Source organism: Martes martes, assembly GCF_963455335.1.
Source record: "Martes martes genome assembly, chromosome: 10".
Taxonomy (NCBI): Eukaryota; Metazoa; Chordata; class Mammalia; order Carnivora; family Mustelidae; genus Martes; species Martes martes.
Window position 1 is genome coordinate 16,428,793 of NC_137898.1, and position 72,089 is coordinate 16,500,881.

Sequence of the window (72,089 nt, forward strand, 5' to 3'; positions counted from 1 at the left end):
AATGTATTTTTATCCCCAGGGGTACAGGAATGATGTGTTTTCTAATTTAAAAGGACAGAAATAGGATAATCATGGAAGAAATATAAAATTCACTCAAGCCAAATTTCTTGATATGGGTTCACTAAAAAGAGATTCTTCATTTAATATTGTAGCTGGGAAACTGAGGAAAAGTTAACAGTTTTTCTGCTTGGAGGCTGAAATATGGACCAAATGTGACCCATATTAAACAAATTAGAATTTGACCTGACTTGATTCTAGGAAGGGGAGAGATTTAAAGGCATAGGGAGGTTGGAATGTTAGAATGGATTCATCATTTGAGATCTGCTTAACCTCCCTGGCAGGGTTCAGAAGACATACCTTTTATCATGACTGTGAGAAATAAATTTGTCATGCTATTCCCAGCACCCTTGAGAACCTCTGTGATCACTGTATTTTTGTAGACCAGACTAATAATGTCACTGAACTGGGAAATCCTAATGCTAAGGGAGATATTTTACCCCATGTAATAGTTGCCAAGTGGTAGCACTCAAGTTCCTTAAAGGCATAGTAGGCATGCTTCCCATAGAGGACAGAAGACTCAATACAACAGTCAAAATAATCAGTGCACTTCCAATGAGGTAGGCATGTGCTGTGATGAGCACTGGATGTTAGATGTAACTAATATATCATTAAAAACTACATCAAAAACTAATTATGTACTATACAGTGGCTAACTGAACATAAAAAAGAGTATATTTATGATGAACACTGAATAATGTAGAGAATTACTGAATTATTACATTGATTATCAGAAAGTAGTAGAACACCATACGATTTTTTAATTAAAGTAGAACACCATAATATTTTTTAAATAAAATATACTAAAAAATAATGCCCCCACCCCAAGAAAAAGAATGTTGGCTAGTTTTTGCCAGTGATCCTAGAAGTCAAACATAGAGGAAGCCTATTCCAGTCTTTCTTGACCATGGTTAGCAAAAAAAAAAAAAAAAAAAAAAAAAAAGAAAAAGTCAGGCAACGTAAACAAAATTTTAACATTTTTATTTTATTTTTATTGTGTTATGTTAGTCACCATACAATACATTAGTTTTTGATGTAGTGTTCCAAGATTCATTGTTTACATATAACACCTAGTGCTCCATGCAATACATGCCCTTCTTAGTAACCACCACAAGGCTCACCTATCCCCCATCCCCCTTCCCTCTAAAACCCTGTTTGTTTTTCAGAATCCAAAGTCTCTCATGGTTCAAAACCCACCCCCCCCTTTTTCTTTTCCTTCTCCTAATGTTCTCCATGTTATTCTTTAAGTTCCACAAGTAAGAGAAATCATATGATAATTGATTTTCTCTGCTTTACTTATTTCACTCAGCATAATCTCCTCTAGTCCAATCCATGTTGATGCAAAAGTTGGGTATTCATTCTTTCTGATGGCTCTGAGATATTCCATTGGATATATAGACCACACTTTCTTTAACTGTTCATCTGTTGAAGGGCATCTAGGCTATTTCCACATTTTGACTATTGTGGAGTTGATACTATGAACATTGGGGTACAGATGGCCCTTCTTTTCACTACATCTGTATCTTTGGAGTAAATATCCAGTAGTGCAATTGCTGGGTCATAGGGTATCTCTATTTTTAACTTTTTGAGGAAACTCCACACTGTTTTCCAAAGTGGCTGTATCAACTTGCATTCCCACCAACAGGGTAATAGGGTTCTCCTTTCTCCACATCCTTTCCAACATTTGTTGTTTCCTGCCTTCTTAATTTTTGCCATTCTACCTGGTGTTAAGTGGTATCTCACTGTGATTTTGAAGTTTCCTGATGGCTAATGATGATGAACATTTTTTTTGTGTGTGTGCATCTGCTAGTCATTTTTATGTGACTTCTCCAGGATTCTAACTTAATCATAAAAGCAGAGATTCATGGCCTCATAATCAATTCCCAGACTGGACCAGTTTATAGACTCAAAGTTCCATGAATAAAGGGGGGATTGTGTCTCCTTCAGGAAAGACCTTGGGACATTGCTAAAAATGACTTAAAAAAATATTTTTCTTGACTTTCTCCAAAAGAGGCCTAAAGACTTTTTTTGCTCAAATTATGCACTGGATCAAAGAAAATAAGCAGTTATTTCAGGAAATCCTGGACACTCTCTTTGACCTGAAATTGATTCCTAGAAACCCATAACAGAAGTATGATCCATTTGTCAGAGCAGTAGCTTACAGAGGACAATGTGATCATTGGAGTTTTAGTTCAGACCTACTTTGCACTGGGTTCAGTAGGTCACTGAAAAAATTCTGTGGTTACCTCCCCAGCTATAGAATGCATGATTTGAATAGACATACTTTGCAATGGCAGAATCCCCACATTGGTTCCCTGGCATGTGAACAGAGGGCTATTGTGGCTAAAAGCCAAGTGGGAATCTCTAGAACTACCTGTACTTAGGAAAAGAATTCTCCAAAAGTGATACCACATTCCTGGAGGAATCCGAGATTAGTGCCACCATCAAGGACTTGAAAGAGGAAGAGGTGGTGATTCCCAAAATATAAACATTTAACTCACTTATTTGCCCTTCCCAGGAGATAGATGGATTTTGGAGAATGAGAGTAGATATTTATAAGCTTAACCAGGTGGAAACTCCAGTAATTTATGACAGTTGTACCAGATGTGGTTTCCTTGCTTGAAGAAATTAGGAGATTCTCTCTTACTTGTTAAGCAACAAGTTACTTGATAATTGCATCTTATCTTCTTTTCAGTAAGCATGAACAGAAGCAGTGTGATTTCAGCTTGCAAAGCCAGAAATAGTTCTTCATTGCCTACCTCAAGGGTGTTTCATCTTTCCAACACTGTTATACTTTATTTCATAGGGAACTCTGTTGTTTCTAATTCTAAAAGATATCCATATATGTCCATTATATTGATGACATTATGCTGAGTGGTTCTAATGCTCAAGACGTAACTACTTTAGATTTAGTGGTAAGATTTCTGAGTCAGAGGTTGGAAAACAAATACAATTAAAATTCAGGGAACTGAAACTCAGTGAAATCTCCATGGCCCCAGTGATATAAAGCATATCAAGATATTACCTTTGATGGAAAAATAAAATAGGTTAAAAACATAGAGGGAAAAAGATCATAAGACACTCTTAACTATAGAGAAAACTTGAAGGGTGCTGTAGGGGAGGTTAGTGGGATAAGGGGTAATTGGATGATGCCCTCCCTTAAGGAGGGCAACAACGTAATGAGCACTGACTGCTATATACCACTGATGACTCACTAAATTCTGCCCCAAAATTAAGAATGCATAACTTTAAATAAAACCAAAGAAAACAAAAACAAAAATGATATCCCTTTTAAGGGAAAGGGCTATCTTACTCCATCACTCTGGCCAACACCAGAAACTGCACAATACCCAGTCAGCCTCTTAGGATTGGGGAGGTAGCAGGTACTTCATATGTGTGATTTACTCTGGGATAGTTATCAAGTGATTCAAAAAGCTGCTAGTTTGCGTGGAGCTCAGAAAAAAGAAAAGGCTCTGCCACAGACTCAGGCTCTGTCCCAAGCTTCTGTTCAAGGTGGGTTTTAAGAATTCATCACATCACATCCTACAATGCTTGATGTGTCAAGAAGAAAAGAATGTTGTTGGAGTCTTCGGCAGTACTCCATACATGAATTGCCCTGCAGGTCCTCAGGATTTTGGAACAAATTCCTGCCATCCTATACAGATAATCACTCTCCTTTCGAGAAATGGCTCTTGGCCTGCTACTGGACCTCAGTAGAGACTAAACACCTAACCATGAACCATCAAATGTCAGTGAAACCTGAACTTCTCACCATGAAATTGGTGTTTTCTGACTCATGGAACCATAAAGTTTGGTGAGCAAAGCAGTAATCTCTTACCAAATAGAATAGTTTTCTTTATTTAAGGTTTTGCTTTCGATGAATACACTTACTTGAAGTTCAGAAGCAGATGATCCTCCTTCTGACATATTAGGAAAAGTAAGTAGTAGCCTAATACTACAACACAATGCCTGTGTCATTCCCCTCACTTCATCTTATCAGAACAATATTTTATCATCTCACATCATCACAGGAAGAAGGGTTAGCACAGTAAAATCAGGTATTTTGAGAGAGAGAGATATCATATTAATGTAACATTTTTTACAGTATATTGTTATAAATTTTATGTTTTATAATTATTGTTGTTACTTTCTTACTGCACCTAATTTTTTTATATTCTTTTATTTTTATTTCTTTTCAGTGTAACAGTATTCATTGTTTTTGCACCACACCCAGTGCTCCATGCAATACATGCCCTCCCTAATACCCACCACCTGGTTCCCCCAACCTCCCACCCCCAGCCCCTTCAAAACCCTCAGGTTGTTTTTCAGAGTCCATAGTCTCTCATGGTTCACTTCCCCTTCCAATTTCCCTCAACTCCCTTCTCCTTTCCATCTCCCCATGTCCTCCACGTTATTTGTTATGCTCCACAAATAAGTGAGACCACATGATAATTGACCCTCTCTGCTTGACTTATTTCACTCAGCAAAATCTCTTCCAGTCCCGTCCATGTTGCTACAAAAGTTGGGTATTCATCCTTTCTGATGGAGGCATAATATTCCATAGTGTATATGGACCACATCTTCCTTATCCATTCATCCATTAAAGGGCATCTTGGTTCTTTCCACAGTTTGGTGACCATGGCCATTGCTGCTATAAACATTGGGGTACATATGGCCCTTCTTTTCACTACATCTGCATCTTTGGGGTAAATACCCAGTAGTGCAATTGCAGGGTCATAGGGAAGCTCTATTTTTAATTTGTTGAGGAATCTCCAAACTGTTCTCCAAAGTGGCTGCACCAACTTGCATTCCCACCAACAGTGTAAGAGGGTTCCCCTTTCTCCACATCCTCTCCAACACACGTTGCTTCCTGTCTTGCTAATTTTGGCCATTCTAACTGGTGTAAGGTGGTATCTCAATGTGGTTTTGATTTGAATCTCCCTGATGGCTAGTGATGATGAACATTTTTTCATGTGCCTGATAGCCATTTGTAAGTCTTCATTGGAGAAGTGTCTGTTCATATCTTCTGCCCATTTTTTGATATGATTATCTGTTTTGTGTGTGTTGAGTTTGAGAAGTTCTTTATAAATCCTGGATATCAACCTTTTGTCTGTACTGTTATTTGCAAATATCTTCTCCCATTCCATGGGTTGCTTCTTTGTTTTGTTGACTGTTTCCTTTGCTGTGCAGAAGATTTTGATCTTGATGAAGTCCCAAAAGTTCATTTTCACTTTTGTTTCCTTTGACTTTGGAGATATATCTTGAAAGAAGTTGCTGTGGCTGATTTCAAAGAGGTTACTGCCTATGTTCTCCTCTAGGTTTCTGATGGATTCCTGTCTCACATTGAGGTCTTTTATCCATTTTGAGTGTATCTTTGTGTATGGTGTAAGAGAATGGTTGAGTTTCATTCTTCTACATATAGCTGTCCAATTTTCCCAGCATCATTTATTGAAGAGACTATCTTTTTTCCACTGGATATTTTTTCCTGTTTTGTCAAAGATTATTTGACCATAGAGTTGAGGGTCCATATATGGACTCTCCATTCTGTTCCACTCATCTATGTGTCCATTTTTATGTCAATACCATGCTGTCTTGGTGATCACAGCTTTGTAGTAAAGCTTGAAATCAGGTAATGTGATGCCGCCAGTTTTATTTTTGTTTTTCAACATTTCCTTAGCGATTTGGGGTCTCTTCTGATTCCATACAAATTTTAGGATTATTTGCTCCAGCTCTTTGAAAAATACAAGTGGAATTTTGATCAGAATGGCATTAAAAGTATAGATTGCTCTAGGCAGTATAGACATTTTCACAATGTTTATTCTTCCAATCCAAGAGCGTGGAAAGGTCTTCCATCTTTTCGTGTCTTCTTCAATTTCTCTCATGAGTGCTCTGTAGTTCCTCGAGTACAGATCCTTTACCTCTTTGGTTAGGTTTATTCCGAGGTATCTTATGGTTCTTGGTGCTATAGTAAATGGAATCGATTCTCTAAATTCCCCTTCTGTATTTTCATTGTTAGTGTATAAGAAAACCACTGATTTCTGTACATTGACTTTGTATCCTGCCACGTTACTGTATTGCTGTATGAGTTCTACTAGTTTGGGGGTGGAGGCTTTTGGGTTTTCCATATAAAGAATTATGTCATCTGCGAAGAGAGAGTTTGGCTTCTTCATTGCCAATTTGGATACCTTTTATTTCTCTTTGTTGTCTGATTGCTGTTGCTAGGACTTCTAATACTATGTTGAATAAGAGTGGTGAGAGTGGGCATCCTTGTCGTGTTCCTGATCTCAACAGGAAGGCTGCAAGCTTTTTCCCATTGAGGATGATATTTGCTGTGGGTCTTTCATAGATAGATTTGATGAAGTTCAGGAATGTTCCCTCTATCCCTATACTTTGAAGCGTTTTAATCAGGAACAGATGCTCGATTTTGTCAAATGCTTTTTCTGCATCAATTGAGAGGACCATGTGGTTCTTCTCTCTTCTCTTATTGATTTGTTCTATCACATTGATTGATTTGCGAGTGTTGAACTATCCTTGTAACCCAGGGATGAATCCCACCTGGTCATGGTGGATAATCTTTTTAATGTGCTGTTGGATTCCTGTTTGCTAGGATCTTGTTGAGAAACTAAGCATCCATATTCATCAGTGATATTGGGCTGAAATTCTCCTTTTTGTTAGGGTCTTTGCCTGTTTGGGGATCGGGGTAATGCTGGCTTCATAAAAAGAGTCTGGAAGTTTTCCTTCTGCTTCAATTTTTTGAAACAGCTTCAGGAGAATAGGTGTTATTTCTTCTTTGAACGTTTGGTAGAATTCCCCGGGGAATCCGTCAGGTCCTGGACTCTTGTTTTTTTGGGAGGTTTTTGATCACTGCTTCAATCTTGTTACTAGATATTGGTCTACTCAGGTTGTCAATTTCTTCCTGGTTCAATTTTGGGAGTTTATAGTTTTCCAGAAATGCATCAATTTCATCTAGGTTGCTTAACTTATTTCATATAACTGTTGATAATAACTTCTGATGATTGTTTCTATTTCCTTGGTGTTAGTTGTGATCTCTCCTTTTTCATTCATATTTATTAATTTGAGCCTTGAAGTGGTCTCTGACCTTTTGCCAACAAGGAAAGGACTGCTGTGATGAACTTTGTGCCTCTGAGTGAGATTACTTGCAGTAAATGGAAATGCTAGACCTGTGTCTGTGTGACATTGAAATATCAATGCTGAAAATCACTCCCTGAGAGATTGCATCCCCTTAAACTCCTACCAAGAATGTGTGGGATCAATTGTTTCCTACATCATTTTCATCTGTGTTTGTTAAAATACATGTATCAAAAGGGTCACTTTATTAATATGATAGGTGGAATGATATATTATTGGAATTTAAATTGAATGTATTTTTCTATGAATAAAATTGATAATCTTTTCAAACTATGTTTAATAAGAAGATTTTCTTTTGGAATCAGCTCTTTTGTCCATTTCCATTTGCACTTTTTTTTTTTTTAAGATTTTATCTGTTTATTTAGAGAGAAATAGAGATCCTGAACAGGGAAAGAAGCAGAGGGAGAGGGTGAGGTAGAATCTTAAGTGGCTTCCATGCCCAGTGCGGAGCCCAGGGGTGGACTCAAACACACAACCCTGAGATCACAACCTGAGTGGAAATCAACAGTGAGACACAAATGACTGAGCCATCCAGGCACCCTATTTATTGTGTTTTAAAAGATTGATCTCTGAAATCCATTTATATTTGACAAAATTGTGCTTTTCTCTGTAATACATGATGTAAATATACTTAAATGCCTTGGCACTTAAGCATTTTATTGTGGTCCCATTTGGAAAATATATGTAAATAGGATGGTGAAAGTTTATTCTGATGTTTAGTATATATCAATAAATATTAGTCCCCTTTTTGTTTCTATCTCCTCTTACTGAAGCCATGGTATGTGATACTCCAGGAAATAGATTCCAGGAATTCTATTGAAAAGATTCAGCTATGACTTGAAGCTTTCTGAGCTAATTATATAAATCCCTGGTAATAAAAATAACATGAAATTTTTTAAAAAAAGCTATTTTAATTCATGCCAAATGTTCTCTATCTTTCATTTTAGTCTCAGTCACTCTTTGTGTCTTAAAAAATATATCCTGGAAGACCCATTAAAATATAAACAAAGTGAAGAATTTAACTTTGGACAACATAATACAATATAAAAATGTAAAATATTTATGATAGAAACTGAATTTAAAATTCTAAACAACTAGAAATAATTGTGAGTTAAAGTACAGGAAATAAACAGTCAAGCTGAGACATTAAAATAAATTTCATGATGGACTGGACCAAATGACTGAATGTTCACAGCTAAAATATTGTTTGTTTCTCTCCTGTTCTCTCTCTCTCTCTCTCTAATCTCTATCTCTCTTTTAGATGTCATTATGGAAAATGGTATCAAAAGTTTCTACATCATTCCTTGATTATTCAGAATACTTACTAGAAGATACTTCAGAACTGACCTATCAGCCTCAAATAGTATGAAAGAACATTATGTTAATCATGCATGAGTTTTCACCATTTGGCAACATCCTGTCCTAACAGGTCCTTGTTGTAAACTAAAGAAAGACGCTCACTTCAGAAAGATACCATCTCATTCCAGTCCCCTAAATTAATGTTTATTATGCCTGAGGAATCACATTCTCTTTTATTATTGACATATTTCATTGTTTCCATAAGCACTCAGGTGAACAGATTGTGAGTAAATATTATGATTCCCACCTTATTCAGAGGAAAACAACACAGAAAGTAAGGAATTATACACTGGTAATTGACACATCCATGATCATATGGATTTGATCTCCAAATGGAGTAGTCATTTCATAATACTTTATATGTGTAGATTATTTTTAACCTTCCATTTCTCTACTTTGCCTGAAATAATGCAACAAAATAACAGTGTAACTGAATTCGTTCTGTTAGGATTGACCCAAACTCCCATGTGACAGAAAATGGTATTTGTAATCTTCTTCATTTTTTATGTGGAAACCATGGTAGGGAATTTGATGATTATTGTGACCATCAAGTTCAGCCAGACACTTGGAAGCCCCATGTACTTTTTCCTATTTCATTTGTCCCTTGTTGATTCCTGTTTCTCAACATCCACAGCCTCCAGACTAATTGTGGATTCAATCTCTGCAAAAAGAATCATAACCTACCATGAGTGCATGACTCAAGTCTTTGCCCTACATTTATTTGGCTGTGATGAGATCTGTGTGCTCATCATCATGGCTGCTTATCGTTATGTGACCATCTGTAAGCCCTTACATCATGAGATGGCAGGTCTGCACAGTCCTTATTATTCTTCAATGGATAGGGTCTTTTATCCATTCTATAGCCCAGATTATCCTGGCCTTGAGACTGCCTTTCTGTGGACCCAATTTAATTGATCATTACAGCTGTGATTTGCAACCCTTGCTGAAACTTGCTTGCATGGACACCCATATGATCAACCTACTGTTGGTGTCTAACAGTGGGGCCATTTGCTCAAGCAGTTTTGTGATTCTGATGATTTCATACATTGTCATCTTGCATTCCCTGAGAAATCACAGTGGAGAAGGAAGGAGAAAAGCTCTCTCGACTTGCGCTTCTCACATCATTGTAGTAATTTTATTCTTTGGTCCATGTATATTCATATATACATGCCTCCCAACCACTTTCCCCATGGACAAGATGGTGGCTGTATTTTATACTATTGGGACCCCTTTTCTCAACCCATTCATCTACACCCTGAGGAATGTGGAAGTGAAAAATGCCTGAGAAAGCTATGGCATATCACAACTACATCAGAAAGCAAGAGATGAATTGAGGTTTTGTTTTTTTTTTTAATTCCATAATCTGTACAGATATTAAATACAATGGTGTCTATCCTCATTTGGCCAATGCACTCTCTTACAATGCACCTGATTTCCTTACTTTTTTCTGTACTTCTGCCCTCAAACTAGGAGCTTCCCTCATATCACCAGCCTGGTTCTTACTTTTCACGAGAGCTCAATTCTGATATTGCTGATTATGAAATACTCCTCACATTTCACTCTGCACTCTGGTTTGATAAGGAGAAAGATATTTATACAATCACAACTGGTCAAACAGTGAGCATCCATAAATTAAGAATAGCCTGTAGTCTATGATTTGTAATTCTCTATAGAATAAACTTCAAATAAGGTATCCTGCTTTCACTTGAACACATTTAAAGCAAAGGAATTAAGTTTGTGTTTAGAAATTTTTTTCATTATATCATTAGTTTATCTTAATAAGTTCCGCATGAGTGAACCAAAGCCCAAAAAGATTGTAAGAACTATATGTCATTTATTTCATAAATGATTTCTCTTATTGTTTCCTTTGACTATCAGGATAATTGAAGTATTATGGATGGGATTTTTTAAAGTAGTATTACAAAAACCTGGAAAGATTCAGCTAATTTATATGATTAGAATATAGGAACTACAACAAGAGAATACTGCAACTCTAAGGCAGAAAGAAGTAAAACTATTGTGAAGACTAAATATGAATTTAAAATACAACAGAGATAAAATGTATTTTCTGCAATGGTAGTACAGAAAAGTAGAACCCAATTTGAAGAGGGGAAAAAAGCACATTATTTCATTTACTGTTATGTTTTATCTGTGGAATAAAAGGAATCACCAAAGGCATTCAGAAATACACACTTGAATGTCTCTAGTTAATGGAGTTAGAGTGAACCTGCTTCTGCAGCAAGAAGCCACTTTGTTTCTCTGTTTGTGCTTTCCTAGTAAATGGCTAGTGTGGATTAACAGGTTAGAATGACGAAGAGAATTTTGGTGCTCATAGTGAACAGAACAGATTAGCACACATGATTTGAATATGCATATTCCAGGGTTAAATCGTGAATTTTTAAAATTCATTGATTTCAGACAGTACAAAATGTTAATTCAAAGTTATCCATGCCCCCTGAGGTTTATATCAGCATTATCTACAATAGCAGAACTATGGACACAGATCAAGTTTCGATTTTTGTTGAATGATGAATGGATAAAGATGTGATATATAAACTACTGTCCCATTATATATATATGTAATGGGATATTATTCAGCCATCAAAAAGAATGAGGTCTTGCTCTTTGCAATGACAAGGTCTGAGCTAGAGAATATGAGGCTAAGCAAAAGAAGGCAATCAGTGAAAGACAAATGCCATACAATCTCATTCATGTGGATTTTTTTTAACTTTTTGTTTAAATTTTATTTATTTAAAGAAATGTGTACAGGGAAAAACACAGATGGGGCAAATCAAGAAATGGGTTCTTAACTACAGAAAACAAACAGATGGTTACTAGAGGGAGGGGGCTAGAAAGATGGGTTAAATAGGTGATGGCAATTAAGGAATACACATGTCATGAGCACTTGGTGTGGTATGTAACTACTGGATCTCTAAATTGTACACCCGGCACTCATATTACACTGTATGTTAACTAACTGTAATCTAAATAAAAACTTGAAAATAAATAACCAATAAAATTCAATACTTGTAGTGTATCCGAGTGGTCCACATCCTTAGTAACTGTGAAAAGATACAATTTCACTTTTAATGCTCTTCCCCATTAATTACCTGGAAAACTATTAATGCCAATAGTTTCCTCCTGTCAAAGATCATTTTTTGAAAAAAAAAAATTAAAATATCATGTTTCCAATGTTCTCACTACTTTTTGCTTTTTGGGTTATTATGAAGCTAGTGACTGCTCTAGTGTCCCAAAGGTGGCATGCTGACATAAAATGTTGTATATATATATATGTAGTTGTACAAATAGATTTTTTAACATACATATAATGTGAAAAGATCACCACAACCTAACTAATCAGTGCATCTATCTTCTCCATATAGTTACCATTGTATGCGTGTGTGTATGTGTGTGTGTCAGATATAATTTAGGTCTATCCTCTTTGTAATTCCAAGTATACATTATGGTATGGCTAACTATAATTACCATGCTATATATTAGATCTGTATAACTTATCCATTCTACATAACTGAAACCTTGTACATTTGGGGCAATGTCTCTCCATTTCTCCCATTCCCTGGCCCCTGGTAACTGCCATTCTATTCTCTGCTTCTGTGAATTAAACTATATCATTTCTACATATATGTGAAATCATACAATATCTCTAGTTCTGTGACTTTCTTGTTTCACTCAATTTCAAGTCCTCCAGCTCCATCCAGCTGCAATTTGTTATTGCAAATGACAGAGTTTTCCTCTTTTTAATGTCTGAATAATAAAGACCTCACATTTTCTCTGTTAACCCAACAGTCAGGGATGAGGTTTTGTCCACAGTTTGGCTCCTGTGAATAATGATGTCATGAACCTAGGAATGTAGGTAACTCTTCAAAATCATGAATTCCAATCATTTGGGTATATATTTACAGCAGGAAAGATGGATGGTAGTTCTACTGACAATTTTTTGAGGAACATCTATACTCTTCTCCATAATGACTATATCAATTTATATGCCCATCAGTAGTATACATGGGATCCCTTTACTCCTCCTCACCAACATTTTTTATCTCTTGTCTTTTTGATAATAGTCATTCCAACAGAGATAAAGTGGTATCTCATTGATTTTGATTTGCATTTTCCTGATGATGAGAGTTGTTGAGCACCCTTTGTTTTATCTGCTGGACATTTGTATGCTTTGGAAAAATTACTATATTGTCCCTCTGCCTATGTTTTAACAGAAGAGATGAAGGAAATCTCCATAGCTTCTGCTCAATTTTTCTGTGAACCCGAAACTGCTCTAAAAATAGAGTCAATTATTAAGAAAATACGTTAAGAAGAAGAGAAAATAGAATATTAGAAAAAGTCATCTACTCAATTATCTCAGAAGAATATATAAAAGAATTAAAATAAGTTATAGAGAAACAAAATGTAAGCTACAGTAAGATGAACTATTCCTCGACATTTAACAATTACATTAAATTCAATACACTGCACTTACAAGGCAGAATCTGACAGGATAGACAGAATAATCTTCAGCAAAGAAAAGTAGGAGACCAATAATATACATGTCAATATGTTAAATTCTAGAACAAAGATACCATGCACTATGAGTAAATGCTGTGATTAGATTTACATGAAGTTAAAGAATAGACAACATTACAGCACAATGATAGAAATTAGGATAACCATTGCATTGGAGGGAATTAACTGAAAACTGAGTATAACAGAAATGTCTGGGTGAATGAAAGTATTCTAGATCTTGATTTTGTTAATGGTATGTGGTTGCATACATTTATCCAAACTAGGGACACCTGGGGGGGTTCAGTCCAATATTTAAGCCTCTGCCTTCAGCTCAGGCCATGATCCCAGGGTCCTGGGATAGAGTTCCACATTGGGGGGGGGGTCTCTGCTCAGTGGGGAGTCTGCTTCTCCCTCAGTCTGCCACTCTTCCTGCTTGTGCTCTCATTGTGAAAAATAAATACATTCATAAAAGTGCATTTATCAAAACTCATCAAACCATATGCTTAAAAAGTCTGTATTTCGTTGTATGTATAGTTTACCTCAGAAAACAAATTGTATTACAAAATAAAAACAAAAAAATAAAGCCTTACTAATATATCAAAGATACTTTCCCCCAAAGTGCCTATCAAATCTAGTGACCATTAACAGAGAAAAAAAATCTGAGCAGTGACCGTCATTAAGAATTTTAGTCTCATGAGTGGAAGATGTCAAAATATTTTATTGGAAATTTGGACACCATAGTGACTTTGAATAGCAGCCTTCGACTTCACCAAAATGAAAAATTTTTGTACTTAAAATTATGTCATCAACAAAATGAAAATCCCATCCAGAGATTGAGAGAAAATGACTGCAAATCATGTATCTGATAAGGAACTTGATTTCAGACTCTATAAAGAACATCTATCACTTAATAATAAAAAGACAGTAACCCAACTTAAAAGTTGACACAATATTTGAATGAATCTGTCTCCACAAATGTATACAAATGGCCAAAAAAACCCATGAGATGTTGAACAGGTCACAGAAAATGCAAACCTTGGCCATAATGAGATACCACTTTCCACCCACTAGGATGTCTACAACCAAAAAAGACAGACAATACAAGTTCTAGTGAAGAGGTGGAGAAATTGGAGTTCTCATAAATTTCTGGTGGTAATGTGAAATGGCGCACCCACTTTGGGAAACAATGTGGCAGCTCCTCAAAAGGTTAAACATATAATAACAATGATCTAGCAATTCTTATCTTTAGCATCTACCCAACAGAAATAAAATATATATGCACACAAAAACATGCACACCAAAGTTCATAGCATCATTATTTATAAGAGCTGAAATAGGGAAACAATCTACATGTCTATCAACTGATGAATGGCTCAGTTATATTTTCATAAATGGAATTTTAATCTACATAAAGAAATACTGATACTTGCCACAATGTGCAAGAAATTACACTAAGTACTTTATGCTAAATGAAAGAAATAGGTTATAAAATATATCAGACTGTAGAATTACTTTCATATGAAATGTCTAGAAAAGCTAATGTACAGTGAAAGAAAGGAGATGATGCGGCCCCATGGTAGCTCAGTTCGTCAGCCTCTGACCCTTGACTTGGACTCAATCATGATCTCAGGAACTTGGGATTGAGGCCCAGGTCTGGCTCTTTACTCAGCACTGAGTCTCCTTAAGATTTTCTCTCTTATTCTGACCCACCACAACCTCCACCCTTCCCCCCTCCCAGTTAACACATATGTACGCTCTTTCTTAGGAAAAAAAAAAAAAAAGAGGAGGTAGATTAATATTTGCCCAGGACTGCTAGTGATGTTGATGGAGAGGCATAAGTGCCTATAGATGGTTATGTAATTGTTTTTAGGGTGGCAAAGATGTTATGAAATTAGCTAGTGTTGATTGTTTCATAGGCTTTATATATTAAAATCCATTAAATGAATTATTTTAAATACATGAATTGTATATGTGGAGTATATCTCAAAAAGGTCAATAAAAACAGATGTTAAATCTAGTGATCATTTGCATGGACTAAAAGGCAATACAGGAACTATTATTAAAACTTTATTTCACATGGGCTCAGTGGGTTAAAGCCTCTGCCTTCGGCTCAGGTCATGATCCCAGCGTCCTGGGATCGAACCCTGCATCAGGCTCTCTGCTCGACGGGGAGCCTGCTTCCTCCTTTCTCTCTGCCTGCCTCTCTGCCTACTTGTGATTTCTGTCAAATAAATAAATAAAATCTTTAAAAAAAATTATTTCACATGAACTGAAGATGTATAAATATTGTATTAAAAACTACTCCAAAACAGTGACTTTGGATTTCTATTATGACTAAAATTTGAAATGATCAACGCTGTATTTGATAACTTTGTTTTTCTATTTTATTTTTTCAGTGTTCCAAGATACATTGTTTATGCACCACACCCAGTGCTCCATGATAACCCAATTTGTATCATTCATACAGAATAACTCTTTAATATTTTATTATTGAGAAATAAATAGCATGTGGCATAAGAAAAGGAAACTTTCTAATCTGCAAAATGGTGCCATATGAACTATACCCTGGAAATCTGCTTTAGCAGCCAAGAGCAGAGCACAATGGTGCCCACTAAAGACAAAGTTTCTCTGTGCTGCTGGAGAAGTCCATGCTCCAGGTGCTTGAGGAGCATAGCACGAAGCTCCAGATGGAGCTGAGGGGTGTAGGTGAGGACAAAACGTGAGAGTCAGGTGATCCTCACTGGTCCAGCTCCAACTAAACAGCCCCAAAGGTCTGGCCTCATAAAAATTAGATAGTGTTCTCCTCTTGACTATTGCCATTTGTGACAACAAGGTCGGATCATTATGGGCACTATGCTAAATAAAGCAAATAAAAAGACATATACCATCTGATCTCATTTACATGGGAATCAAGGATAAAATCTCACCATTTACATTAATTTGGATGAAAATGAGGATATCATGCTGAGTGAAATAAGTCAATCAGAGAAAGACAATTATATGGTTTCACTCATATGTGAAATATAAGAACAGCCCAGAGGATCATAGAAGAAAGAAGGGAAAAGAGAATGGGAAGAAATCAGAGAGGGAGTCAAACCATGGGAGACTCTTAACTATAGGAAACAAATTAAGGTTTCTGGAGGAGAGGTGGATGAGGGTGGGATACCTGGGTGATGGGCATTAAGGAGGGCACGTGATGTGATGAGCACTAGGTGTTATATGCAACTGATGAGTTACTGAACTCTACGTCTGAAAATAATGACACACTATAGGTTGGCTAAATGAACTTTTTAAAAAAGGGGGAAATGCTTTAAAAAAATCAATCAATAAACTGAACTCACAAATACAGAGAAATGATGGGTGGTTGCCAGAGTGGGGATGAAATGGGTGAAGGTGGTCTAAGGAAGAAACTTTTACCTGTAAACTAAACAAACATTACACCATGGGAAGGTAATTATGTACAACATAGTGACTATAGTTAATAACACTGTATTTTTATTGGAAAAATGCAAAGAGTAGCTCTTAAAAGTAGCTTAAAAGCAAGGGTATATCATGCCAAGAAATGTGCCCAGGATAAAAAAAAAAAAAAAAAAGTAGTGGGTTCAAAAGCAAGATTCCAATCTTGTCTTTCTGATTTTTCAAACCAATACAGTACACTTAACCACTGTGGTAGACATTTTCAACATTGTGCAGAAATCTGGGAACTCCAGCATGAAAGGAGATTGATAAGGGAAGAAATGGAGCCACATCAGAGGTCAAGGTAAAAGTACTCTTCAATGAAAGCAGCACCCATGTTGTTTTAATATTTAGAGATCCAATTTGTGTTTGTGTGTCTGTTTGTGTGTCTGTGTTCATGAAATTGCTTCATGTATACTTGTCTGAAATAACATTAAAGACGTTATAAGTATTATAATCTTGTCAAAAGATTACTAGTTCAACGTTGTGTATTATAACATAACAATGCAGGGAAAGGATTAAAAAGTTCCAGGAGAAAGTTCACAAGTATAATTTGATCTAATCTTGGCTCTACCCTTTATTAACTGCCTCATCTTGGGCAGGATCCTTAAATTCTTCTCTACGTATATATCTCCTACAGTGTAGAAGAATTGTAAAATAATAGTGATAATTATATCACAGATTTGTAGTAAGGATTAAATAGCCACATTTCCCCAAATCCTTAGCACAAGAAGTGTCTAGTAAATTTTAGCTGATATGATCATTATTATTACTATTACCTTCAGTCTCTGTAATGGTTTCTTCATTTGAAGAATGAAATAATACTAACTTCACACGTTACTACCATGCCATGCACATAGCAATCAATCATTAAAAATACATTTATCAGATATTATAATGTTATTGGATTTAACAACATGTATTATCAATTCGTTTGTAGTAGCTCTCGGTGACTTTTATTACATTCTTATAAAAAACACCCTGTTACACTTTTTGGCAACTGTTAGAAATTGTGTGATACTGGGTTTTCTGTCACTGGCTTGCATCCCCTTACTGAACCTCAACTGACTTCAGCAAGACACACAACATTCTTACCAGACTTATATGCTACAGTCTCTCTTCCTCCAACTTCTGTGCATCCTTCCACTCATACTCTCAATTACCCTCCATGTGTCCCCATTCCCTTAGGATAAAGGAAAAGTACCTAGCTCTATATTCATAGCTTTCACATCCATTTCTGACCACGATTTTCAGACTTAACAGCCAGTAGGACTACATCAAGATAGGCTCTTTGTCATCTCAGACAATGATGTGTGCACTGATGCTTTTCAAGAACTCAAAACCACTTTCTATCTCAAAAACCTCATGAGAATCCACAACTCAGTAGAATGCATGCATTTATTATTTATAAGATGAAGAAGGTTACTAAAGTCAAGGTTACATTAATCATGGGGATTTCTTTTTCAGGTAATGTAATTAATCATAATATGAAATGATGGAGAATAGGAACAACCTGATAGAGTTGGTTCTACTGGGGCTCACAGAGAATCCAAACATGCAGAAAATCATGTTTGTTGTGGTGCGGGTTATCTATATCATCTCTGTGGAAGGTAATGTGTTCACTGTGGTCACTATCACTGCCAGCCCATTTTCAGGGTTCGCCATGTCCTTTTTCCTGCTTTCTCTCTTTTTCACTGACACTTGCTATTCTCTTTCAATTCACTACAGTGATCTTAGATTCACTCTGTGAAAAGAAGATCATTCCATTTAATGCCTGTATTACCCAAATATTTGGAGAGCATTTTTTTTTTGGCTGTGCTAATAATATCCTGCTTACTGTGATGATGTATGACAGCTATGTAGCCGTCTTCAAGTCATTGCACTACATGACCATCATGAATTGATGGGTTTATGGCCTGCTAACAGGAGAGGTGTGGGTGGGAGTCTTCGTACATGTAACCATACAAATCCTTTTTTTATCATCCCATTATCCTTCTGTGGCCCTAACATCATAGGTCACTTCATGTGTGATCTGAACCCTTTGCTCAATCTTCCCTACACAGATATCCACACTCTAGAGATCTTTGTGGCTTCCAAGAGTGGTTTCATCTGTCTGTTAAACTTTCTCTTCTTGATGGTTTCCTATGTGATCATTCTGCGCTCCCTAAGGAAACAGAACTTGGAGGTGAGGCACGAAGCTCCCTCCATCTGTCTCCCACATGACAGTAGTCATCCTATTATTGTGCCCTGCATATCTGTCTACACAAGACCCAAAGCTATGTTATCTATTGATAAGACAATTTCATTGTGCTATACTACAATGATGCCCATGTTAAATCCTTTAATCTATACCTTGGTAAATGACTAGATGAAAAATGCCATTAGGAAATTGTATAGTAAGAAAGTTATTTTAGGTGGCACATTAAATCTGTTTTGAGTTCTCCATTGATACAACTCAAGTAAAGTCAAAAAGACATTTTGAATGATCTCAGAAAAGAACACCAATGAAGAAAAGAAGAAAAAATGACTGCTATGAATCATAGATTTTGTAGTGAGCAGAGAAGAAATGGGTGCAAGAAAATGGAAAATAATCTTAACCCAAGATCATTCCTTGCATATTTGGACATTTCTACCAAATTTCATTTTACTCCTACTAGCTTCATTCATGTATATGGATTTATGAGCTTTCATTCTAATTTAACAATTAAAAATATTTTGGAATTGATCTGTAATCTCTATAACTATCCAAAGAGGGAGCCACTGCCATTATTCCCTTTTTATAGTTGAGGAAACACAAAGGTGAGTATCAAAATAACTATACTGAAGAGTCAGTGATCAGAATCTACCAGATTTTTCAGGCCATGCTCTTCAATGTTGTGATACAGTGCCAGACAATGATGATAGAATATAACATATACATGTTATATTATTTTATATGTGATATATCATAATTACACACATGTGTGTATATATATGTGTGTGTGTATATATTAATTAATATTATCTATAATATTAATCCTTTATCTATAACAAAATTCTATGGACATTTCATTAAAACTCTGCTCATTTTTATCATATTTGATAATAATACATCCACTATAATATTTTGGAATGTAACTACATTAGGAATGTAAAAAAAATGGTCCACTAAACCCTTAAGGGGTAGGTGACAAATATTATACCATGTTTCCAAGCTTCCTTGTAGGCTTCTGAATCATTTCGAATTATTCACATCACCCGTCTTACGCTGATAAGCCATTAGAAAATGCAGTACTTCAAATGAAGGATTATTTTAATGTCAGACAGGAATTTTTATTTTATAATATACATTTATTTCATAATTTTCTTGCCTGCTAACTAAAAAATAATTTCTATGTGTACAACAATGTCTGGTGCATGATAAATGTTGAATAAAAATTAAAGTATAAAGGAAGATGCATAAAGTCAATAAAATGTACAGGGAAAAAATTACTGGGTTGAAGGAATTTTGTTCCTACTTCTCTGATTCAGACTCTGAGACTTCAAGCTAGATCTCTTTGAGAAACCACAGTCTGTTGTAATTCCTGCTTAAAATGTGTGGTGAGAAACAAATTGAAACAGATTCTCAGTGAAGGAGCCAATAGCTTATTTGGATACTTTTCCTGCTCTCAGCAAGTTTTCATCATATGATTGGGAGCTGTGTTATTTTTCTCTTTCAATTAGCTTAATTTTGGTAACATTTCATTATTAGAATGTATTATTAAAAATATGTGGCTCCATATACACACAAAACAAAGGCAGCATAAATATATTCCACTTATGCCTTCTATCCCTCACTCATTAATCAACAGAAATTTCTTAAGCCCAAAGAATATATCAGACACACTGATAGCTGCTGGGCTTACAATGATAAGTAGAGAGCAAACCCAGGTTTTGCCTTCCCAGGCTTCATATCCCCTGAGAAACACCCAGAGGGGAGCATAAAATGACAGTGCGGTGTGATAAATGGTAAGGTAGTGGCAGTACAGGTGTTATGAAAGCATGTTTGACGGACACACAGCAAAGACTCAGGGATTCAGGAAAAGATCCAAGATGAAAGGACATACGAAATGGAACTTGAAACTAGAAATCAAGTCAGGAGTGTGAATAGGTACACATAAGTTAGAGTAGGAGCACAAAGGCCAAGGTGTGAAAATCAGTATTCATGAGACCTCATGAACGCAGTGTGGCCTTCGAACCAGCAAGTGATATAGTTTGATTTGTGTTTGACTTCATAACTGTATGGGTCATTAGTGTGTGAAATGGATTGAAGGGAACAAGAGTGACATCAAGATGTTCCTGAAATGACTTGGGTATGAAACATGGAGTTCTGAAGTAGGGTGATGCTGGAGGGGATGCAGAATATGGCAAGCCCTGATGTGTCTAGCTCATTTCCCTTCAATCCTGTAATGCCCCAACTGCTGTGTGTCTGGGCTATAAACAGCTCAGAGCTCAGTACACCACCTTCTCTGTGGCTTTGCTCCAGAACAAAATTGTATGCTTTGCCCACCATCCCAGGCCCCACCGGACACCAATGAACAATAGGGTGGACACTTTGCCTTACGGTGGAACTGGTTCTGTAATAAAACATATTCCCCAGGGTTTTTATGGCTACAGGTGGAAGCCAAGGACCTGTTGGGACCATAATCTTCTTCCGGAACTGTAGTCAACTTCCCTCAACCCTCCTCCTTAAATTCACTTGTATGAAAATCCCCAACTCAGAGTTTACACCTAGGTAACACAAACTAACACAAAGAGATAAAAGAGTTTACAAAATATTTAGGAGTATAAACAGAAGAACTTGACATGGGATGAGGATTTAAGAAAGAAGTCATGGGTGAAGGGTAGATTCTTCCTTGGATTACTGGGAGGATAAGGGAACAGAGATAAATCTTCTATGCCCATTGAAATGGCTTCTCCTTCTTAGGCTGAAGGCTTAACTCTGCATTGTCTTAGGAAACTCTAATGGGTCTCTCAGAGGCAGTTGCCCTAAAAGAAGTGTCTGATTCTTCTCAGGATCCACCCCCACTACTCTCTTTGTTCCTAGACCTATAAGTAGATGTGAGTCCCAGCAGACCCCTAAAGGTGAGGTTCTAAATGTGACCATGAGGAACACACTACACTCCAAAATAATGATGTCTTTTCTAATACATAAATACAGAAATAGGATACTCATGGAAAAAACATAAAATTCAAGCAAGCCAAATCTTGATATGGGTTCATGAAGCAGAGATTCTTCTTTTAATTTTGTAGCTGGGGAACTGAGAAAAAGTTAACAGTTTTCCTGCTTGGTGGCTGTTATATGAATCAAAAGGTGACTCATATTAAGCAAATTAGAGTTACCAGACCTGACTTGGTTTAATGGAAAGGGAGAGAATGAAAGGTATAGGGAGATTGGAATGTAGAATGGATTTGTCAAGTGCTTTCTGTACATCAATTGAGAGGACCACATTGATCTTTTCTCTTTTCTTACTCTCTTTTCTTACTGAAAAGAGAGAATCTGATTTGTTCTATCACATTGATTGATTTGCAAATGTTGAATCACACTTGCATCCCAGGAATAAATCCTACCTGGCCATGGTGGATAATCTTTTTAATATACTGTTGGATCCTATTAGCTAGGATCTTGTTGAGAATCTTGGCATCCATATTCATCAGGGATATTGGCCTGAAATTCTCCTTTGTGATGAGGTCTTTGCCTGGTTTGGGGATCAAGGTAATGTTGGCTTCAGAGAAAGAGTCTGGAATTTTTCCTTTTGTTTCTGTTTTTTTGAAAAAAAATCAGGAGATTAGGTAGTATTTCTTCTTTGAAGGTTTGGTAGAATTCACCAGGCAATCCATCAGGTCCTGGACTCTTGTTTTTTGGGAGGTTTTTGATCACTGCTTCAATCTTGTTGCTAGATATTGGCCTATACAGGTTGTCAATTTCTTCCCATTTCAGTCATGGAAGTTTATAGTTTCCAGGAATGCATTGATTTCTTCTAGGTTGCTTAACTTATTGGCATATAACTGTTGATAATAATTTCTGATGATTGTTTCTCTTTCCTTGGTGTTTGCCATTATTTCTTCCCTTTCATTCATAATTTTATTAATTTGGGTTCTCTCTCTTTTCTTTTGGATTACTTTGGCCAGTGGTTTATCGATCTTATTCTTTCAAAGAACCAGCTTCTATTTTTGTTGATGTATTCTACTGTGTCTCTAGTTTCTATCTCATTGATCTTTGCTCTAATCTTAATTATTTCCCTTCTTGTGCATGGGGTTGGCTTAATGTGTTGTTGATTTTCCGGTTATTTAATGTGTAAAGAGAGTTGGTGTATTTGGGATTTTTCAATATTTTTAAATGACACTTGGATGGCAATGTATTTCCACCTTAGGATTGTCTTTGCCATATCCCAAAGGTTTTAGACTGATGTGTCTTCATTCTCATTGTTTTCCACGAATTGTTTAATCTCTTCTTTGGTTTCCTGGTTGAACCAAACAAGCTTGTGGAGCATAAGGAATAACATGGATGACTTTAGGAGAAGGAAAGGAAAGTGAATTGTGATAACTTTGAGAGGGAGATGAAACATGAGAGACTGTGGACTCTGGAAAAACAAACTGAGCCCTTTGGAAGAGAGATGGATGCAGGGATGGGTGATCCTGGTGGTGGGTATTATGGAGAGCACATATTACATGAAGCCCTTGGCGTGGTATATAAACAATGAATCTTGGAACATTGTAAGAATAAAATAAAATTTAAAAAATAAATTAAAAAATGAAAAGGGGCAAACACCAAAAATGATGATAATAATAATAATAATAATAAAATAAAGAATGGATTTTTCATTTACGATCCCCTTAACCCCTCTGGGGTGATCGAAAGACATACCTTTTATCATGGCTGTGATGAACAAATTTGGCACGGTAATCCCAGGACCCATGAAAACCTTTATGATCACAGTTTTGTAGACCAGACCTTTAGTATCACTAAACGGTGAAATCCCAATACAATGGGAGATAGTTGATCCCAGATAATAGTGGCCATGTTGAAGTATTCAAGCTCCTCAATGGGAAGGAAAACACGCTTCCCATAAAGGAGAGAAGATGCAATACATCAATGAGATAATCAATACAAGTAGACTAACAGTGTTGGGTAGTTTTTGACAGTGTTCTTAGAAGTAAAATAGAGAGGAAACCTATTCAAATCTTACTTATCCAGGGTAGCAAAAAAGTCTAGGTTAAGTAAACAGAAGTCTAACTTAATCATAAAGTCAGAGATTCATGACTTCACAATAATTCACAGACTGGAAGCAGTATATGGACTCAAATTTGTTGAATAAAGGGAAGATTGGATTCCCTTGAGGAAAGATCCCGGGACATTTCTATATATTAATATTCCCCTCAGCCTTCCCCAGGGGAGACCTGAGGCATTCTCTCAGTCAGGTTGTGCATTGGAGAGAAGAACAGAACCATCTTTCAGGCACTTCTGGACATACTGACCTGAAACTGATTCCAGGAAACCCAAAACAACATTATGATCCACCAGTCAGAACTGGAGCTTATGGAGGAATGTGCTCATTGAAACTTTAGCTTGGGCCTAATCTGCATTGTAGGCAGTAGATCAATGAACTCATCCTATGGTTACTTCCCCAGTTCCAAATGCATTATTTGAAAAGACGTATTTGCAAATGGCAGAATCCCCACATCAGTTCCCTGACATGCAGGCTATAATGGTGAAAGCTAAGTAGAAACCCCTAGAACTGCCTCTATTGAGGGAAGCGGTAGACCAAAGCAATACCACTTCCCTGGAGGAATCATAGAGATTGGTGCCAACATCAAGGACTTGAAAGATGCAGAGATGTTAATTCCTGCAACAGACACATTTAACTTACTTATTTGGCCATTGCAGGAGAGAGATGGATCTTAGGGAATGACAGTGGATACTTACAAGTTTAATAAGGTGGAGACCCAAAGAATTGCAACAGCTATAGCAGGTGTGGTTTCCTTGCTTCAAAAAATTGACAGATTTTTCTGGTACCTCATATGCAGCTCCTGATTTGGCAAGTGCTTCTTATCTCCCTGTCTGTAAGGACCATCAGAAGCAGTTTGATTTCAGGTTCAAATGCCAGCAATAAGTCTTCCATGCCCTATTAAAGGGATGTGTCAACTTTCCAGCAGTATGTCATAATTTAGTTCATAGACACCTCGATTGCCTTTTATTTTACCATACTGTACCAGTATGTGCATTATATTAGTGACATTATGCTGAGTGGATGTAATGATCAAGACATATCTACTCTAGATTTTTTGGTAAGACATTTTTGCAGAGATTGGAAAATAAGTGCCATTAAAAATCTAGGGAATAAAACACAGGGAAATATCCAGGGCCAGGGGTATAAAACATATCAAAACATTTCTTTTGAAAGAGAAGTAAAACAAGATAAAAGCAGAGAGGGAGGCAAACCATAGGAGTCTTTAACTATATAGAACAAATTGTGGGTTGCTGGAGGAGATGGGGGTGGCCAAATGGGATAATTTAATGGTGGATATTAAGGAGGGCAGTTGATGTAAGGTGCACTGGGTGTTATCAGCAACTAATGAATCAATAATTCTATCTTAAAATTAATAATACTTTGCATTTAACTAAGCTGAATTTAAATAAAACCAGAAAGTGACTCAAGTGACTAAAAAAGCTGCTAGTTTGAGTTGGACTAAAGAGAAGGTCCTGCCACAGGTCCAGACTGTGGTGGAAACTTCTATTGTACATGAATGTTAAGAATCATTACAACCAATGGTTCTTGAAGTGTCAGTGGAAGAAAGGGATGTTATTGGAGTCTTTGGCAGTCCTCCATATATGGATTGCAGTGCAGAACTTCAGGATTTTGGAGCGAATTCCAGCCATTGTATACAGATAATTACTTTCCTTTGGAGAAATGGCTCTTGGTCTGATATTGGGCCTTAGTAGAGAATAACGCTTAACCATGGGCTACAAGTTTCTGTGAAATTTGAACTGCTCATCATGAATTTGGTGTTTTCAGATGCAGAACCATAGAGTTGGTGTCCAAAGCAGCACTCCACTATGGAACAGATAGTCCCCTTTTATATATGGTTTTGCTTTCCATGTTATAGTTATCTGAAGTTCAGAAGCAGATGATCTTCCTTCTGACATTATGTCAAAAGGTCAGTGATAGTCTAATGCTACAACACAATGCCTGTGTCATTCACCACATTTCATCTCATCAGAACAGCATTTTATCATCTCACATCATCAAAGGAGTAAAGGGGGGGTACAGTACACTCAGGTATATTGAAAGAGAGAGACCGTATTCAGACACTTTTGTTAAAATATATTGTTGAAATTTTTTAATCTTATTATTATTGTTCATATCTGTTAGCTTGCCTAATTTATAAATTAATCTTTATCACAGGGATGCATGAATATGAAAAAACATTATGTGTATAGGCCTCAGTAATATCCATAGTCTCAGTCACCCACTGGGGTCTTGATTTACATCACTCCCCCCACATAAGGAGAGGATACTTTATAGCTGATCTGTCCCAAGCAGGAACTGAAGAAAATGTTATGCAAAGAAGTGCCCAAATTCTCACACTCCCCACTTTTGCTACCATCCTTTCTCTCTCCCAGCCTACATCAAAGGCCTTGAGGGAATTCACTATGATCAAGTGACAGAAGAAAGGATTTGGGCTTGATAGACAGAAAATTCAGCAGTGATACGTGGGTACACCTCAAAAGTGAATAGATACAACACTACATCCCCATTATGGAAAAATCCCTGAAAGTCCATAGTGAAGGGAATTTTGTTAAATGCTTAGAACTTGACACAATGCACCCAGTGTTCACTTTCTTTGAATGAGAAATGGCTGGATGTAGAAAGTATGCTGATTCATAGGTTTTGGCCAAAGGTTTGGCTGAATAATCAGGGACTTGGAAAAAAACAAACAAAGAAACAAACAAACATTATTGGAAAACTGGTAACAAGAAAATTTGAGGAAGAGTCATGTCTCCATGCCTCTCTGAATGAATAAAAACACACAAATATATTTATGTCCATTGTGAATGCTCACCAAAGACTGACTAGCAGAGAAGGATTTTGAGAGTCAAGTGGAAAGAATGACCCAGTTTCTGCATACCAGTCAGCCTATTTCCCATTCACTCCTGTCATTACCCAATGGGCTCATGAACAAAGTGATCGTGGTGGCAGAGATGGAGATTGTACATGAGCCCAACAGTGTAGACTTCCACCCACTAACGCTACCATGGGTATGACCACTGCCAAGGGCCAACTCAGCAGATGCAACCTGAAGTCCTGACATGGCAGCTTCCTTGGCATGAACAGCTTGGGTTCAGGTGGATTCCACTGGAATGTTTCCATCATGGAAGGGCAGTGTTTTGTTTCTACTGCCATAGACACTTCCTTTGGATAGGGATTTGCATTCCCTGCATGCAATGCTGCTGACAAAACTACTACCCATGGACTTAGAGAACTTTGTAATCCAAAATCCTAGCATTTCATACAGCATTACTTCTTTTTTTTTTTAAAGATTTTATTTATTTATGTGATAGGCAGAGATCACAAGTAGGCAGAGAGGCAGGCAGAGAGAGAAGAGGGAGCAGGCCCCCTGCCGAGCAGAGAGCCCGATGTGGGGCTCGATCCCAGGACCCTGAGATCATGACCTGAGCCGAAGGCAGAGGCTTTAACCCACTGAGCCACCCAGGTGCCCCAATACAGCATTACTTCTGATCAACAATCTCACTTCACAGCAAATGAACTGCCACAATTGGCCCATGATCATGGAATTCACTGGTCTTAACATATTTCCCACTATCTGGAAGGAATTGGCCTGATGAAATGGGAGAATGAAATTTTACAGAATCAGTTCTAGTATGAGCTATGTAGCAATGCCTTCCAGGGTTGGAGCAAGAGTCCTCAGTTCTCAGGAAGGCAATATATGCTCTGAATCAGCATCAATTTCATGTTGCTCTTCCTCCCATAGCCAGGTCCTATAATAAAAAAAAAAGAAAAATAGAAATGGGAGAAGCACCACACATTATTACTCTTAGTGACTCACTAGCAAAATTTTTGCTTCCTATTCCCATTTGCTTATGCTCTTCTTGCTTTGAGGTGTTCATTCCAAAGGAAGAAATGCTTCCAACATGATACACAACAAGATTCTGTTGAAAAGAGTGTTAAAATTGCTGCCTGACCACTTTGGGTAGCTTATGCCTTTAATTCAATTGGCAAAGAAGGTTGCTGTGCTGGTTGGGGTGATTGATCCTGGCAACCAATGAGAAATTGGACTACTACTCCACAATAGAGGTAACAAAGAGCATAGCTAGAATCCTGGAGTTCCTGTAGACTTGGTCATCATGTTCTGTGATAAGGTCAATAAAAACTATAGCAACACAATCCAGGAAGAACTACTAATTTCCCAGACCCTTCAGTAATGAAAGTTTGTGTCACTCCCAAAACTAAAGAACCACAACCAGCTTTGGTACTTGCTGAAGGCACATTGAACACATAAGGGGTAAAAGATGGAAGTAATTATAAATGAACCATGTGGCTGTTACAAAAATGAAGACTGTAATTATTGTATTTACTCCTTACATTATGAATAATTCTGTGTCTGAATATATATGAAGAAAATGTCTTTGTTTTCTTCCCTTTCTTATTAACTTATCATGAAACTGAAGATATATTGATATTCTGCCCTATATTTTAGTATTTAATTTTCCATCATAGTTTTTAACTAACTAAATATCAAGGAGAAAGTCAAAATCACCCCCAAATTTTACTTTTTCTTCTTGTGGAGGTTTTAGTGTTTTTCGTTAGTATACAGGATTGTTATATGATGTTAGTTGGTGTTATAACCATCTGTAGTGTTTATTGGAGGTTAAGTATGATTTACAGAGATGTTTATAGGTACTACATGGATAATCAGTGGGCTTTTAACAATTAATTTTATATGTTAACTTGCCTAGACCAAAGGGTGCTTAGATAGTGCCTTGGCTATTGTTTTGGATTATGACTATGATATTTTTCTGGATGATATTAACTTTTGAGTTGGTAGAGTGAATAAAGTAGATTGTTCTCACTAACATAGCGTCCTCATCTAATGAAATGAAGGCCTGAACATTACAAAAGGCTAACCTCCCCTGAGTAAGAGGGGATTCTCCTGCCTGAGAACTTTCAGACTGAACCATTAGCTCTTCCTCTCTGATGACTTGTGCTCTGACACATTAACTCTTCCCTGATTTTACACTAGCCTCCTGCCAATGGACCTGAACTAGGACATCGACTCTTTCTGGTTAACTGAAGTTTCTGGTGTTTAGACTCAAAAGGGGACATTGATTATGCAGATTTTGTACTTGCCAGTTTCCATATACACAAAAGCAAATCAGTGTGTGTGTGTGTGTGTGTGTGTGTGTGTACAGAGAGATATCAGATCTTCATGGATCAAGAGACTCAATATCGTTCAGATGTCAATAATATCTGAAACAATATACATGTTCTACTACCCCTATAAAAACTCCAATGACAATTTTTGCAGACATAGAAAAATCAGCTGAACATTTCATATGGAATCTCAAAGGATCTTTAATCAAATAAAAATTCTTGAAAAGAAAAATTTGTGTGCTCCACATGTTCTGATTTTAAAATTATTATAAAGCTATGTAATCAAAACTATGGTAATGACATTAAGCCAAGGGCGTAGACAGATGGAATGAACTGGAGAGCCCAGAAATATACCATTTCTTTTATGGTCTACTGAATTTCTGCAAGGGAGCCAACACCATCCAAGAGGAAAGAATTATGTTTTCAGCAATAGTTTAACTAAATTAGATATTCAAAATCTAGTTATTCAAAAGAACACTAGATATGCCAAAGAAGGAAGGCAGGGGTGCCTGGGTGGCTCAGTGGGTTAAGCCTGTGGCTTCCACTCAGGTCATGATCTCAGGGTCCTGGGATTGTGCCCCACATTGGGCTCTGTGCTCAGAAGTTATCCTGCTTCCCCCCTCACTCTCTGCTTGCCTCTTTGCCTACTTGTGATCTCTCTCTCTGTGTCCAATAAATAAGTAAAATCTTTAAAAAAAAAGAATGAAAGAAGATCCTTAAATTGCAGTATAGACAAAATAAACTCCAAATGGATCAAAGACTTAAGTGTAAGAATAAATCTATAAAATGTTTAGAAGGAAAAACTAATGATGTATTTTATGTTGGCTAGCTGAACACAACAACAAAAAAATAATAAAATATAAATGAAATAAAAGCTTCAGGACATTACCTTAGTAAACAGTTTTTTGAATATGACACACAAAAAAGTAACAGAATAAATAAATTAATTAAACTATCTCAAAATTAAAAACTTCTATGCATCAAAGGCCATAATCAAGAGAATGAAAGGCAATTCATGGAATTCCTACAACTTAATATCAACAAAAGGCAAATAAACATTTCTCAAAAAATAAATATAAATGAGCAATGTGCAATGTGAAAAGATACTGAACATCACTAAACATACGCATGTACACTGTCCATAAGAATATAGAATGTCGAAGCCACTGTGAAAGAAAGAAATTAAGACCTTCTTCAGAAAGTTAACAACACAATGACCAAGTGATCCAGCATTTCCACTTCTGGGAATATAGCAAAAGCACTGGAAGTGGGGACGGGGAGAGATGTGTGTACCCTCATGTCCACATCAGCATTAGTCATGATAGCCCAAATGTGCAACTCATGTGTCCATCAACGTATGAATAAACAAAATGTGGAATGCATACAATGGAATATTATTCAGCATGGAAAAGGAAGGCATTTCTGACCCATGCTTGGCACAGATATACTCTGATGACATATTGAATGAAATAAACTGTGTATCATCATGTCTTCTTCATAATCTCCAGACACTGACAGTTTCTCTGAATATCCTTTTATTGATTTATTTCAGTTATGTTGAAAATGCAAGGTTATAATAGTTTTTCTGGTGTAATATGATTCCACAATTCGAGAGCTTACTCATTGCCTACAACAATAATTCTGCTCCACTTTCCTTGTTTTTGATAAACTTGAAAGTTTTGAGAACTAGTCAGACATTTTATATAAAAACCTTTATTTGGGGTTTGCTTGATATTTTATTCAAGATGGGACTGGCGTTATGGGTTATTGGGAGAAGAGTCACAGAGGCAAAGTGTCGTTTGCATCACATCATGCCAGCGGGTACATACTTTCATTGTGACTCCTCATCCTTGAGGTTGACCTTGATCACCTGGTTGAGGTAGTGTTTGCCACATTTCTCCTCTGTAAATTTATTTCCCCTGCTGCATTCCACAATGTGCCTTTTGGAAGGAGTTCACCGGTGTGCAGCCCACAAATAAGAGATAGAGTGTTATCCTATAACTATAACCCTTTGAGAGCAGATTACCAACAAAATAATTAATAAGAATTTTAATGGAAATTTTCTATATCATTCCCTATTTGTTACCTATTTATTTAAGTGTTCATATAACTCCAAAATTGTGGATTTTTTAAACTATGAGTTATATAACAATTTGTGTTATATATTTTGTTGTCCAATTCTTTTCTAGCTCTAAGCATTGTGGGCTCTTTCCAGTGGCTCTTGTGTCCCTTTCTCATATACTAATCACGGTGTCAGTTACCTGTGTGTGTGTGTTACCACATTCTTGTCAGTTCATCTTGTACATTCCCCACCTGAGACCCAAAATCAGCCTTTTACTTAAGAAATCCTAATTAAGTTTTTTGGATAAAGGTATCAGGAACCAAGTTCTGCCACTAGATCACTAGATAATCACTGTTTTGTTTATTATTATTATTCTAGTCAAAACTTGTCACTTTTGGCCCACATAAACACTTTAATTGCAAGAAGAAATCACCTTTTCCCCAAAATTCATTAATACATAGTGAAGATTAAGTTCTTATCACATCTAGCTCATGTGTCTTAATTAAAAAAGAAGGAACACTTTAGGGAATGACCTCCCCCAGGCTCCTATATTTTGCATCATTCATGTTTAAATACTGCTGTAGGAAAGGCAAAAGACAAATATTTCCCTGTCAAATTTACAAGTGAGAGTGGATATCAGAAAGTGTGAGAAGAATCCTGGACCAACTTTGTCTTCTGGCATGCAGGTGAGAACCTGAGCCTCAGTGACATCAAAAGAGATCAGACAGAATTTTAGAAGGATATTTTTTATTCTCATTAGAGTAAAGTGTGGCCAAATTACATTGAGAAGAAAAGAGAATGACAGAACATTCTACCCTTTGCATAAGCTCTTAACACAATTGGTGAGATTTGTGTTGGGGATTTACTTAGTTGTATTTAATACTCAGAGAAAATTCATCTGATCTATGCCAAATGTGCACCTAACACATAAAAGGTATTTGTGGAAGGATAGAAGATATAGGGAATTTTCTACAAGTGCTTGACAATCTAAACTGAGAAAACAGAATAAAAGAAATACACAGTAGCTCCTGGTGGAGAGAGTGGCAAATAAAAATTGTATCTAGTGTTCCAGGATGCTCCATGGAGATGATTTTACTTGGGATGTAGTAGGCTTCCCTTTTCAGTGGTAACAAAGTATTGAAGGACTGAACACTATTGGATTGTATTAAGAGGAGATTCTCTTAATTCTTTCATTTACTTTATGAATACTTATTATTACACCTGTACATTTTTTCTGGATGCTTGAATTCAGCAGTAAACAGATAAATATTACCTTCATCATATTGTTTCTTTAGAATGGCTTCTTTAGTATGCCAGCCTTATATCTATTCTTATTTGAACTATAGAAATCTTTCAGTCTGTATCTTTGTAAGACAGATGATAGATAATAGATGACAGATAGAAAGATATATTGATTGACAGATATATGATAGGTAGGTAGATAGATGATAGAAAGGTAGTAAATTAATAGGTAGATGTATGTATGAATGGATAGACAGACATCACTATTGTATATATATCCACTTCCCTTTGTTTGATGATTCCATAAAATACTATCCCTGAATCATTTAACTTCCTTTTGGTGAGCATTGACGTTGTCTCTTACCTTTGGTCAACACGGAAAGGATTGCTGTGATGATCTTCCTGCCTATGAGTGAGATTATTTGCAGCAAATGCATACTCTAGACCTGTATCTATGTGACATTGAAATATTATCAATGCTAAAAATCACCCCTGGAGAGATTGTATCCCCTTAAACTTCTCCCAAGAATATGTGGAATCAATTGTGTCCAACATCATTTTCAGAACCGTTTGTTAAGAGACATTTATCAAAACTATCATTTTGTTAATCATAGTGAAAAGATAAATAATTGGATTTGAAGGAATGTATTTTCCTATGAAAGAAATTGATAATCTTTTCACATTATTTCTAATAAGAAGAGTTCCTTTGATGTCAGTTCTTTTGCTCATTTTCATTTTAACTGTTTTTTTTTTTCTGTGATTAATTTAGAGAGAGAGAGAGAATACAAAAGCAGGGGAAGGAAGAGGGAGATATAGAATCTTAAACAGCTTCCATCCCCAGCACAGAACCTAGCATAGGGCTGGATTCCAAGAACCCTGAGATCACAGCCTGAGTGGAAATCAAGAGACAAATATTTAACCGCCTGAGCTACCCAGGCACCATATGGATTGTGTTTTCAATCTTGAGATTGAGAAAATTAAGCTTTTGTCTGCAATACATGTTGGAAATATACTTAAATTCCTTGGCAATTATACATTTAATTGTGCTATTATATGGGAAATATATGTGATGAAGACAGAAAATGATTTTTCCAGTTTGGCATATATAAATGAATATTCATTCCTTTCCTGTTTCTATCTTTTACTGAAGTCAGGGCATGGGACTTGCAAGAACATAAGTTCCAACAATCATATGAAAAATTTTAGTTATGACCTGGAATTTCTTTAGCTCATTGTCTAAATCCCTGGTGCTTAGAATAACATGAAATTTGAAACAATATTTTGATTTATGCCAAACTTTCCCTATTTATCTTTTATTTTAATCTCAGTCTCTCCTTGTGTCTGAAGAAAATATGCAGAAAGACCCATCAAAATACAGGACGAGGTGAAGAATTCCACTTTGGACAACATAGGATAATGTAAAAAGTACAAAATGTTATGATAGAAGCTGAATCCACAACTATAAGCAACATTAAATTATTGTGAGTTAAAGTAAAAGGAAATAAATTTAGTCAAGGGGACAGATCAAAATAAAATTAGTGATGGACTAAACGAATTGACCGAAAATTCACCGCTAAGATATTGCTTGTTTCTCTCTTGTCCTTTTTCTCTTTCCCTCACCTGTCTCACTCTCTCTCTCATAGGTTTCATTAAAACACACACACACACACACACACACACACAAAACTATTAAAGTTTCCCTGTCATTTATTGAATGCTCAGAATATACTAGAAGATACTTCATAAATATCTATCAAGTTCAAAAAAGTATGAAAGCACATTATGTATGTCATGCATGGGTTTTCTCCTTTTTGCAACATTCTACCATAATGGGTCCATCATGTAAAATAAGGAAAGATATTCAGCTTAGAAAGATACATTCTCGTATAAATTAAGTTAATATTTATTATGCCTGAAGAATTAGGTACTTTCTCATTATTAATGTATTTCATTCTTTCCATAAGAAATCAGGTGAATAGATTGTTAATAAATATTATGATCTCTGCTTTATTCAAGGGAAAACAACACAGAAGATAAGGGATTACCCACTGGTAAGTGGACCTTCCATGAACAAGCATATGACTTTGACCTCCAAATGGAGAATTCATTTCCTAATATTTCTCTCTTTGTAGATTAATTATTTCTAACCAGCATTTTCTCCACTTGTCCTGAAATAATGGAGCAAAATAACACAGTTACTGAGTTCATACTGCTAGGATTGACCCAAGATCCAATGAAAAAGAAGATGGTATTTGTAATCTTCTTCATTTTTTATTCCGGAACTGTGGTAGGGAATTTGCTCATTATTGTGACCATCAAGTCCAGCCGCACACTTGGGAGCCCCATGTACTTTTTCCTATTTTATTTGTCCCTTGCTGATTCCTGCTTCTCAACATCCACAGCCCCCAGACTAATTGTGGATTCACTCTCTGCACAAAGAACCATATCTTACAATGAGTGCATGACTCAAGTCTTTGCAATACATTTCTTTGGCTCCATGGAAGTCTTTGTTCTCATCTTCATGGCTATTGATCGCTATGTGGCTATTTGTAAGCCCTTACATTACCCAACCATCATGAGACGACAGGTTTGCACAATCCTGATCGCTCTTGCATGGATAGGGGCTTTTATCCATTCCCTTACTGAGGTAATGCTAGCCTTGAAATTGCCTTTCTGTGGGCCCAATTTGATTAATCATTACTGCTGTGATTTGCAGCCCTTGCTGAAACTTGCATGCATGGACACATATATGATCAACCTAGAATGGGTGTCTAATAGTGGGAGCATTTGTACTGGCAGTTTTGCGATTCTGATGATTTCATACATTGTCATCTTGCATTCACTGAGAAACCACAGTGCAGAAGGGAGGAGAAAAGCTCTCTCCACCTGCATTACTCACATCATCGTAGTAGTGTTATTCTTTGGTCCATGTATATTCATATATGCACGCCCCCCAACCACTTTCCCCATGGACAAGATGGTGTCCGTATTTTATACTATTGGGACCCCTTTTCTCAATCCATTCATCTACACACTGAGGAATGCAGAAGTGAAAAATGCCATGAGAAAGCTATGCCATATCACAGCTACCTCAGATAGCAAGAGATGAATTGAGGGTTTTGGTTGATTCTATAATCTATACAGATATCAAATATAATAGTGTATATCCTCACTTATCCAACATACTCTATTACAATGCACCTGATTTCCTTACTTTTTACAGTAATTCTGCCCTCAAAGTAGCTTCCCTCGTAATGCCAGCCATGTTCTTACCTCTCCTAAGAGTTCACTTCTGACATTGTTGATTATGAAATGCTCCTCACATTTCAGTCTACACTCTGGTTTGATAAGAAAAAAGATATTTAAACAATCACAACTGTTTAAACTGTGAGTATTCATCAGTGAAAAAGAGCATATACTCTATGATTTGTAATTCTCTCTATAGAAAATTTCAAACAAGGTATCCTGCTTTCTCTTGAACACATCAGAGCAAAGGAACTAACTTTGTGTGTCAGAATTATTTTTATTATATCATTCGTTCATTTAAATAATTTCTATAATGGTGAACCCCACACCAAAAAGGTATATATATAATTTATTATTTATAATTTTTTTTTACTATTCTCCGTATTTTTTCCTTTGAATATCAGGATAATTGAAACATTATATATAGAATTTTTTTCAATGTAGCATTACATGGCCTGGAGATATTCAGCTAAGCTGTATGATTTGTATATAGGAGCCACAAGAGAATTCTGCAACTCTAAAAGGAAAAGAAGAAAAATAATGTGTGTTGTCAAAACTAAATAATAAATTAAAGTACACCATAGATAAAACATATTTTCTGAGATTGACGTACAGAAAAGTAGAACCCAGTTTGGAAGGGGGGGCATATTATTTCATTTACTGCTATGTTTTATAAATGGAATAAAAGAAAGTACCAGAGACATTCAGAAATATTCACTTGAATGTTTCTAGTTAATGGAGTTGGAGTGAACCTGCTTTTGCTGCAGGAAGCCACTTTGTCTCTCCGTTTGTCCTTTCCGAGTAAAGTGTTAATGTGGATTGACAAGGTAGAATTGCCAGTAGAATTTTGGTGTTCATAGTTAAGAGAGCAGATTAGCAACCATGCCTTGAATATGTGCATTCCAGAAATATTGTCATGAATTTTTAACTCATTGATTTCAGAGAGTACAAGAGTGTTAATTCAAAGGTGTACATGCCCCTGATGTTTATACCAGCATTATCTACAATAGCAAAACTATGGACACAGCCCAAGTTTCCAATGAATGATGAATGGAAAAGACATGGGGTATATATCATTCAGCCATTAAAAAGAATGAGATCATGCCATTTGCAATGACAAGGTTTGAGCTAGAGACTATTAGGCTAAGCTAATCAAGTCAGTCAATAAAAGAGAACTACCACATGATTTCACTAGTGTGGAATTTAAGAAAACAATGAGTTTAGGGAAAAACAGAGAGAGGTGGGCAAATCAAGAAATGGGTTCTTAACTATACAAAACAACCAGATTGTTACCAGAGGGGAGGAGTCTAGAAGGAGGGGTTAAATAGGTGATGGGGATTAAGGAGTGGACATGTGATGAGCACTTGGTATGGTATGTAAGTGTTGAATCTCTAAATTGTACACCTGGAAATCATACTACACTGTATGTTAACTAACTGTAATAAAAGAAAAACACATAAAAATAAGTAAGAAATAAAATTCATTACTTTAAGTGTACTCAAGTTTACCACATCCTTAGTAACTGTTACAGGGTTCTGTTTTATTTTTAATGCTGTTGCCCATTATTTACCTGGAGAAACCTTTCTAATGTCAATAGTTTCCTCTTGTCAAAGTTATTTTAAAATAAATTCATGGAAGTATCATGTTTTCAATGTTCTCACTACTTTTTGATTTCTGGGTTATTATGAAGTTAATGACTGCACTAGTGTCCAAAGTTGGCATGTTGGTGTACAAAAATTATATATATATATGTATATATATATATATGTATATGTATATATATTAAGTTATACAAATTGATGTTTGATGTACATGTAATATGAAAATATCACCACAATCTAAGTAATTAACACATCTATCTTCTCTATATTTTTACTAGTGTATATGTGCGTGTATGTGTGTGTGTAAAAAGTTTTATTTAAATCTATCCTGGTTGCAATTTCAAGTATTCATTATGGTCTTGTTAGCAATAATGACCATGCTATATATTAGATTTCTAGAACTTATTTATTCTACATAACTGAAACATTGCACACTTTCAGCAACATCTATCCCTTTTTCTCAGTCTCTGGCCCCTGGTAACCACCACTGTACTCTCTGTTTCTGTGATTTGAACTATACCATTTCCACATATAATTGAGATCATGCAGTATTTCTCTTTCTGTGTCTTTCTTGTTTCACTTAACATCAAGACCCAGTGCCATCCAGCTCCAATTTGTTACTGCAAATGGTGGAATTTTCCTCTTTTTAATGTCTGAATAATAAAGATCTCACATTTTCTCTCTTGATTCATCAGTTAGGAATGAAGTTGTATCTATACCTTGGCTTCGGTGAGTAATGATGCATTGAACTCAGGAAGGCAGATAGCCCTTCACAATCATGATTTCAGATCCTTTAGATATATACCCAACATTAGGATTGATGGATAGCAGTTTTAATTTCAATTTTTTGAAGAACCAATATATTCTCTTTAATGACTGCACCAATGTATATGCCCATCAGTAGTGTACATGGGATCCCTTGATTTCTCATCCTCACCAATATTTTGTATCTCTTATCTTCTCAATGACAGTCCAACAAAGGTGATGTGATAATTCATTATGATTTTGATTTGCATTTCCCTGATGATGAGTGCTGTTGAGCACCCTTTGGGGCACCTGTTCACCATTTGTAAGTCTCTGAAAAATATCTGCTTGGTCCCTCTGCTCATTTTTTAATCAGAGGAGATGAAGGAAATTGCCATAGCTTCTGCTCCATTTTCCTGTGAGCCTGAAACTGCTCTAACAAAGAGTCCATTATTTAAAAAGATGTTAAGAAGAAGAGAAAATTGAATATTAGACAAAAATCATCTACTCAGAAGAATATAGAAAAGAAGGAAAATAGCTTACAAAGGGGAGAAAAAAAGAAACTTTAATAATATGAACTGACTCCCAAATATCTAATAATTACATTAAATGCCAATACAATGTACTTGAAAGGCAGAAGTTGACAGAACAGACAGAATAATCTTCAGCAAGAAAAGTAAAAGACTGATACATACATCAATATGATACATCGCAGAACAAAGAAACCATGCACTATAAGTAAATGCTGTGATTCAATGTGCATGAAGTTATAGAATAGACAATACTAAAACAGAGTGATACAAATCAGGACAATAGTTGCATCGGAGGGAATTTACTGAAAAGGAGCATGACAGAACTTTCTGGGTTGATGAAAGTATTTTAGTTCTTGAATTTCTTAATGGCTATGTGAGTATATACATTTATAAAAACTCAACAAACCATATACTTAAAAGGTCTGCATTTCATTATGTGTTAAATTTATTTCAGAAAAAGAATTGTATTACTAAATCAAAACAAAACAAAACAAAACCTTACCAATATATCTAAACACCCCTCCCAAAAAAGAAATGCTTTTCAAATTAGTGATCATTTGTGGGGGTTCAGGAGTGGGAAAGCCAAACAGTGACTGTCTTTAAGAATTTCACTCCCATGAGTGGAACATTACAAATATTTTGTTGAAAATTAGTATATCATAGTTACTCTGAATGGTGGCCTTAGATTTCACAAAAGTGAAAAACGTTTCTTATGTCATCAACAAAGTGTAAAGCCAACCCACAAACTGAGAGAGAATACTTGCAAACCGTGTTTAAGATAAGGAACTTGTTTGGGGCGCCTGGGTGGCTCAGTGGGTAAAAGCCTCTGCCTTCGGCTCAGGTCATGATCCCAGGGTCCTGGAATCAAGCCCCGCATTGGGCTCTCTGCTCAGCGGGGGGCCTGCTTCCTCCTCTCTCTCTCTTTGCCTGCCTCCCTGCCCACTTGTGACCTGTCAAATAAATAAATAAAAATCTTTAAAAAAAAAAAAAGATAAGGAACTTGTTTGCAGATTTCAGAAAGAACTTGTTAATACCACTTAATAATAAAAAGGCAACAACCCAACTTAAAAACTGGCCAAATAGCTGAGTAAACACATGTCTACAAAAATATTCAAATGGCCAAAGGGCGCCTGGGTGGCTCAGTGGGTTAAAGCCTCTGCCTTCTGCTCGGGTCATGATCCCAGGGTCCTGTGATCGAGCCCCACATTGGGCCCTCTGCTCAGTGGGGAGCCTGCTTCCCCCTCTCTCTCTGCCTGCCTCTCTGCCTACTTGTGATCTCTGTCTGTCAAATGAATAAATAAAATCTTTAAAAAATATATTTAAATGGCCAAAAGAAAATGAACCCCTTTAGGTAATAGGAAGTGCAAACCTCAGCCGTAATAAGTTACCACTTTCCACCACTAGGATGTCTAGAAAAAAATTTAAAAAAAAAAAGAGTAACAAGTTTTATTGAGGTGGTAGAGATATTGGAGTTCTCATAAATTGCTTATAGTAACGGGAAATGGTGCAACTGCTTTGGAAAACAATGTGTCAGCTCCTAAAAAGATTAAGCATATAATAACAATGACCTAGCAATTCTAATTAATCTTAGGCATCTGCCTAAGGGAAATTAAATACATATGCACAAAAAACTTGTACACGATTGTTCATTGCATCAGTATTCATAGTAGCTAAAATGGCAGAACAATCTGCATACCAATCAACTGATGCATGTGTAAATTATATATTCATAAACTGGAGTGTTATTCTTCTACAATGTGAATAAAACTTATGCTAAGAACATTATCATAAATGAAAGAAACAGGTTAAAAAATAAAACTTACCATATAATTCCTTTTATATGAAATGTCTAGAAAAGCTAATGTATAATAAAGCAAAGGAGATTAGGGGACCCCTTGGTGGCTCAGTCTGTTCAGCCACCAACTCTTGATTTCTGCCCAGGTCATGATCTCATGGTCATGGGATCAAGCCCAGTTGTGTTTTTTATTCAGTGTGGAGTCAGCTTAAGATATTCTCTTTCTCCCTCTACCCGTCCCCCAGTGCTGCAAATGGGAGCTCTCTTTCTCTTTCTTTAAAACAAAAGTAGATTAGTACTTGTCTAAGACCCCTTATGATGGTGATGTAGAGGAATGATAAGTGACTATAATGAGTATGGAGTTTCTCTTTAGAGTTGTAAAGGTGTTGTAAAATTAGATAGTGTCCATTGTTTCCCACTCTTCCATACTAAAAACCATTAAACTCTACACTTTAAATACATGAATGGTATAGTATGTGGAATATATCTCACTGACAAGGCAAAGCAGGAAAGAGTCAAATACCCATGGGGTGCAGGTGAATGTCACCTGACCAGTCAAGCAACTAGAGCCAATAGCTAAATGTGAGGAAAATCAAACATGAAACCCAGGTAACAATGTGGCACCCACATTCCTCCCTTCTGGTGGTAGGCATAGATGCCTTAGAAATGCCCTGCATCTCATCATGATACTACGAGACCATAGATGAACAGAGTTATGGAAAGTATTCTCCATCTTTAGGGTACTCATGGGCCTTATTTGCCAAGACTTTGGCTCACATTCATGGGGCCACTTCTGAAATCCTACCCACAGATACTCCCTGTTGCTGCTGAAGTAGTAGATACTGTGTGACATGATTAGAACCTAATATGTCCTGCAGACTTCCCATCAAGCTTGCTTTCTGCTTTAAATGCTCCTGATGCAAATTTTGATTCTGTTTTTTTTTTTTTTTTTTTCCGTATGACTTCAGGAAGTGTCCAGTGACATGGGGAGATGGCAGTGCAAATGGCCCACTCTGGGGTTGAGCTTTAGCCAGTGGGAAAAGTAAGTCAATGGCTAATTTCCCTCATTTATGGCTATTTGGAAAAGGAACACATAGTCTCTCTTAAAAGGTTCAGTGAGATCAAGAAATCAGCTATGTAAGCAGTGAAACTAGCCATGGGTATGCAACTTATAAGTTCCTCTAGGAATAGAAATGAGTAAGAGTCTGACATTTTGACATTGTAGGAAAAATGAAGAAGGAGATTTGATGAAAATAGAAAGGGTAAAGGAAAAAAAAAAGCAAAAAGGAGGAAAAGGGGAAAGGTAGGAATAGTGGAGGAATAACAAAGGATGTTAGTGGTCAAGATCATTATCAGTGGCTTACAGTCAAAAAGTAGAAGCATGGAAGCATGCATTACAATTTCTCCCAGGTATAAACTAGAAGTCAATTTCCCAACAATTTCTCCAGAGATCAATAAAGATTTAATTAAAAAGAAAAGTAGTGAACTTCAATGGCACTATTGAATCAACACTTTTCCGATCAAATGGAACTTTCAAAAGAGTAGAAGAAATAAAATTCAATAGAGAAAGAACCCCAAATAGACAATTAATATATCTACTACATTAAAAATTTATCATCTTTATATATATTTAACATTAATCCCATGAACAAGATATCAATCATAAAACAATTACTTCTTTTACAGATATGTTTTGGATTCATGTTTGGTCCTAAATACAACAATTGATTGTTTTTTAAATTTAGCAAATAAAGACAAATTTAAGATTTTAACAGGTTGAAAGACATCCTGGAAATAACTCTTTTGCTCATTGGATGTCATCTTTTTAAAAATGAAAAGACGGGACGTTTGGGTAGCTCTGTTGGTTGGGCAGCTGCCTTCTGCTCAGGTCATGATCCCAGGGTCTGGGATCGAGTCCCGCATCGGGCTCCCTGCTCAGCAGGAGCCTGCTTCCCCCTCTCTCTCTGCCTACCTCTCTGCCTACTTGTGATCTTTCTCTCTGTGTCAAATAAATAAATAAAATCTTTAAAAATAATAAAAAAATAAAAATAAAAATGAAAAGGCAATACACAGACTAGGATAAAAAGCTATATATGTATAGTCACACACACTTATGTACAAGCATTTTTTTTTTTAATCTCAATTTTATTTTATTTTTTTCAGTGTTCCAAGATTCATTGTTTATGCACCATACCAATGACCCTGCAATTTCTCTATAGATGTAGTGAAAAGAAGGGCCCTATGTACCCCAATGTTCATAGTAGTAATAGCCACAATCATTGAACTGTGTAAAGAGCCAACATGTCCTTCAACAGATGTTTAAGCATTTTATATTATATAAAACTTACATAGGGGCGCCTGCGTGGCTCAGTGGGTTAAAGCCGCTGCCTTCGACTCAGGTCATGATCCCAGGGTCCTGGGATCGAGCCCCACATTGGGCTCTCTGCTCAGCAGGGAACCTGCTTCCCTCTCTCTCTCTGCCTGCCTCTCTGCCTACTTGTGATTTCTGTCTGTGAAATAAATAAATAAAATCTTTGAAAAAAACTTACATATTCAATTTCACATATAAATTATACATAAATATATGCTTTATATTTAATATTTTGTTTAAACCATATATATAACAAAAAAACCTATATCTAGAACATATAACCACACTTCAGGTTAGTACTAAGAAACACAGAACTACTATTTTTATGTTGTACATAAGACTTGAAAATAAATTAAAAAAATATATGTACAAATGCAGGGTTTTAGGGTAGTTCTATTTTTAACTTTTTAAGGAAACTCCCTATGCTTTCTATAGTGGCTCCATCACTTTGCTTTCCCACTGACAGTGGGAGAGTGTTGCCCTTTCTCCACACCCTTGCCAACAGGCCTTATTTGTTGTATTGTTGATTTTAGCCATTCTGACATGTGTGATGTGATATCTTTTTTTTTTTCTTTTTTTCTTTTTTCTTTTTTTTTTTGTTTTTTTTTTGTTTGTTTGTTTTCAACGTAACAGTATTCATTGTTTTTGCACCACACCCAGTGCTCCATGCAATACGTGCCCTCCTTAATACCCACCACCTGGCTCCCCCAATCTTCCATCCCCCGCCCCTTCAAAACCCTCAGGTTGTTTTTCAGAGTCCATAGTCTCTCATGGTTCACCTCCCCTTCCAATTTCCCTCAACTCCCTTCTCTCCATCTCCCCATGTCCTCCATGTTATTTGTTATGCTCCACAAATAAGTGAAACCATCTGATAACTGTCTCTCTCTGCTTGACTTATTTCACTCAGCATAATGTCTTCCAGTCCCATCCATGTTGCTACAAAAGTTGGGTATTCATCCTTTCTGATGGAGGCATAATACTCTATAGTGTATATGGACCACATCTTCCTTATCCATTCATCCATTGAAGGGCATCTTGGTTCTTTCCACAGTTTGGCGACCGTGGTCATTGTTGCTATAAACATTGGGGTACAGATGGCCCTTCTTTTCACTGCATCTGTCAAACAAAACAAAGAGGCAACCCACAGAATGGGAGAAGATATTTGCAAATGACAGTACAGACAAAAAGGTCGATATCCAGGATCTATAAAGAACTCCTCAAAGTCAACACATAACAAAACAGATAATCATATCAAAAAATGGGCAGAAGATATGAACAGACACTTCTCCAATAAAGACATACAAATGGCTACCAGACACATGGAAAAATGTTCATCATCACTAGCCATCAGGATGATTCACATTAAAAGCTTTATTTTTAATGCAAGCACTGTTATGAGGTATTTTCAACAACCAAAGGGGATATTTTAAAAAGGTAAGTAATCCACCTAACTTTGATTCCAAGAATGCAATTTCCATACCCTGAGGACACAAATATTATGCTATCCCCATGCTCCCTTAAATAAAACTAATGGATATGAGTCAATGTGTGTGTGTGTGTGTGTGTGTGTGTATGTGTGTAATATATATTATTCTGTACATAATCAAAATATTGCCATCCTCAGCATACAGTTCAGAATTCTATCACTTTTCAGCATATTTTAGAAAGCATTGCATATATATCCACTTCCTTTTTTTTATGATCACATAAAATACCATCCCTAATTCATTAAGCTTCCTTCTTATGAGCATTGTTGTGGTCTCTGACCTTTTGCCAACATGGAAAGGACTGCTATGATGATCTTTGTGCCTCTGAGTGAGATTACTTGCAGTAAATGGAAACGCTAGACCTGTGTCTACATGACATTGAAGTATCAATGCTGAAAATCACTCCCTGAGAGATTGCATCCTCTTAAACTCGTACCAAGAATGGGTGGGATCAATTGTTTCCTACATCATTTTTATCTGTGTTTGTTAAAAATACATGTATCAAAAAGGCCACTTTATTAATATGATAGGTGGAAGGATATAGAATTGGAATTTAAATCGAATGCATTTGTCTACGAATGAAATTGATAATCTTGCCAAACTATATTTAATAAGGAAATATTCTTTTGGAATCAGCTCTTTGGTCCATTTTCATTTTCATTTCTTTTTAAGATGTGTCAATTTATTTAGAGAGAAAGAGAGATCCTGAACAGGGACAGAAGCAGAGGGAGAGGGTGAGGTAAAATCTTAAGCTGCTTCCATGCCCAGCATGGAGCCCAGTGGTGGATTCAAATACTCAACCCTGAGATCACAACCTGAGTGGAAATCAAGAGTGGGACACAAATAACTGAGATATTCAGGCACCCTATTCATTGTGTTTTAAAAGATTGATCTCTGAAATCCATTTACATTTGACAAAATTTTGCTTTTCTCTGTAATACGTGATGTAAATATACTTAAATGCCTTGGCACGTAAGCATTGTATTGTGGTACCATTTGGAAAATATATGTAAATAGGATGGTGAAAGTTTATTCCGATGTTTAGTATATATAAATAAATATTAGTTCCCTTCTTGTTTCTATCTCCTCTTACTGAAGCCAGGTTATGGGATACTCCAGAAAATAGATTCCAGGAATTCTATTGAAAAGATTCAGCTATGACTTGAAGCTTTCTTAGCTCATTCTCTAAATCTCTGGTAGTAAAAATAACATGTAATTAAAAAAAAAAAACTATTTTGATTCATGCCAAATGTTCTTTATCCTTCATTTTAGTCTCAGTCACTCTTTGTGTCTTAAAAAAATATATGCTAAAAGACCCATTAAAATATGAATGAAGTAAAGAATTTAATTTTGGACAACATAATACAAAATAAAAAATGTAAAAGGTTTATGATAGAAACTGAATTTAAAATTCTAAATAACTAGAAATTATTCTGAGTTATAGTACAGGAAATAAACAGTCAAGCTGAGACATTAAAATAAATTTCATGATGGACTGGACCAAATGACTGAATGTTCACAGCTAAAATATTGTTTGTTTCTCTCTTGTTCTCTCTCTCTCTCTCTCTCTCATCTCTAAATATCATTTAGATGTCCTTATGGAAAACACCATCAAAAGTTTCTACATCATTCTTTCATTGCTCAGAATACTTACTAGAAGGTACTTCAGAACTGAACTATCAGCCTCAAATAGTATGAAAGAACATTATGTTAATCATGCATGAGTTTTCTCCATTTGGCAACATCCTGTCCTAATAGGTCCTTGCTGTAAACTAAAGAAAGACCTCCACTTCAGAAAGATACCATCTCATTCCAATCCCCTAAATTAATGTTTATTATGCCTGAAAAAATCACATACTCTTTTATTATTGATGTATTTCATTGTTTCCATAAGTACTCAGGTGAATAGATTGTGAATAAATATTATGATTCCCACCTTATTCAGAAGAAAACAACACAGAAGGTAAGGGATTCCACACCGATAATTAACACTTCCATGATCACATGGATTTGATCTCCACATAGAGTAGTCATTTCATAATACTTTATATGTGTAGATTATTTCTAACCTTCCATTTCTCCACTGTGCCTGAAATAATGCAACAAAATAACAGTGTAACTGAGTTCATTCTGTTAGGATTGACCCCAAATCCCATGAGACAGAAAATTATATTTGTAATCTTCTTCATTTTTATGTGGGAACCATGGTACTGAATTTGCTGATTATTGTGACCATCAAGTTCAGCCAGACACTTGGGAGCCCCATGTACTTTTTCCTATTTCATTTGTTCCTTGCTGATTCCTGTTTCTTGACATCCACAGCCCCCAGACTAATTGTGGATTCACTCTCCGCAAAAAAAAAAAAAAAATCATAACGTACAATGAGTGCATGACTCAAGTCTTTGCAATACATTTATTTGGCTCCATGGAGGTCTTTGTGCTCATCTTCATGGCTGCTGATCATTATGTGGCCATCTGTAAGCCCTTACATTACCCAACCATCATGAGACGACAGGTCTGCACCGTCCTTATTATTCTTGCATGGATAGGGTCTTTTATCCATTCTATAGCCCAGATTATCCTGGCCTTGAGACTGCCTTTCTGTGGACCCAATTTGATTGATCATTACCGCTGTGATCTGTAACCCTTGCGGAAACTTGCTTGCATGGACACCCATATGATCTACCTACTGTTGGTGTCTAACAGTGGGGCCATTTGCTCAAGCAGTTTTGTGATTCTGATGATCTCATATATTGTCATCTTGCATTCCTTGAGAAATCACAGGGGAGAAGGAAAGGAAAAAGCTCTCTCGACTTGCACTTCTCACATCATAGTAGTTATCTTATTCTTTGGTCCATGTATATTCATATACACATGCCCCACAACCACTTTCCCCATGGACAAGATTGTGGCTGTATTTTGTACTATTGGGACCCCTTTCTCAACCCATTCATCTACACACTGGAATGCGGAAGTGAAAACGCCATGAGAAACCTATGGCCTATCACAACTACCTCAGAAAGCAAGAGATGAATTGAGGGTTTTGGTTGATTCTTTAATCTGTACAGATACCAAATATAACAGGGTTTATCCTCACTTGTCCAACATGCTCTATTACAATGCACCTGATTTCCTTACTTTTTACTGAACTTTGTGTGTTTAGAAATTTTTTCATTATACCATTAGTTTATCTTAATAAGTTCCACATGAGTGAACCAAATCCCAAAAAGATTGTAAGAACTACATGTCATTTATTTCATAAATGATTTCTCTTATTGTTTCCTTTGACTATCAGGATAATTGAAGCATTATGGATGGAATTTTTTAAATGTAGTATTACAAAAGCCTGGAAACATTCAGCTAATTTATATGATTGGAATATGGGAACTACAACAAGAGAATGCTGCAACTCTAAGGCAGAAAGAAGTAAAACTATTGTGAAGACTAAATATGCATTTAAAATGCAACAGAGATAAAACATATTTTCTGCAATGGTAGTACAGAAAAGTAGAACCCAATTTGAAGGAGGGGAAAAAGCACATTATTTCATTTACTGCTATGTTTTATCTGTGGAATAAAAGGAGTCACCAAAGGCATTCAGAAATACACACTTGAATGTCTCTAGTTAATGGAGTTAGAGTGAACCTGCTTCTGTAGCAGGAAGCCACTTTGTTTCTCTGTTTGTGCTTTCCTAGTAAAGGGTAGTGTGGATTGACAGGTTAGAATGATGAAGAGAATTTTGGTGTTCATAGTGAACAGAACAGATTAGCACACATGATTTGAATATGTGCATTCCAGGGTTATATCATGAATTTTTAAAATTCATTGATTTCAGACAGTACAAAATGTTAATTCAAAGTTATCCATGCCCCCTGATGTTTATAACGGCATTATCTACAATAGCAGAACTATGGACACAGCTCAAGTTTCCATTTTCATTGAATGATGTATGGATAAAGATGTGATATATAAACTACTGTCCCATTATATATATGTGATGGGATATTATTCAGCCATCAAAAAAAATGAGGTCTTGCCCTTTGCAATGACAAGGTCTGAGCTAGAGAATATGAGGCTAAGCAAAAGAAGTCAGTCAGTGAAAGACAAATGCCATACGATTTCATTCATGTGGAATTTTTTTAACTTTCTGTTTAAATTTTATTTATTTAAAGAAATGTGTACAGGGAAAAACACAGAGGGGGACAAATCAAGAAATGGGTTCTTAACTACAGAAAACAAACAGATGGTTACTAGAGGGAGGGGGCTAGAAAGATGTGTTAAATAGGTGATGGGGTTTAAGGAATACACATGTTGTCATGAGCACTTGGTGTGGTCTGTAACTGTTGAATCTCTGAATTGTACACCTGAAACATATTACAGTCATTTTACTCTCTACTTCTGTGAATTGAATTGTATCATTTTTACATAGATGTGAGATCATACAGTATCTCTATTTCTGTGACTTTCTTGTTTCACTTAATTTCAAGTCCTCCAGCTCCATCCAGCTCCAATTTTTTATTGCTGACAGAGTTTTCCTGTTTTTAATGTCTGAATAATAAAGATCTCACATTTTCTCTGTTAATCTGACAGTCAGGGATGAGGTTTTCTTCATAGGCTGGCTACTGTGAATAATGATGTCATGAACCTAGGAATGTAGAGCCCTTCATGATCATGATTTCAGATCCTTTGGATATATATCTTACAACAGGAATGATGGATGGTAGTTCTACTGTCAATTTTTTGAGGAACATCTATACTCTTCTCCATAATGACTATATCAATTTATATGCCCATCAGTAGTATACATGGGATCCCTTCACGCCACATCCTCACCAATTTTTTTTTTATCTCTTGTCTTTTTGATAATAGTCATTCCAACAGAAATAAAGTGGTATCTCATTGATTTTGATTTGCATTTTCCTGATGATGAGTGTTGTTGAGCACCCTTTGCTGTACCTCCCGGATATTTGTATGTCTTTGGAAAAATTACTATTTTGTCCCTCTGCCTATGTTTTCACAGAAGAGATGAAGGAAATCTCCATAGCTTCTGCTCAATTTTCCTGTGAACCTGAAACTGCTCTAAAAATAGAGTCAATTATTAAGAAAATATGTTAATAAGAAGAGAAAATAGAACATTCAAAAAATCATCTACTCAATTAGCTCAGAAGAATAAATAAAAGAATTAAAATAAGTTATAGAGGAACAAAAAAGTCAGCTACAGTAAGATGAAATATTCCCCGACATTTAACAATTACATTAAATTTGAATACACTGCACTTGCTCGGCAGAATCTGACAGGATAGATGGAATAATCTTCAGCAAAGAAAAGTGGTGGACCCATGATATACATGTCAATATGTTAAATTCTAGAACAAAGATACCATGCACTATGAGTAAATGCTGTGATTAGAATTACATGAAGTTAAAGAATAGACAACACTACCACACAGTGATACAAATCAGGCCAATTGTTGCATTGGAGGGAATTAAGTGAAAAAGGAGCATGACAGAAATGTCTGGGTGAAAGTATTCTAGATCTTGAATTTGTTAATGGTATGTGATTATATACATTCACTAAACTTGGGACACCTGGGGTGGGGGCTGAGTCAATTATTTAAGCCTCTGCCTTCAGTTCAGCTCATGATCCCAGGGTCCTGGGATAGAGTTCCACATTAGGGTCTCTGCTCAGTGGGGAGCCTGCTTCTCCCTCGGTCTGTCACTCTCCCTGATTGTACTCTCATTGAGAAAAATAAATAAATAAAGTCTTAAAAATGCATTTATCAAAACTCATCAAGCCATATGCTTAAAAAGTCTGTATTTCATTGTATGTATAATTTACCTCAGAAAACGAATTGTATTACCAAAAACAAAAAAAAATCAAAAACAAAAAATAAAGCCTTACTAATATCTCAAAGTTACTTTCCCCCAAAGTGCCTATAAAATGTAGTGACCATTAACAGAGAAAAAAAAAAACCTGAACAGTGATCGTCATTAAGAATTTCAGTCTCGAGAGTGGAAGATGTCCAAATATTTTATTGGAAATTTGGACACCATAGTGACTTTGAACAACAGCCTTAGACTTCATCAAAATGAAAAATTTTTGTACAGAAAATTATGTCAACAAAATGAAAATCCCATCCAGAGATTGGGAGAAAATGATTGCAAATCATGTATCTGATAAGGAACTTGATTTCAGACTTCATAAAAAACATCTATCACGTAATAATAAAAAGACAGTAACCCAACTTAAAAGTTGACAAAATATCTGAATAAACCTATCTCCACAAATATATACAAATGGAAAAAAAAATGAGAAGATGTTGAACACTATTAGGTAACAGAAAATGCAAACCTTGGCCATAATGAGATACCAATTTCCACCCACCAGGATGTCTAGAACCAAAAAAGACAGACAATACAAGTTTCAGTGAAGAGGTGGAAAAATTGGAGTTCTCATAAATTGCTGGTGGTAATGTGAAATGGCACACCCCCTTTGGGAAACAATGTGGCAGCTCCTCAAAAGGTTAAACATATAATAACAATGATCTACCAATTCTTATCTTTAGCATCTACCCAACAGAAATAAAATATATATGCACACAAGAACTTGTACACCAAATCTCACAGCATCATTATTTATAAGAGCTGAAGTAGGGAAATAATCTACATGTCTATCAACTGATGAATGGGTAAGTTATATATTCATAAAATGGAATTTTAATCATCAGCATAAAGAAATGATATACTGATACTTGTCACAATGTGCATGAAATTATGCCAAGAGTTTTATGCTAAATGAAAGAAATGGGTTATCATATATATCAGACTGTGGAATTACATTCATATGAGATGTCTAGAAAAGTTAATGTATAGTGAAAGAAAGTAGATGATGCGGCCCCATGGTAGCTTAGTTCGTCAGCCTGTGACTCTTGACTTGGACTCAGGTCATGATCTCAGGAATTTGGGATTGAGGCCAAGGAATTTGGGATTGAGGCCAAGGCACCTCTCCCCACAGTTCATACATATGTAAGCTCTTTCTTAGGGGAAAAAAAAAAAAAGTAGATTAATATTTGCCCAGCACTGCTGGTGATGTTGATGGAGAGGTGAGAGTGCCTATGGATGGTTATGTAATTGTTTTTAGGGTGGCAAAGATGTTATGAAATTAGCTAGTGTTGATTTTTTCACAGACTTTATATATAAAAATCCTGTAAATTATTTATTTTGAATACCTGAATTGTATATTATATGGAGTATATCTCAAAAAAGTTGTTAAAAACAGATATTAAATCTTGTGATCATTCACATGGACTAAAAGGCAATACAGGAACTATTACTAAAAATTTATTTCACATGAACTGAAGATGTATAAATATTGTATTAAAAACTACTCCAGAACAATGACTTTCAATTTCAATTATGAGTAAAATTTGAAATGATCAACACTGTATTTGATAACTTTGTTTTTCTATTTTATTTTTTCAGTGTTCCAAGATACATTGTTTAGGCACCATACCCAGTGCTCCATGATAACTCAATTTGTATCAGTCATACAGAATAACTCTTCAAATATTTATTATTGAGAAATAGATAGCATGTGGCATAAGAAAAGGAAAACTTTCTAATCTGCAAAATGGTGCCGTATGAACTATACCCTGGAAATCTGCTTTAGCAGCCAAGTGCAGAGCACAATGGTGCCCACTAAAGACAAAGTTTCTCTGTGCTGCTGGAGAAGTCCATGCTCCAGGTGCTTGAGGAGCATAGCATGAAGCTCCAGATGGAGCTGAGGGGCATAGGTGAGGACAAAACATGAGAGTCAGGTGATCCTCACAGGTTCAGCTCCAAATAAACAGCCCCAAAGGTCTGGCCTTATAAATATTAGGTATTGTTCTCCTCTTGAGTATTCATTTGTACCAACAAGGTTGGATCATTAAGGGCATTATACTCAATAAAGCAAACAGATAAACGTATACCGTCTGATCTCATTTACATGGGGAATCAAGGATAAAATCTTGTCATTTACATTGATTTGGATGAAAATGCAGGATATTATCCTGAGTGAAATAAGTCAATCAGAGAAAGACAGTTATATGGTTTCACTCAAATGTGAAATATAAGAGCAGCCCAGAGGTTCATAGAGGAAAGAAGGGAAAAGAGAATGGGAAGAAATAAGAGAGGGAGTCAAACCATGGGAGACCCTTAACTATAGGAAACAAATTAAGGTTTCTGGAGGAGAGGTGGGTGAGGGTGGGATAACTGTATGTACACATACAGAGAAATGATGGGTGGTTGCCAGAGTGAGGATGAAATGGGTGAAGGTGGTCCAAGGAAGAAACTTTCACCTCTAAAATAAACAAATACTACATCATGGAAAGGTAATTATGTAAAACATAGTGACTATAGCTAATAACACTGCATTTTTATTGGAAAATTGCAAAGAATAGCTCTTAAAAGTTTTCACCACAAGAAAAACAACTGTGTGTGGTGGAGGATCTAACTAGACTTACTGTGCTTATCAATTCCGTAAGCCGAACTCCCCACACTCCTCTCCTTTGAAACCATTTGTTTGTTTCCTCGAGTCCAGAGTCTCTTGGTTTTCCTCTCTCACTGATTTTTTCCCTTTCAGTTTTCCATAGTGTTTCAAAAGAGTTCATTATTAATTCAAATCCTAGATTTCTATGAAGCATTTTGAGGCTTTAGGCTAGAAGGAACATTGTGGTCTAATAGAAACATTTTCAGAAGAATTGCTGATTGCTTACTGAATTACCTAAATAGTCCATGTATGAAGGTGTCTTATCTTCCATATTGAATGTTTCCTAACCAGGAAGAGGTCAGTTTGAGACAGAATTATATCTCATAAGCCATAAACATAAATCAGACAATCTAAGCCTATAAGGTCAGTTTTTTAATTGCGCTGAAACATCTTAAAATATTGGTGCTTTCTATGTAGTAATCATTAAGTTTCAAAATTTTTAAATATGATAATATTTTATCCTTACACCAATTCTTCAATAAATATTGGTAAATGTCATTAACCTAACTTGGCAAATGAAAACTTTGAGGTTTATACAGATTACACAATTTGTAGGACCCAGATCTCTGACACCAAGTGCTTCCTTTTTCCAAGAGACACCTCCTTTAACAATCAAGACTAATCAGGAATATGAACATCAGAGGTAAATACACTCCACACACAGAACGACATAAGTATAACTAATAAATGACAAAACTCATCAGTCATTTAGTCCAAGGAAGACGAGGATCAGAACTTCCTGAGGATAACTGCTATGGATAATATGAGTCTCTGTGGCTTCTTGAGAAGTAAAATTGGAGATGAACCTTCTTGAGCTGATTGCATGGTTAAATGTTTATGCATACTTCACTCAAAATACCAATTCTTCAAATCTCCTAGTTGCATACACAGTCACAAAGCTAAGTGAAAGTTCTCATGTGCCCCCATAATGTGGTGGGTATGTGTATATGTTTCCTCAATCAATTTTCTTAACATCTAGGGGATATGGATATGACCATTCTCACTTTATAGATTTGAAAGCAAGGGTATAACATGTCAAGAAATGTGCCCAGGATTTAAAAAAAATTATGGATTCCAAAGCAATATCCCAATCTTGTCTTTCTGATTTTCCAGTACACTTAACCACTGTGGTAGACATTTTCAACATTGTGCAGCAATCTGGGAACTCCAGCATGAAAGGAGATTGAGAAGGGAGAAAATGGAGCCACATCAGATGCCAAGGTAAAAGTACTCTTCAATGAAAGCAACACCCATGTTGTTTTAATATTTAGGAATCCAATATGTGTGTGTCTGTGTGTGTGTGTGTGTGTGTGTCTGCGTGTGTGTGTGTGTGTCTGTGTGTGAGTTCATGAAATTGCTTCATGTACACTTGTCTGAAATAGCATTAAAGACATTATAAGTATTATGATCTTGTCAAGAGATTACTAGTTCAACGTTGTGTATTGTAACATAACAATGTAGGGAAAGGATTAAGAATTTCCAGGAAAAAGTTCACAAGTATAATTTGATCTAATCTTGGCTCTACCCTTTATTAACTGCCTCATCTTGGACAGGATCTTTAAATTCTTCTCTATGTATATATCTCCTACAGTGTAGAAGAATTATAAAATAATAGTGATAATTATCTCACAGATTTGTAGTAAGGATTAAATAGCCACATTTCTGCAAACACTTAGCACAGAAGTGTCTAGTAAATTTTAGTTGATATGGTCATTATTATTACTATTACCATCAGTTTCTATAATTGTTTCTTCATTTGAAGAATGAAATAATACTAACTTCACACCTTACTGCCATGCCATGTACATAGCAATCAATCATTAAAAATATATTTATCAGCTATTATAATGTTACTGGATTTAACAACATGTATTATCAATTCGTTTGTAGTAGTTCCCAGAGCCTTTTATTACGTTCTCATAAAAAACACCCTTTTACACTTTTTGGCAACTGTTAGAAATTGTGTGATACTGGGCTTTCTGTCACTGGCTTGCATCCCCTTACTGAACCTCAGCTGACTTCAGCAAGGCACGCAAATTTCTTACCAGACTTATATGCTACAGTCTCTCTTCCTCCAACTTCTGTTCATCCTTCCACTCACACTCTCAATTACCTTCCATGTGTCCCCATTCCATTAGGGTAAAGGAAAAGTACCTAGCTCTATATTCATAGCTTTGACATCTATTTCTGACCACGATTTTCAGACTTAACAGCCAGTAGGGCTACATCAAGATAGGCTCTTCATCATCTCAGACAGTGATGTGTGCACTGACGCTCTTCAAGAACTCAAAACCACTTTCTATCTCAAAAAGCTCATGAGAATCCACAACTCAGTAGAATGTATGCATTTATTATTTATAAGATGAAGAAGGTTAATAAAGTCAAGGTTGCACTAATTAAGGGGATTTCTTTTTCAGGTAATGTAGTTAAACATAATATGAAATGATGGAGAATAGGAACAACCTGAAAGAGTTGGTTCTACTGGGCCTCACAGAAAATCCAAAGATGCAGAAAATCATGTTTGTTGTGGTGCAGGTTATCTATATCATCTCTGTGGTAGGTAATGTGTTCACTGTGGTCACTATCACTGTCAGCCCATTTTCAGGGTTCCCCATGTCCTTTTTCCTGGCCTCTCTCTCTTTCACTGACACCTGCTATTCTTCTGTCACTATCACTACAGTGATCTTAGATTCACTCTGTGGAAAGAAGACCATTCCATTTAATGCCCATATTACCCAAATATTTGGAGAGTATTTTTTTTTTTTTTGGCGGTGCTAATGATATCCCGCTTACTGTGATGGTGTAGGACAGCTATGTAGCCATCTGCAAGTCATTGCACTACATGACCATAATGAATCCATGGGTTTATGGCCTGCTAGCAGGAGAGGTGAGGGTGGGAGACTTCCTACAACCATACAAGTCCTTTTTATCATCCCATTATCCTTCTGTGGCCCTAACATCACAGATCACTTCATGTGTGATCTGAACCCTTTGCTCAAACTTCCCTGCACAGATATCCATACTCTAGAGCTCTTTGTGGCTTCCAAGAGTGTTTTCATCTGTCTGTTAAACTTTCTCCTCTTAATAGTCTCCTATGTGGTCATTCTGCACTCCCTAAGAACCAGAACTTGGAGGCAAGGCACGAACATCCCTCCATCTGTCTCCCACATGACAGTGGTCATCCTATTATTGTGCCCTGCATATCTGTCTACAGGAGACCCAAAGCTATGTTATCTATTGATAAGACAATTGCATTGTGCTATACTACAATGGTGCCCATGTTAAATCCTTTAATCTACACCTTGGTAAATGACCAGATGAAAAGTGCCATTAGGAAATTGTGTAGTAAGAAAGTTATTTTAGGTGACACATTAAATCTCCTTTCAGTTCTCCATTCATACAACTCAAGCAAAGTCAAAAAGACATTTTGAATGATCTCAGCAAAGAACACAGATGAAGAAAAGAAGAAAAAATGACTGCTATGAATCATAGATTTCACTTTGAGAAGAGAAGAAATGGGTGCAAGAAAAGGAAAAATAATCTTAACCCAAGATCATTCCTTGCATATTTGGACATTTCTACCAAATTTCATTTTAGTTTTACTAGCTTCATTCATGTATATGGATTTATAAGCTTTCATCTTAATTTATCAATTAAAAATATGTTGGAATTGATCTGTAATCTCTATAACAATCCAAAGAGGGAGCCACTGCCATTATTCCCATTTTATAGTTGAGGAAACACAAAGGTGAGTATCAAAATAACTACACTGAAGAGTCAGTGATCAGAATCTACCAGATTTTTCAGGCCATGCTCCTCAATGTTGTGATACAGTGCCAGAAAATGATGATGGAAAGGTGGTTATAGTAGTTACCATTTATTGATGTAAGGATTTCAAAATACTATACATTTGATATAATAGTATAATATTTACATATTATATATAGCATACATATACATGTTATATTATTTTATATGTGATATATCTTAATTACACATGTGTGTGTAATTCTATGCACATTTCATTAAAACTCTGCTCATTTTTATCATATTTGATAATAATGCATCCACTATAATATTGTGGTATGTAACTACATTAGGAATGTAAAAACAATGGTCCACTAAACCCTTAAGGGGTAGGTGACAAATATTATGCTATGTTTCCAAGATTCCTTGTAGGCTTCTGAATCATTTTGTATTATTCACATCACCCGTCTTATGCTGATAAGCCATAAGAAAATGCAGTGCTTCAAATGAAGGATTATTTTAATGTCAGACAGGAATTTTTATTTTAAAATATACACTTATCTCATAATGTTCTTGCCTGCTAACTAAAAAAAAATAATTTCTATGCGTACAACAATGGCTGGTGCATGACAAATGTTGAATAAAAATTAAAGTATAAAGGGACATGAATAAAGTGAACAAAATGTACAGAGAAAAAAATGACTGGGTTGAAGGAATTTTTCCCTTTATCTGATTCAGACTCTGAGACTTCAAGTTAGATCTCTTTGAGAAACCACAATTTGTTGTAATTCCTGGTTAAACTGTGTGATGAGAAACAAATTGAAACAGATTCTCAGTGAAGGAACCAATAGCTTATTTGGATACTTTCCCTGCTCTCAGAAAGATTTCATCATATGATTAGGAGCTGTGTTATTTTTCTCTTTCAATTAGCTTAATTTTGGTAACATTTCATTATGAGAATGTATTGTTAAAAATATGTGGCTCCATCAACACACAAAACAAATTCAGGATAAATGTATTACACATATGCCTTCTATCCATCACTCATTAATCAACAGAAATTTCTTGAGCCCAAAAAAACATATCAGACACATTGATTTCTGTTGCGATTCATCAGGGTTATTGGCCTGAAATTCTCCTTTGTGATGAGGTCTTTGCCTGGTTTTGGGATCAAGGTAATGCTGGCTTCAGAGATAGAGTCTGGAAGTTTTCCTTCCGTTTCTATTATTTTGAAAAAAAATCAGGAGATTAGGTATTATTTCTTCTTTGAACATTTGGTAGAATTCACCAGGCAATCCATCAGGTCCTGGACTCTTGTTTTGTGAAAAGTTTTTGATCACTGCTTCAATCTCGTTACTAAATATTGGCCTATTCAGGTTGTCAGTTTCTTCCTGTTTCTGTCTTGGAAGTTTATAGGTTTCCAGGAATGCATCTGTTTCTTCTAGGTTGCTTAACTTATTGGCATATAACTGTTGATAATAACTTCTGATGATTATTTCTCTTTCCTTGGTGCTAGTTATTATTTCTTCTCTTTCGTTCATAATTTTACTAATTTGGGTCCTCTCTCTTTTCTTTAGGATTAGTTTGGCCAGTGACTTATCAATCTTATTAATTCTTTCAAAGAACCATCTTCTAGGGGTGCCTGGGTGGCTCAGTGGGTTAAGCCTCTGCCTTCGGCTCAGGTCATGGTCCTAGGGTCCTGGGATCGAGCCCCACATCAGGCTCTCTGCTCAGCAGGGAGCCTGCTTCCCTCTCTCTCTGCCTATCTCTCTGCCTACTTGTGATCTCTCTCTCTCTCTGTCAAATAAATAAATAAAATCTTAAAAAAAAAAGAGAGAACCATCTTCTAGTTTCATTGATGTGTTCTACTGTGTCTCTAGTTTCTATCTCATTGATCTCTGCTCTAATTTAATTATTTCCCTTCTTGTGCATGGGTTTAGCTTAATTTGTTGTTGGCATTCCAGTTCTTTAAGGTGTAAAGAGAGTTGGTGTTATCAGGATTTTTCAATTTCTTTGAGTGAGGCTTGGATGGCAATGTATTTCCGCCTTAGGACTACCTTTGCCATGTCCCAAAGGATTTGGCCTAATGTGTCTTCATTCTCATTGGTGAATTGTTTAAACTCTTCTTTGGTTTCCTGGTTGATCCAAACAAACTTGGATGACTTTACGAGAAGGAAAGGAAAGTGAATTGGGATAAATCTGAGAGGGAGACGAAACATGAGAGACTGTGGACTCTGAAAAACAAACTGAGGGCTTTGGAAGGGAGAGGGATGTGGAGATGGGTGATCCCGGTGGTGGGTATTATGGAGGGCACATACTGCATGAAGCCTTTGGTGTGGTGCATAAACAATGAAACTTGGAACACTGAAAGAATAAAATACAATTGATTAAAAAAATAAAAAAAATTAAAAGGGTCAAACACCAAAAATAATAATGATAATAATAATAATAATAATAAAGAATGGATTCTTCATTTAAGATCCCCTTAACCATCCCAGGAGGGTCAAAAAGATACACCTTTTATCATGGCTGTGACAAATACATTTGGCACGGTAGTCCCAGCACCCATGAAAACCTTTGTGATCACTGTTTTTTTGTAGACCAGACTTTTAGTGTCACTAAATTGGGAAATCCCAATGCAGTGAGATATAGTTGATCCCAGAAAATAGTGGCCATGTTGAAGTACTCAAGCTCCTCTATGGGAAGGTAAGCACGCTTCCCATAAAGGAGAGAAGATGCAATACACCAATGAGATAATCAATACAAGCAGACTAACAGTCTTGGGGTAGTTTTTGACAGTGTTCTTAGAAGTAAAATAGAGAGGAAGCCTATTCAAGTCTTGCTTATCCAACATAGCAAAAAAGGTCTAGGTTAAGTAAAGAGAAGTCTAAATCATAAAGTCAGAGAATCATGGCTTCACAATAATTTGCAGACTGGAAGCAGTATATGGACTCAAATTTGTTGAATAAATTGGAGATTGAATTCCCTTGAGAAAAGACCGCAGGATAATTTTATATATTAATCTTCCCCTCAGCCTTCCCCAGGGGAGACCTGAGGCATTCTCTCAGTCAGGTTGTGCATTGGAGATAAGAACAGAAGCATCTTTCAGGCACTTCTGGAAATACTGACCTGAAACTGATTCCAGGAAACCCAAAATGACAGGATGATCCACCAGTCAGAGCAGGAGCTTATGGAGGAATGTGCTCATTGAAGCTTTAGCTCAGGCCTAGTCTGTGTTGTAGGCAATAAGTCAATGAACTAATCCTATGGTCACTTTCCCAGTTCCAGAACGCATTATTTGAAAAGACATATTTGCAAATGGCAGAATTCCCACATTGGTTCCCTGACATGCAGGTTATAATGGTGAAAAGACAAGTGGAAGCCTCTAGAACTGCCTCTATTGAGGGAAGTAGTATACCAAAAACAAAACCACCCCCCTGGAGGAATCATGGAGATTTGTGCCACCATCAAGGACTTGAAAGATGCAGAGGTGGTAATTCCTGCAACACACACATTTAACTTATTTATTTGGCCATTGCAGGAGAGAGATGGATCTTAGGGAATGACAGTGGATACTTACAAGTTTAACCAGGTGGAGACTCAAAGAATTGCAACAGCTATAGCAGGTGTGGTTTCCTACCTTCAAAAAATTGACAGATTTTCTGGTACCTGGTATGCAGTGCCTGACTTGGCAACTGTTTCTTATCTCCCTGTCTCTAAGGACCATCAGAAGCAGTTTGATTTCAGGTTACAAGGCCAGCAATATGTCTTCCATGCCCGACTGCAGGGGTGTGTCAACTCTGCAGCAGTATGTCATAATTTAGTTCATAGACACCTCAATTGCCTTTTATTTTACCATACTGTACCAGTATGTGCATTATATGAGTGACATTATGCTGAGTGGATCTAATGATCAAGACATATCTACTGTAGATTTACTGGCAAGACATTTTTGTCAGAGAATGGAAAATAAGTGCAATTAAAAATCAAGGGAATAAAACACAGGGAAACGTCCAGGGCCAGGTGTATAAAGCATATCAAAATATTTATTCTGAAAGAAAACTAAAACACGATAGAAGCAGAGAGGGAGGCAAACCATAGGAGTCTCTTAACTATAGAGAACAAACTGTGGGTTGCTGGAGGAGATGGGGGTGGCTAAATGGGTATTTTAATGATGGACATTAAGGAGGACAGTTGATGTAAGGAGCACTGGGTGTTATCGGCAACTAATGAGTCACTAAATTATCTCCCAAAATAAATAATACTTTGTATTTAACTAAATTGAATTTAAATAAAACCAGAAAAATAAAGATATCTCTTTGAAGGTAAAGCTTATCTTGGTCCATCTATCCCCTCCAACATCAAAAAGATATAAAATACCCAAAAGGACTCTTTGGACAGGAAAGGTAAAAGCTTTTTTTCTTTGGGTGTTTTACTTTGGCCTATTTTTCAAGTAACTCAAAAAGCTGCCAGTTTGAGTTGGACTAAGGACAAAGCTCTGCCACTGGTCCAGACTGTGGTGCAAGCTTCTATTCCACACGAGGGTCAAGATTCCACACAACCAAAGGTTCTTGAAGTGTCAGTGGAAGGAAGGGATGCTATCAGGGTCTGGCCATCTTCCATATATGGATTGCAATGCAGAACTTCAGGATTTTGGATCAAATTCCAGCCATCCTATACAGATCATTACATTCCTTTGGAGAAATGGCTCTTGGCCTGATATTGGGCCATACTACAGAATAAGGCTTAACTATGGGCTACAAGTTTCTGTGAAATTTGAACTGCTCATCATGAATTTGGTGTTTTCAGATGCAGAACCATAGAGTTGGTGTCCAAAGCAGCACTCCGTTATGGAACAGACAGTCTCCTTTTATATATGTTTTTTCTTTCCATGTTACAGATACCTGAAGTTCAGAAGCAGATGATCCTCCTTCTGACACTATGTCAGAAGGTCAGTGGTAGTCTAATGCTACAACACAATGCCTGTGTCATTCACCACAGTTCATCTCATCAGAACAGCATTTTATCATCTCACATCATCAAAGGAGTAAGGGGGAGTACAGTACACTCAGGTATATTGAAAGAGAGAGACCATATTCAGATAATTTAAAAATATATATATATATTATTGAGACTTTTTATATTAATTTTTTATTGTTATCTGTCAGCTTGCCTAATTTCTATATTGATCCTTATCACAAGGATGGATGTATAGAAAAAAAAAACATTATGTGTATAGGTTTCAGTAATATCCATAGTCTCAGTCACCCACTGGGGTCTTGATTTACATCACTCTCCCCACATAAGGAGGGGGTACAATATAGGTGATCTGTCCCAAGCAGGAACTGAAGAAAATGTTACACAAAGAAGTGTCCAAAATCTCACACTCCCCACTTTTGCTACCATGCTTTCTCTCTCCCAGCCTACACCGAAGTCCTTGTTGGGAATTCACTATGATCAAGTGACAGAAGAAAGCATTTGGCCTGATATATAGAAAAGTCAGCAGTGAAATGTAGGTGCAACTCAAAAGTGAATAGATAGAACACTACATCCCCATTACTGAAAAATCCCTAAAGGTCCATGGTGAAGGGAGTTTCTCTCAATGGGTAGAACTTGACACAATGCACTCAGTGTTCACTTTCTTTGAATGAGAATTGGCTGGATGTAGAAAGTATACTGATTCATAGGTTTTGGACAAAGTTTTGGCTGAATAATCAGGGACTTGTAAAAACAAACAAACAAACAAACAAACAAACATTATTGGAAAACTGGTAACAAGAAAATTTGAGGAAGAGTCATGTCTCCATACCTCTCTGAATGAGAAAAACACACAAACATATTTATGTCCATTGTGGATGCTCTCCAAAGCCTGACTAGCAGAGGAGGATTTTAAGAATCAAGTGCAAGGAATGACCCAATTGTTGCATACAGGTCAGCGTATTTCCCATTCACTCTTGTCATTCCCCAATGGGCTTACAAAGTGATCACGGTGGCAGAGATGGAGGTTGTACATGAGCCCAACAGCATACACTTCCACCCACTAAAGCTACCATGGGCCTGACCACTACCAAGTGCCAACTCAGCAGATGAAACCTGAAGTCCCCAGTGTGGCAGCATTCCTTGGCATGAACAGCTTGGGTTCAGGTGGATTCCATTGGAATGTTTCCATCATGGAAGGGCAGTGTTTTGTTCCTACTGCCATAGACACTTCCTTTGGATAGGGAATTGCATTCCCTGCATGCAATGCTGCTGACAAAACTACTATCCGTGGACTTAGAGAATTTTGTCATCCAAAATCCTAGCATTTCATACAGCATTACTTCTGATCAACAATCTCACTTCACAGCAAATGAACTGCCACAATTGGCCCATGATCATGGAATTCACTGGTCTTATCATATTTCCCACTATCTTGAAGGAATTGGCCTGATGAAATGGGAGAATGACATTTTACAGAATCAGTTCTAGTATGAGCTATGTAGCAATGCCTTCCAGGGTTGGAGCAAGAGTCCTCAGTTCTCAGGAAGGCCATATATGCTCTGAATCAGCATCAATTTCATCTTGCTCTTCCTCCCATAGCCAGGTCCTGTAATCAAAAAATAGAAATGGGAGAAGCACCACACATTGTTACTCTTAGTGACTCACTAGCAAAAATTTTGCTTCCTATTCCCATTTGCTTATTCTCTTCTTGCTTTGAGGTGTTCATTCCAAAGGGAGAAATGCTTCCAACATGATACACAACAAGATTCTATTGAAAAGAGTGTTAAGACTGCTGCCTGACCATTTTGGGTAGCTTATGCCTTTAAATCAATAGGCACATAAGGTTTCTGTGCTGGTTTGGGTGAATGATCCTGACAACCAATGAGAAACTGGACTACTGCTCCACAATAGAGATAACAAAGAGCATAGCTAGAATCCTGGAGTTCCTGTAGACACTTAGTCATCATGTTCTGTGCTAAGGTCAATAAAACTGCAGAAACCCAATCCAGGTAGAGCTATTCGATACCCAGACCCTTCAGTAATGAAGGTTTGTGTCACTCCAGAAGCTAATGAACCACAACCAGCTTTGGTGCTTGTTAAAGGTACATTGAATACAGAACGGGTAACAGAAGAAAGTAATTATAAATAAACCATGTGACTGTTACTAAAATGAGGCCTGTAATTACTGTATTTACTCCTTATATTATGAAAATTCTGTCTGAATATATATATATACATATACACATATATATATAATATCTTTGTTTTCTTCCCTTTCTTAATAACTTATCATGAAACTGAAGATATATTGATATTCTGCCCTATATTTTAGTATTTAATTTTCCATCATAGTTTTTAACTAACTAAATATCAAGGAGAAAGTCAAAATCACCCCCAAATTTTACTTTTTCTTCTTGTGGAGGTTTTAGTGTTTTTCGTTAGTATACAGGATTGTTATATGATGTTAGTTGGTGTTATAACCATCTGTAGTGTTTATTGGAGGTTAAGTATGATTTACAGAGATGTGTATAGGTGCTACGTGGATAATCAATGGGCTTCTAATGTTTAAATTTATGTGCTAACTTGAATAGCCCACAGGGTGCTCAGATAGTGCCTTGACTATTGTTTTGGATTATGACTTTGAGATTTTTCTGGATGATATTAACATTTGAGTTGGTAGAGTGAATAAAGTAGATTGTTCTCACTAACATAGCATCCTCATCTAATGAAATGAAGGCCTGAACATTACAAAAGGCTAACCTCCCCTGAGTAAGAGGGGATTCTCCTGCCTGAGAGCTTTCAGACTGAACCATTAGCTCTTCCTCTCTGATGACTTGTGCTCTGACACATTAACTCTTCCCTGATTTTACACTAGCCTCCTGCCAATGGACCTGAACTAGGACATCGACTCTTTCTGGTTAACTGAAGTTTCTGGTGTTTAGACTCAAAAGGGGACATTGATTATGCAGATTTTGGACTTGCCAAATTCCATATACACAAAAGCAAATTATTGTGTGTGTGTGTGTGTGTGTGTGTGTGTGTGTACAGAAAGATAACAGATCTTCATGGATCAAGAGAATCAATATCGTTCAGATATCAATAATATCTGAAACAATATACAAGTTATACTACCCCTATAAAAATTCCAATGACTATTTTTACAGACATAGAAAAATCAGCTGAACATTTCATGTGGAATCTCAAGGGATCTTTAATCAAATAAAAATTCTTGAAAAGAAAAAAATTGTATGCCCATATGTCCTGATTTTAAAATTATTATAAAGCTATGTAATCAAAACTATGGTAATGGTGTTAAGCCAAGGACACAGACAAATGGAATGAACTGGAGAGCCCAGAAATATACCATCTCTTTTATGGTCAGCTGAGTTTCTGCATGGGCGCCAACACCATCTAAGAGGAAAGAATAAGGTTTTCAGCAAATAATTTAGCTAAACTGGATATTCAAAATCTAGTTATGCAGAAGAACACTAGATATGCAAAAGAAGGAAGGCAGGGGTGCCTGGGTGGCCCAGTGGGTTAAGCCTGTGGCTTCCACTCAGGTCATGATCTCAGGGTCTTGGGATCAAACCCCACATCGGGTTCTGTGCTCAGAAGTTATCCTGCTGGGAGACAAGATGGCGGGGAAGTAGGAGGAGGCGCCTTTTCAACCTGAACCCTAAAGTGAGCTGATTACCTACCAAAGAACTCCGATCACCCATGAAATCAGCCTGAGATAAGAATTATACACGTCTGGATCTCTACGGGGGCCAGAAGATGCCAGTGGGCAGGTAAAGTGGAGTGGGAACGTCGGACTGATATCGGAAGATAAACAAAAGGGGGAGGGAGCCACCAGAGGCGACGGACTGGAAAATAATACCCCAATACAAGAGTGCCCGGCATCTGGGGACCAGCATTAACTTGGAGTCTTGTTGAAAGCACTCAAAAGAGCAAAGACTCGAGCGGGGAAATTGTGGGAATCGGGGCGGATAGGGATAGGGGCTTAAGTCCCCAGACCCAGGGCAGCATCCCCTGGCGCTGAGCCAGAGAGTGCGGCGGAGAAACCTGGTCTTTGTCCCGGAGCCGCCAGTGCGCCCGAGAACGGGTGGAGTCCGGCTCCCGTGAGGGGCTGGGAGCCACACCAGACGGCAGAACGCGCACCTTACTGGAGATGCTCGCGTGCCTCAACCTCCCCTGAGAGAGGTGCACGAACGCCCAGCCCGGTGTTCTGGGACCCACGCGGTGATAGACCCACGCGGCGATAGAGCCGATAGAGCTGGAGGCGCCGCGCCCCAAACCATCCCCTGGGAGAGGTGCGAGCAAGCCCTGCGCTCTTAGCCCCAGCCAGCGGGAAAATCTCAGTGTGCGATCGCTGCTTGGAACCTCTCTGGCGGTCTGGAGCTGCCCAGACAGCCACAGCTGCCTTGGTTTTGCGTACAAGCAGGAGATCCTGCGTCCCCAGGGACCGTGACTCAGAACCTGCTCTGCCAGCGGCCCAGCGGCTGCAGCACCTGCAGGGGAGCAGACTGAGGCTTCTCTCTGAGAGGGAGGTTGGGGTGCAGTTTTCTTTCCTCTAAACCTCCAAAAACCATCAAAAGCTGTCAAGGCGAGAGAAAAGAAGTGAACAAACATAAAAACCTCCAGAGAACAAAAACCTGAAAAAAAACGTTTTTCTCAGAGCCCACCCCCTTGAGGGGGTCGGGAGGACTTAACTCAGGGAACATCATTGACTGAAAACCCACGTGGCAGCCCCCTCCCCCAGAAAACAAATCAGGAAAAAAAAAAAAAAAAGACTACAAGAGAACAACCACCACTACTTCATAGATACAACTTTTATTTTTAATTCTTTCCCACTATTCTGGTTCATTTTTTTTCTTTTTTTATATAGATAATTTTTTAACCTATTTACCATCACAGTGAGATGTCCAGTACATCAAATTCCATGATAAACTTCTAACCTGAATTTTTTGATACATACACATGTGTTTTTCTTTTGCTTTTCTATTTTCTTAATTTTTAAAAAAAATTTTTAATTTAGTTTAGTCCAGTTTATTCCTTTTTTATTTTTATTTTCTAATATTCATATAGAGTTAAACTTCAAGGTAACCCCCTTTCTCCAAGCAATGCTACCCCTATAGGTGAACCAATTTTTAATCCCCCTTTTTCTTAGGAAAGTTGAGTCCTTTAACAAAGATATCAAGATACATCCAGGAAGAATCAAAATAACCTTCCTCGCCCACACCGAGAATCTATAACCATGCTCCCATCTTTTTCTTCTGCCAGTGTCTCTGTGTATTTATGTTTGTCCGGATAGTATATAAATCTTATACTTGGGGTTCTTCTTGACGAGGCTCCTCCTTTTTTTTTGCTTATATATATATATATATATATATATATATATATATTTTCTCTCGTCATATACTTTTATCAGTCTTTTTGTTTGTCTGTTTTTGTTTGTATATGTCATAAACCTTACCCTGGGGCCCATTTGGGCTGAACCTTCACTTTTATCTTCCCTTTTTTTCCTGTCTCTCTCTCTCCCTCTTTTTTCTTTTTCTTTTCTTTTTTTCTCTCATTTGGGTGGGGAATCCTGAGTGCTCAGAAGCGTTCCAGGGTGCACCTTGACTGCACCACGGTCAATACATCCAGCTACATCTGTCCAGTCATCTCTCACCAAAATGACTAGGAGGAGGAATCCCCAACAGAAGAAAAATACAGAGGATGGGCCTTCTGCAACAGAGCTAATGGCTATCAACATAGACAATATGTCAGAAAGAGAATTCAGGCTAACAATTATCCAGGCAATAGCTAGGTTGGAGAAAGCCATGGATGACCAAACAGAATTGATTAGGGCAGAATTGAAAGCGACCAGAGAGGAGGTTCATAATGTTAGGACAGAGCTGAAGGCCACCAGGGATGAGGTTCACAACGCTCTCAATGAGTTCCAATCTAATCTAAATTCTCTAAAAGCTAGGGTAACTGAGACAGAAGATAGAATTAGTGATCTGGAGAACAAACAAATAGAGAGAAAGGATCAGGAGGAAGCCTGGAACAAACAGCTTAGAAGCCACGAAAACAGAATCAGGGAAATAAATGATGCCATGAAACGTTCCAACGTCAGAATTATTGGAATCCCTGAAGGGGAGGAGAACGAAAGAAGTCTAGAAGATATAGTGGAACAAGTTTTTCATGAAAATTTTCTCAATCTTGCGAATGGAACAAGTGTTCATGTACTAGAAGTAGAAAGGTCCCCCCCCAAGATTATAAATTCAAAAAAAAACATCCAGGCACCTCATAGTAAAATTGAGGAATCATAATTGTAGATACAATCTCTTGAAAGCCGCTAGGACAAAGAAGCTCCTTACATACAGAGGAAAGCCCATCAGAATAACGTCAGACCTGTCCACAGAGACCTGGCAAGCCAGAAAGGGCTGGCAAGATATATTCAGGGCACTAAATGAGAAGAACATGCAGCCGAGAATACTTTATCCAGCAAGACTGACATTCAAAATGGATGGAGAGATAAAGAGTTTCCAAGACCGGCAAGGCTTGAAAGACTATGCAACCACCAAGCCGACACTGCAGGAAATATTAAGGGGGGTTCTATAAAAGAGGAAAAATCCTAAGAATAGCATTGAACAGAAATATAGAGACAATGGACAGAAAGAAAGACTTCAAAGATAACACAATGTCAATAAAAACGTATCTCTCAATAATCACTCTCAATGTGAATGGCCTAAATGCACCCATAAAACGACACAGGGTTGCAGATTGGATAAAATGACAGGACCCATCCATATGTTGTCTACAAGAGACCCATTTTGAACCTAAAGATACACCCAGACTGAAAGTGAAGGGATGGAGAAGCATCTTTCACGCCAATGGGCCTCAAAAGAAGGCCGGGGTAGCGATTCTCATATCAGATAAATTAGATTTTAAACTAAAGACGGTAGTCAGGGATACAGAAGGACACTACATCATTCTTAAAGGGACTATCCACCAAGATGATCTAACAATTGTACATATCTATGCCCCCAATATGGGAGCAGCCAATTACATAAGAAAACTATTAATCAAGATAAAGAGTCATATTGATATGAATACATTAATAGTAGGAGATCTTAACACGCCTCTCTCAGAAATAGACAGATCATCGAAGCAGAAAATCAATAAAGAAATAAGAGCATTGAATGATACATTGGACCAGATGGACCTCATAGATATATACAGAACATTCCACCCTAAAACAACAGAATACTCATTCTTCTCAAGTGCACATGGAACCTTCTCCAGAATAGACCACATACTGGGTCACAAATCAGGGCTCAACCGATACCAAAAGACTGAGATGATTCCCTGCATATTCTCAGATCACAATGCTTTGAAACTGGAGCTCAATCACAAGGAAAAGTTCAGAAGGAACTCAAATACCTGGAAGCTAAAGACCACCTTGCTTAAGAATGCTTGGATCAACCAGGAGATCAAAGAAGAACTTAAACAATTTATGGAAACCAATGAGAACGAAGACACTTCACTCCAAAACCTATGGGATACAGCAAAGGCGGTCCTAAGGGGGAAATTCATAGCCATCCAAGCCTCCCTCAAAAAAATTGAAAAATCCAGAATACACCAGCTGTCTCTACACCTTAAAGAACTGGAGAATCAACAACAAATCAAACCAACTCCACACGTAAGAAGGGAAATAATCAAGATTAGAGCAGAGATCAACGAGGTAGAAACCAGAGATACAGTAGAACGTATCAACGAAACTAGAAGCTGGTTTTTTGAAAGAATCAATAAGATCGATAAACCATTGGCCACACTAATCCAAAAGAAAAGAGAGAAAGCCCAAATTAATAAAATTAAGAATGAAAAGGGAGAGATCACAACTAACACCGAGGAAGTAGAAACAATCATCAGAAACTATTATCAACAGTTATATGCCAATAAGCTAAGCAACCTAGATGAAATGGATGCATTCCTGGAAAACTATAAACTCCCAAAATTGAACCAGGAAGAAATTGACAACCTGAATAGACCGATATCTAGTAACGAGATTGAAGCAGTGATCAAAAACCTCCCAAAAAACAAGAGCCCAGGACCTGACGGATTCCCTGGGGAATTCTATCAAACTTTCAAAGAAGAAATAATACCTATTCTCCTGAAGCTGTTTCAAAAAATTGAAGCAGAAGGAAAACTTCCAGACTCTTTTTATGAAGCCAGCATCACCCTGATCCCCAAACCAGGCAAAGACCCTACCAAAAAGGAGAATTTCAGACCGATATCACTGATGAATATGGACGCTAAGATTCTCAACAAGATCCTAGCAAACAGGATCCAACAGCACATTAAAAAGATTATCCACCATGACCAGGTAGGATTCATCCCTGGGTTACAAGGATGGTTCAACATTCGCAAATCAATCAATGTGATAGAACAAATCAATAAGAGAAGAGAGAAGAACCACATGATCCTCTCCATTGATGCAGAAAAAGCTTTTGACAACATCCAGCATCCGTTCCTGATTAAAACGCTTCAAAGTATAGGGATAGAGGGAACATTCCTGAACTTCATCAAATCTATCTATGAAAAACCCACAGCAAATATCATCCTCAATGGGAAAAAGCTTGCAGCCTTCCCATTGAGATCAGGAACACGACAAGGATGCCCACTCTCACCACTCTTGTTCAACATAGTATTAGAAGTCCTAGCAACAGCAATCAGACAACAAAGAGAAATAAAAGGTATCCAAATTGGCAAGGAAGAAGTCAAACTCTCTCTCTTCGCAGATGACATGATTCTTTATATGGAAAACCCGAAAGACTCCACCTCCAAACTACTAGAACTCATACAGCAATTCAGTAATGTAGCAGGATACAAAGTCAATGTCCAGAAATCAGTGGCTTTCTTATACACTAACAATGAAAATACAGAAAGGCAAATTAGAGAATCGATTCCATTTACTATAGCACCAAAAACCATAAGATACCTCGGAATAAACCTAACCAAAGAGGTTAAAGATCTGTACTCGAGGAACTACAGAACACTCCTAAAAGAAATTGAAGAAGACACAAAAAGATGGAAGACCATTCCATGCTCTTGGATGGGAAGAATAAACATCGTTAAAATGTCTATACTGCCCAGAGCAATCTATACTTTTAATGCCATTCCAATCAAAATTCCACCAGTATTTTTCAAAGAGCTGGATCAAATAATACTAAAATTTGTATGGAATCAGAAGAGACCCCGAATTGCTAAGGAAATGTTGAAAAACAAAAATAAAACTGGTGGCATCACGTTACCTGATTTCAAGCTTTACTACAAAGCTGTGATCACCAAGACAGCATGGTACTGGCATAAAAACAAACACATGGACCAGTGGAACAGAGTAGAGAGCCCAGATATGGACCCTCAACTCTATGGTCAAATAATCTTTGACAAAACAGGAAAAAATATCCAGTGGAAAAAAGACAGTCTCTTCAATAAATGGTGCTGGGAAAACTGGGCAGCTATATGTAGAAGAATGAAACTTGACCATTCTCTTACACCGTACACAAAGATAAACTTGAAATGGATAAAAGACCTCAACGTGAGACAGGAATCCATCAGAATCCTCGAGGAGAACATAGGGAGTAACCTCTTTGATATCAGCCACAGCAACTTCTTTCAAGATATGTCTCCAAAGGCGAAGGAAACAAAGGCAAAGATGAACTTCTGGGACTTCATCAAGATAAAAAGCTTCTGCACAGCAAAAGAAACAGTCATCAAAACAAAGAGGCAACCCACAGAATGGGAGAAGATATTTGCAAATGACAGTACAGATAAAAGGTTGATATCCAGGATCTATAAAGAACTCCTCAAACTCAACACACACAAAACAGATAACCATATTAAAAAATGGGCAGAAGATATGAACAGACACTTCTCCAATGAAGACATACAAATGGCTATCAGACACATGAAAAAATGTTCATCATCACTAGCCATCAGGGAGATTCAAATCAAAACCACATTGAGATACCACCTTACACCAGTTAGAATGGCCAAAATTAGCAAGACAGGAAACAACGTTTGTTGGAGAGGATGTGGAGAAAGGGGAACCCTCTTACACTGTTGGTGGGAATGCAAACTGGTGCAGCCACTTTGGAGAACAGTGTGGAGATTCCTCAGGAAATTAAAAATAGATCTTCCCTATGACCCTGCAATTGCACTGCTGGGTATTTACCCCAAAGATACAGATGGAGTGAAAAGAAGGGCCATCTGTACCCCAATGTTTATAGCAGCAATGGCCACGGTCGCCAAACTGTGGAAAGAACCAAGATGCCCTTCAACGGATGAATGGATAAGGAAGATGTGGTCCATATACACTATGGAGTATTATGCCTCCATCAGAAAGGACGAATACCCAACTTTTGTAGCAACATGGACAGGACTGGAAGAGATTATGCTGAGTGAAATAAGTCAAACAGAGAAAGTCAAGTATCATATGGTTTCACTTATTGGTGGAGCATAACAAATAATATAGAGGACAAGGGTAGATGGAGAGGAGAAGGGAGTTGAGGGAAATTGGAAGGGGAGGTGAACCATGAGAGACTATGGACTCTGAAAAACAACCTGAGGGTTTTGAAGGGGTGGGGTGGGAGGGTGGGGGAACCAGGTGGTGGGTATTAGGGAGGGCACAGATTGCATGGAGCACTGGGTGTGGTGAAAAAACAATGAATACTGTTACGCTGAAAATAAATAAAAAATTGGAAAAAAAAAAAAAACAGAGGAGTTATCCTGCTATCCCCCCCTCACTCTCTGCT

The 72,089-nt window shown here is 37.0% G+C and overlaps 1 protein-coding gene and 3 pseudogenes across 4 annotated transcripts; all 4 read left to right on the forward strand.

The window, feature by feature from the left end:
- The first annotated feature begins 8,973 nt into the window (after positions 1–8,973).
- On the forward strand, positions 8,974–9,894 carry LOC308351606 (olfactory receptor 4C11-like; annotated as a pseudogene). The gene has a single exon. The product of its transcript is annotated as an olfactory receptor 4C11-like (transcript).
- A 24,535-nt stretch (positions 9,895–34,429) lies between these two features.
- Positions 34,430–35,362, forward strand: LOC308351585 (olfactory receptor 4C11-like; the record flags this gene model as incomplete). Its single annotated transcript, XM_080817385.1, has 1 exon — positions 34,430–35,362. The coding sequence occupies one exon, from the start codon at positions 34,430–34,432 to the stop codon at positions 35,360–35,362; it is 933 nt and encodes a 310-aa protein (XP_080673511.1).
- A 10,765-nt stretch (positions 35,363–46,127) lies between these two features.
- On the forward strand, positions 46,128–47,063 carry LOC308351575 (olfactory receptor 4C11-like; annotated as a pseudogene). The gene has a single exon. The product of its transcript is annotated as an olfactory receptor 4C11-like (transcript).
- A 7,942-nt stretch (positions 47,064–55,005) lies between these two features.
- Positions 55,006–55,991, forward strand: LOC308350757 (olfactory receptor 4C46-like; annotated as a pseudogene). Its single transcript has one exon. The product of its transcript is annotated as an olfactory receptor 4C46-like (transcript).
- Positions 55,992–72,089: the final 16,098 nt, after the last annotated feature.